The following is a 72,089-nucleotide window of genomic DNA, read 5'->3' as shown; positions in this document are numbered from 1 at the left end:
CCGCAAATGAAACAAGAATTATTGCGCTGGCGCTCCTCATGTGTTGGACTAGTTATAACATTCTTGACTTAAGTGGTGCTCTTGTTAACATTTTGCTGCCAATTTGGCCTGTATTCCACCTGAGTCTGCTGCCAGGTACGAGCCTTTTGCACAGGTTGTCCGTCCTTCTTTGGCTCAAACTTGCGCTTGTTGTCGTTGTTAGCAGGCCTATTATCTGATATAAGCTTGTGCTCCCGTTCAGCAATGAACGCCTTATCTACCAGAGTTTGGAAATCAGTGAAATCAAACATGCTGAGAGCACAACGGAGTTGCGGAGTTAGACCTCCAAGAAATCTGTCAACCTTCCTGTCTTTTGTGGCCACGTCATACAGAGAGTAACGGGCCAAATGATTGAATTTTTGCAGATACTCAGCCACAGATTGATTTCCTTGGACGAGCGCGAGAAATTCACGCTGCTTGGCCTTCATAACTCCAGTAGGGATGTGATACTTGCAGAACTTATCCTTGAATTTTTCCCAGGTGACTTCCTCATCAATCGGCCACATGGCTTTTGTATTTTCCCACCATATGGAAGCTGCGCCTTCAAGGTAATGGGTTGCAAATGGGACTTTATCATTTCCTTCAGTACGGGCGATCTCAAGCTTTTTCTCCATGGTGCGCAACCAATCGTCGGCATCCAATGGGTCAACAACATGACTGAAACTGGGTGGATTGGTCCTCTGAAAATCTGACAGTTCTGAGTGATGACCATTGTGATTTCCATTCTGTCCAACCATAGCTTGCACACTTCTCAATATTTCAATCAGATCATTGTTCCTTTTCTCTTCAAACATACGCAGAACTTGCTCGGTGGAGGGAGGATCAGGCGGTGGAGGTGGTGGCTGAACGTACGGCTCGGGAGAATATCCTGCCTGTCGTGCGGAACGACGAACAGGAGTTCCCTCACGAACATTGCTACTGCTGCCTCCCTCCATCATCCTATTGAGTATTTTTCCCAAGGCAACACAATCAAGATGAGAGACATCTAAGAATAAAATTGGGGAAAAGCCAGCAACAAATCTCGAAAAAGAAAAAAGAGCGAAGAAAATACGGCGATTAAAGTCCCAACATAATTATACATAGACTCATACATGAAAATTAAACGACCTGACTGGTTCCACTACTCTCATACATGAAGCATCATGACTCGTAAAACTACATCCGTACACCATCCAGATGACTGTGAATACTCAAAGACACTACTGCTCTGCTGGTGCTGCGGTGTCCTCCCCTGAAGCGGTCTCAGATCCCGAACTGACGTGGTTAACGGAAACCTCCGGGTCAAAGGTAACGCGACGCCACTGCCTCGAGGGCTCTCCCTCAGGGGCAGTGGTAGGATGAAGCATCGGGGTTGTAGGAGTAGCAAGAAGTGAGACCCACTCGGCAGGAGCACTGAGAGGGTTCACGGCCGAGACGCCTGTGCTACTCGGGGGAGTAACCGGCGAAATAGGGGAGCTAGAGCTAACTAGGACATAAGAGGTAAATCCCAGTGAGGACGGAGTAGTGGTCGATCTAGTAGTGACCAAGGTAGCGGCTAAAGCAGTACGGGCATGAGTCGGCTCTCGAGCTAGCTCGTGGATCATCAGATAGCTAGCAGTGATATAGCGAGGAAGATGGCTAGCAACACTATCAGACTCTGGGTCAACGAGAGGAAAACGGACACGACCGTTGTCGTGCAGAGATGGGTAATAATAGAAACCTGGGTGGTGCTGCATTTGAACCTCGGTATAACGAAGCTCGACATGGACCTCAAATGCGGCAAACTGGACAGCCTGAGAAGCGGGGGAGGCGTAACCGCTCCGAGAAGTGCGAGTGTAAGAGCCGGAATCGAAGCTGGTGCGCAGAGTAACCACTGCGTGATACTCATACACTGAGTCTGCTAGACGCTCCCGGTACACACGGTAGACGGGTTCGTCTCCGTGAGGGTACAGCCAATGCCACACGTTGCGGAGAAGGTGCCGTGACTTGTACGGCATCAGCTGCAACTGGCACGGATACGGCACCGGAACCATCTACACTCACAACCATTAGCAGGTTAGCATAACAATAATAATCAAATGACTAGAATGCAACAACCAGCTATGACTACTACTGGCACTCAAATTTACTCGCGTCTAGCGTCCAGTTAACACACCGTAGTCTACGTGGCCTACAGTCAGCGCGGCTCTGATACCAATCGTTGTGGCACCCCGGCACAGAGCGACCGGTTTACCCTGCATTGCCAGCCCAGAGACAGTGTCTTCTGGCAACACACAACATATTGGTATAGAAAACAACCGCATTATTGATGCTAGTGGAACAGAGTTCATATTACAACAGCGGTCGAGGCCAAGCGGCACACTCGGTGCGGCTGAACAATATGTACATTATTTAGTGAACATAAAGGGGCCTCGATCCGAACAACTACGTGGCAGCGGAATAACGTCGTAGCGGAAGCTCCATATCATAGGGACACCGATGTGGACACGATCTAGACACGATAAGCGCTCCTTTCCAACGAGACTTTCCTGAAATCTGGCATGACACGCCAGGTCAGTACATTGAATTTACTTGCAAGCTCACAACAAGCATAATCATAATGACAAAAAATATCATTATATTTAACCAATTAGAATGCAACACTATATGTCAACATGTTGTGATCATGCTTGAACATCCCTTGGGACAACTTACCCACCGTGATCATCCTCAGATCACAAACACACCACCAAGGTGGTAAAACACAGCACCAATGTGGTCTTTAACAACATGACTCGTGATCCTTACGGCGATCACAACCACAACCAATATCTGGTCCCAAATTCCTCGATGGCCTTTCTACCATCATCGACAATGCAAAGTTTTACAGCTTAGTGTGCAATTTTTATTATTCGTTGACTCATGGTGGGACCTACTACGTGGTGTCCGTAACCGTGGACGCGGCTATCGATAGATTATACACTCTGCAGAGGTAGCACACTGTACCCACACCACGGAACCCATGGCCTCGCACTCCCATTCGGGTGGACCAATGGCATTCCGATACAACCCCTCCATTGCCACAACACTCTCCCGGCCACTCCGACCCAAATCCCCAACGGGCTGGTCCTGGGTGGCCCCGTGTCTACCAAAGACACCCCGACCACCGTCGTGGTCAAACTCCCACTCTGGGACACTCCCACTCGAGGACTCGGTACCATAATCTCATCAACGAGCACACAAGATTATGTCTACTTGCCGGGCCAGGGCAAACACGACATAACCTTACCTAGATGGAGACACCGACCAGAGGCCGTGTCGATGGACCGAATCAAGGCCCCCCATAAAGGCAAATGTGGTTGCACTAGAAAGAACTCGATTTAGCGGCACCATGACCCAGTCAACGATGTATTCAAGTTGAGTTATTTTCAGTTTCAACTTTAAACTAACAATGACCGGTGTCATAGCATGCCATGAAATGCAAAACAACACATACATCATAAAAAAATGACCAATGTCATCTTTACACCAAGCATAACCGTCGACAACTCACATTACTCTACTAGCTCAAAATGACTCACAACTGAACCAAAATATTTTGCAACAAGTTTCATTAATTTCTTACGCAAGAAAGCAACTCCGATAACTTTTTCATATGCATAACAAAAGATTTTACTATCACCAATTCTTACTTTCTTTATCACTAAATTAAGTTCAAACTTTCTGTAAAACAAGTAATATGATCTAACGAAATATTTTCTAACAAATTTTTATCAATTTCAGGAAGGCAAAAATATAGCTAAAATAACTACCATGCATAACAAAATTATTTCTAACATCACCTCAAATAAATCTTAACTTGCTTTATCCACTAAAGTAGTTTCAACTATTCTGTAAATCAGGCATAACAACTATCCAACATTTAACAGAATACAAATCGCTCAATAATTATTTAAATGCTTGGGTTAATCATTTCATTCAAGTGAGAAAATCACAAATATTGAAATGGCATCATAAAAATGATGCTGTGGCTTGCCTTAGTGTAGATGAGGTTCACAAGCCTCCTGGTGATCCTCAAGACAAGCCTCACCTTCTGAAAATAATTTTAAACACAAAAACAGAATATCAAGAACACTTCTCAAATTCACCAAAAATTCTAAACAGCTCAGAAAAATCTCATCTTTGGTGAGCTGTTAGATTTTCTTTCGAAGAACATAATGCAAAAAGAATCAATTCATTTGGACTTATGGTTAAAAAGTTATAATAGTTTGAATTGTTCCGTAAATTCAAAGGAATTTGAATAAAAGAAAAAGACTGGGGGGTGACGTCGAAGGCGTAAAGCCCAGGGGCGCCACCACTCGTACCGCTTCACGTGCGTACTGAGTGGTTGACTAGCGGGCCCCACTAGTCAGGTGGGGGAAGAGGGAGAGAGAAATAGAGATGCCCGCGGCTTCGCCGGAGCTCTCGCCGGCGACGAGGGATCTTTGGCCAAAACGAGAGGGAGGGATGGAAAGAGGAGGTCGAGGCGCACCTGCCCGTACCCGTAGCGTGGCTAGGGGTGGTCGGACGGCGTCGGAATCTAGCTCGTGAGCGGAGGCAAAACGAGGGGGTCACCGGAGTTGAAGAAGACGGCGAGCAGGGGCCACTCCGGAGGCTCCAAGCGGGCGAGATGGCCTCAACGGAGAGAGGCGGAAGCCCTGGAGGCGTCGCCCAGGACTGGGAGGGGCTGGAGCTGCCGCGGCGACCAGAGAGGATTGCCGGCGAGCTCGAGCTCGGGGACGGCGGCCCGAGGCCTGCCCGGTCGGGCTACGGCTTCCTACTCGACCGTGGAGTGTGTGTGAGTGCTGGAGGATGCTCGAGGAGGTTGGGGAGGGGCTCTATATATAGGCGAGTGGCGAGGGTGCTTCGGGCTCCGTCGGTGGACACCTGTCCACGGCGCCCAGCGACGAGCGGCGTCAGTGAGAGGGGGAGAAGGCGACAGAGGTCACGCGGCCACTGTGGGCGAGCGGAGACGAGCACAGGATCAAGGGGGTGACGACGAGCACAGTGCGCTCCGCACTGTTGGGCTGGCCGGACCTTGCCCGTGCTTGCTGCGGCGAGCTCCGGCGTCGATGAGTGCCAAGGCGGAGTTAAGGGTGTTGACACGATAATGGTGGCGAGTTTGTTTGGTAGGTGGGGGAAGCGAGCAGGCGCAAACAGAGCGCTCGGCGGCTCCCAGAGCGCGTCGACACGCATGCCTGGCATCATGGACATGCGTGGTCATCGTGCGAACTCTCTCCTCAGGCCAGCCTTCGTCCAAAAATCATGTCTGGCATGTTGTTCGCGGTGGTTTTGAAGTTTACCATGGTTTGGTTTGGATCCAGGCGTAGTAGAGAAAATTTTACAAGTCTGGTAAGTTTCTGGACAGTAACTTTGTGATGTTACTGTGGTCAACTGGATGGGAGTTTGATGTTGTGCTTTGGTGGCTAGCTTAAAGTTACTAAGGTAAATAAGCGCAAGAAAGATCAGGTCAAATGGAGCAAGTAAAATGGTAGTTGCTTTAGAAACCACCATTTCTGTCCAGAACAGAAAAGAATTTCTGTAGCAAAAATATTCCAAAAAGTGATGAAATATTTTTGCTCAGGGAGGTGCCCTAGGGTCCCGAGAATATTTGTGAATTTTCTTAGAATTTTCCGAGCCATAAAAATTAGGATTGCTTTGGAGAAAACAGATTTGGCTTAGGGTTTTAGAGAGAAAATGAATATTTTTCATTTAAGAAAAATATTCCAAAGATTATTTTGTGGTGGATCAGAAGTGAAATGATGGTTTGGGAGAGAAATGAACACTTGGGTGAAAGCCAAGGATGCCCAAGTGTTTAAGTCCAAATGAAAAGATTCAAAAACTCCATGTTTCAAAAAAATTCAAATGAAAACTCAAACAAATAAGAGAGGGCAAAAACCAGGCTGTCACAATATGTCGTGCTCTTTGTCGATGGTTGGTATGAACAAATCGATGAGAGACTGAAATCTCGCGCTGTCAGCACTCACTTTGGCCTCAAGGTGCTCAATTAGCTCCTAATCCATGGGATCGAACTTGACGCCAGCTGGCAGCACCGGCCAATCCTTCTTCGACTTGCATCGGTAATTCCAGTTATATGGTACTCAATGTATGATAAATCGACTATTTTAAGTGAATGATGAAATATTTCAACAGATAAGTGGTACTCCAAATCTGAAGTCCAGAATACCCGAACACGCCGTCGGGTTTCTTGTGTCACCTCACGCGCAGCATGTTGTCACGTCAATTCAATGTGTGGACATGATGAATAATTTGACCGATGTATACTAGTACTGCTACTGTACTACTTACTAGTCGTATTTAGTGTCACAATTTATACATAGGTTTAACTAACAAGTACGCACTTAAAGCCTAACTGATATATATGGCTTCTGCACAGCATCTCCATCATCATTATCAGTACATCCTATGCAGGTGAGTTAGGATGCACTTGATCCCAGGAAGGTATCTATCCTTCAAACCAGAGGAGTGCTTCAAACTAACAACAGTACATAATATCCAACAAAAGAGGGTCGTGCTACAGCAGCAAAATACATGGCTCAGTCTAGATATCAGCACGAATCAAGTTGTGCATATTTGCTGTTGGCATGAACCACATCGCCGCATGTCGGGTTTGCAAAAGCCATCCATCGCATGGAAGCTTGATGCCTTTCACACACTGAAGATTATCTGGCACCAAGCTGTGTCGACGAATCTCTGGATATGGTGATTCATGAAACCCATGGTATGATGTGTAAACACAGCCCCCCCCCCTCGCGAATGGAAGTTGCATAGCACAGTAATCATCACCTGTGATATGATCGATGATTGGTTGGATGATCGGATAATTGAGCCCGAGGAACAAGGAGTGGTTGCCGAGGCTGTAAACCCGCCTCCAGTTGAATACGCCTGGCCCAACGGAGCTGGGATCTTTCTCGAACACGAAGCAGCCATAGCGATCAATGTCACGAATGCCCCACACATTGTACTACATGTGGTTTGATGGAATGGTTTTGTCAATTTGGTACGTGCGAATGAGCATCAAATGACCGCCGTCAGCTGAACGAGCGATAAACCACCACCCATCGGCTGGTATGATTCCAGGTCCTGGAATCATGAAGGCCAGCGCATTTGCGTCTGCTGCAACAATTCAAATTGTAGACCAAAAGGACAAAAATAAACAATCATGTTCAGAGTATGTATGGAATTAAGATTATTATAACAGTGACACATATCATAGACAGAGAATTGCAATGCCATGGTCATAATCATACCCCAAGTTAAAAACATAAGCCAATGGCTTTCATATTCTAGCAATATGTCATGGTTCAAACATCACATAACAATGAGAGGAAAACAGCTATGACAGCGCCTACTCATATTCTACCATAGCACTTACTACTAGTGTTCTCGTATCAACTCTAAGCAAAAACATGTGTTGTTATAAAAATCTTGTAAACGAGAGTAACATATAGCAATCATGGTGTTATGCTCATAATATGTATTCTAACAATCATTAGATGCCAATTGTTCTCATATCAACTCTAACAATAACATGTGTGGTCATAAAAATCTAGGAAATGAGAGGAACATATAGCAACGATGTGGTTATAGACATGCTATGCATTCTAAATTTGTAACAAATGAACAGGCAGTAGTATTCATAAGGTAAAGATGAGATGAGATAGAACAATTACACGACGATAAATTCCACCAGTATAGGCAGCCAATCTGTGCGTCGGCCGCGTAAACGATGCCATCATGCACTATAGCATCAGACAGAAATGTTGCCTCAATGGGATTGATGATGAGCCATAACCATGTATGGCAACCAGATTCCAGATAGACTAATCCCATGTTGAACAAGGCAATGAGCTTGTAATCCATGTAGTCTTCTGATGGTGTGGGCACTTCGCAGATTACAACTTTCTGCAAACAGAGGTCGAGCCAAAAGCTTGACGCGTCTCGTGCGTAGTAGGTAGGAGTGTCCGGCGGGCCGCGAGGCTCGATGGCGGCAGTATCCAACGATGGAAGGGTGATCTCTCGCTGGGTGTAGATATCCACGAGACGCCAAGGACTACCGGTGTGGTGGATGAGGACGATCCAGTTGGCCTTCATGCCCGCCCAGTAGTGGCCGCGCATGAAGGATAGGTGGACGGGTAGTGGTAGCATGTCGAGGGGCACCACGGAAACCTCTGTGGGTTCGTTAGGTAGGTGTCTGGGCCACCTGCGAGGATCGGGCATCAGCAAGCAGGGTGTCTTGAAAAGAGCCAGCTAGTTGCAGACGAGTAGAAGGTACAAAGACGCCGAGCATGCAGCCAGACGGATGGTGCTGAGTAGGTCCATATGACTACAGATCTGCTCCAAGAGAACATCAGGGAGGGAATTCCAATCGCGGCTCCGTGTGTTAGTTGGTTCTGCCATTGGGGTTTTCGGTGCCTGCGAGCCGGTGGGGAAGTGGATTCAGGCGGGCGAGCGAAGAAGCTTCTCCTCATGTGGCCGAGCAGTGAGCGGGGGGATATGGTACGCGTGAGCTACCAAGGAAGATGGCGCGGGCGGGTGAGTAGTGAGCGGGGGTAAATGGTGTGCGGCCGGTGATGGGGAAGAGAGGAGGACGAAGAAGAGAGGAGGAAGAAGAAGAGATGGCAGTACTGGGTAAGGCTGATTTAGTAACACCAACACACTGGTTCAGCTTATTAATTACGTGTCCCATCTGCTGCAGCATGTATTGTCACTTCACTGTGAAGACTAGTTGAATAGTTCTCTCTGACCGAGATGGGGAATAATGGATCGCGAGGACTTCCTTTCTACAGTATCCCTATGCCTCTACGCTCACTTCACTCATTTTGCTCCGTACCTAGTCACTTGTTGAAATCTGTAGAAATACAAATACTCCGTATTTGGGGACAGAGGGAGGCTTTTACTCCGTACTATTTGGGAACAGAGGGAGTATCACCATATGGAGGGAACAGAGGAAGCTTGAAATATGAACATGTCAATGGGAGGGAGTAAGCCACATGCATGCATGCAACATGCAACACTCACACGTACACATGGACGCACGCAACACTCACGCACCCATGCGGCACACACCACACGACGCAACACACACGCTCACGCTCAAGTGCTCAACCTACTCCCTACGTACGTGAAAGACTGTACATTTCGAGATTTACACATTGACCAGGGCATAATTAATGCCCAAAAGTAGCAGACTTATGTGTGCATGCGACCATTGAGATAAGAAGATTAAATGAAGGCCGTTGCATGTTGTAATTAAGGATAGACATGTAGCCTATACCTACAGCACAAGTTGGTGCACTAGTCAATCAATATCGATTTAGATTAAAGGCTAAATGCATTGGAAGTGTAGATGTACATCATGTACTACACTCTTTGTTTTATAGCCAATGTACACTCTTTGTTGGAAGACCGGGGGAGGACACGTGCATGCACTCACATACACAGCCAGGGCGGTTCACGCGCAAGGGTTGGACTCGTGTCGCACCTGCGTAAAGTTTTGTTTAATTGATTTGTTTGCTCTGCCAAATGACAGGTGGGACCCAGAAACCAGGTCACAATTTAACCAGTCAACAAAGTGCCACGTCGACTATGTGGCCGGTCAGTAGGGTGCAATACGGTGCTCTACGATGAGCTAGTGATCGTATAATCGCCGCAAAACTATATATAGTGACCGTAAAGAGCGTATTGTTACATACGTTGACCGCTAGTGTATTTTCTCATTTAAAATTAAGCCATATTAATCGGAAAGGACGCAGTATGGACTACTACTAGTACTAGTACTAGTACTGCTTTGATGTGTCCCATCAACTCGCCGAATGCGGAGAAGCTTGCTTACTACGCCTCTCCCTCGCCCACGCACGCGGTGGTTCGCATGACGAGGAGAAGGTTTTGACTACAGCGCCCTCTCCCTCGCCCTCGCCCTCTCCCTCGCCCTCACGGTGGACGTGCAGCAGTTCAATCGGTGTCAGATTGCCAGAAGCATATTGTACTATAGTATAATCATTGTTGGACCTTCCGAAGAGGTGAAGAGCCAAGTGCAAGGTTTTATAGGAGTTGTCGTCCTAGTAGGAGTGTACTACAACTATAGCGAACGATGCTACTGTCTGATGCTGCCACGTCACGTATATCCAAAGTTGTGCCACCTTTTTTTCTCAAAGAGCGTGTTGGAGCCCGTGCAACAACAACACAAGTTGCACATACACATAACACATTTACTAGTAATAAATTCTAAAGGACAAATGCCAGTATGCCACACAAGTTCATCTCCAATTCATGTGATAAATTTGTGCACGACTAGTCTACATATATTCACAGCGCTACCATTCACAATTACCGTACTCCACTTACATGTTATAGATGGGCTACATGTCCTCCTCCAGGTTCCAGTCCCAGGTGTTCTTCATGGATGGCACGATCCATAGCGGTGGGCAACGGGAATCATTGTCGCAGCTTTCTAGTCCGGTTCCACACGATGGAGACTCATCCAAGCTGAAGCAGCATAAATCAGGGATAGCGTGTCCCAGCATGTCGTTCGTCCGGCGGTGCGCACTGAAGACACAACCATGCTTCATGAACGGCAGGCCTTCCGTGTCATGCACGGAAGGTGGCATCTGCTTCACAATGGGGTAGCTGTCCCCGATGAAAAGCGAGTACTCTCCAAGAGTGTTCCTCGGCACCCACGTAGCATCACAGGGGTCGAACTCGGCGCCGTTCATCTGATACACGCGGCATCCTAGATCTGGACACATGGTGACGTACATAGTCAAGGTCCATGCATAATAATGTTGTGCTCAAATATGGCGGTCAGTAATTCTGTGCAGCAAATAGTACTACTCCGGTATAGAGGAAGTAAAATAATCGGCTTATTATATATAGCCACTCTTGGCTACATGGATGAGATAGTAAGACATGGAAAAACAAAAATGGTGGCAGCTAGTGGGTTCAAGTCTTCAAGGGCCTAGCTAGCTATACGCGTCCTCCAAGGTAAAAAGTACTCCTACTAGTACTACGAAGTATACTACTAGTACTACAATGAAAGAGAAGACAAGAGGGTTAAAAATGGAATACCTGGGTAGATGGTGACGGTCCGATCGTGGTAGATTGTGTGACCATGTTGCACATTAGTGGTACCATGGGTAATGACTGCTAAGATAGTTGATCCCAATATGCCAAAGTTGGCTACAAGGTTCCAAGTTAGACCGAATCGCGGATGCAAATGCACATCCAGGATCGGCGATCTTATTTTGATCGGGGGATGACTGGTCCCTGCAAAATAATGGAGTACCGTTAGGCATGCAAATGATGGTTTGTGCATTCCATTTGTAATCTCCCGTACCGTAGGATGGCAACCAGATGAAACAAGTCCCCTGGCTTGTCACTGCGAAGATGCGGCCTAGATGGTGCACGGCGTCTTCGAACGTGTACGGGCACAAATCTGCCGCCAACATGCGCCAGCCTCTGTCATTACTGCCTCTTGCATGGATGGCAATCCTTATGTCGAACACCGCGATGAGATAATAATCGTCGTAGCCACGTCGCTTTGTTGGCGGGTCCGCAATTGCTAGCTTCTTCAATCTCATGTAGTCATCATCATACGTATTCAAGCCCAGCCAATCCAGAAGGCCGATCCCAATGATGGAGAAGGGGTCTATCGGAACGGCCGCACTCTTGTGGATGTTGTGCAAAATGATGGTGGTATCCGGCCAGAGGTATGCAATCAAATCTTCATTGGCACCGACCCAGACCTATATATAAGACGGTGGGCAGCGGAAAAATTACGGGATGGAAATGGAATAACCAAGTACTACATGATCAAACTCCATTACTGACCTGCTCATCGGATAAAACCCGACTACCTCTCAACGTCGGCAACTCTAGCGGAGTCAACGTGCAACCATGGCCAGGGAGCGGTGGACTGTTCGAAGGATTTTCCCATAGAAAAACCTTCTCCTCGAGGACGCATGGAAGACCAACAAGCATGGCATGTTTAAGCAGCGTCTTGAAAAAGTTGGCCAGGAAGCACCGAGTCTTGCGGCGGTGAGGACATCGGAGCGGTGTGCGATTTCTCCCACAGGATCGTCGTCCAAGGTCTCACAGCCCCGACGAGGAGGAGAACCGCCTGGAGAATCCATGGGAGCAGCAACGAACTACCTTCTCTTCGGGGGGAGGGGAACTGGCGAGGAGGAGATAAGAGCGTAGTAACCGCAGGGCCTCGTCCCTTCCTACTATAGATCGTTCCTCAGCGAAGGGGTGAGGCTCTTATTTACTACTAGTACTCCCTCCGATTCTTTTTACTCTGCGCATAAGAGCAGACCCGGATACCAAGGCAGGGGCTCGCTGCATGCTTTCTGGACAGAAATACCCCTGGCGCATGGATGGGAGGAGCTAGCAGCTATAAATGCCCCATGCAGCCCATTGGATGTCCGCCCGCGTTCTCCTCTCTCTGCATGCTGCATGGATGTCTCCCTCTCTCTCACATGACTGCATGCGGTGGCGCTGGCCTATGAGAAGCTCACGTGGAGATAGCAATCTTCTCTCTAGAAGAGATTTTTTTTGAAAGAAAGGGATTATGGAACGTTATGGGATTGGACTATACTGTAAATAATAGCACTAGTAAGAAATTTTTGGCACTAGGTAGTAGATTTTAGCGTGGATTAAGAAATTTTGCGTATGTTTTTGCCATTTTTTGTACACGCCAACTAGTGTCAAAAAACGTCTTACATTATGTGACGGAGGAGTACGTACTCGTATTGTAGCAGTACTAGTACTACTTTTCTCAACTAGTGGTGTGATGTACTGTACTTCTAGTCTACTCTAGTATAGTCCACCAGTTTTGAACTCTTGAATCTCAGGGCCAAGGAGCTACAGTTAGAAGTGGAGGGTACTACTGTTCTCTAGAACCATCGCTGTACTATCAATGCAGGGGAAGTACACCCGCGTAGTGGCCTAGTGGGTACTCACGGTGCTCTATTCAGCCGCTCCTCTCACGTAGCTGGCCTACTCAGCCGCTCCTCTCACGCACACACTAGCAGCCTATTTATCAGTGACGGTTACTGCGGGGGCAGAACATTTGAGTTATTTGATACAGCGAGACTAGGCTTTTCGCTTCCATTTGTGGAGGTGTAATGGATCTCGTCGAACTTTTTTAGTAGTTCCTTCTTTATGAATGAGATGAAGCAAAGCTTTTGCCTCCGTTTCAAAAAAACACGTCAAGAGGAATTTCTTTTATAGTAGAGCCGATAATGGAGTGAAGTCCATGCGTGCAACGCCACAAGCTATAGAGTAGTAGTACTTCCTCTGTCTAGGTGTGTAAGTCATCTTACGTTGTGCATCACGACCAAGGCGGAGAGGAAAATGAGAAAACTTAATGTCTTTTTGCTAATTAATAGCATTGCATGCAATGAACTAACCACTGCATGTTATGTTTGGTAGTCTCAAGTCATTGAAAGCATGCACAGTCCACATATCTTATTGGTTGATATGCCACAAAACAAAAAACGAGAAGGGAGTTAATGTACGATGCCTAAGTGTTTTGGGATTATTTGGTTTTCGTAAGGTGACTTACACACCTAGATGGAGGGAGTAGAGCACTTTACGTACAGAGCCATATTGCACAGTTCCCAATGCCCCGCCAGGCTTTTCCGGCTCCTCGGGCTTAATTGGGAGGCGCTAGTTTAAATATGCTACTAGCTGATGAGGAAGCTGCAAGCGAGGTGCGGCTAGGGCAAGCACGCGAGCCACGGGATGCTGGGAAGGAAAACCCGCTCACATGGCTAGGCTGTCCAGTGCACCCAGATTGTGGGGCCGCACGTCCGTTTGACTTCAAAACTCAAACTACCCGTGTAAAATATTGGCTCGCAGCAAAGTGTAGTAGTACTATTTAAAAGAAGGTCATCGTGCGTTCGGCCGGGATCGAACCCACAAAACGAGGTATACACTCCCGCGACCACTAGTAGTACTCGTTGGAGTACAACGCAACCTAGAATCGCCTTTTGTCGCTACTAGTACGTACATTGTTCCTTACAACAAACCCATATCATCTGCTGCTGGCTATAAGCCAGTGCCATGTCATCTACAGCCCATCTTATAGCCAACATGTAAAATAATAGATCAAAAGAGTGTACTACTTTTTTATTATGTGGCCCACTTCTCTTTCTCACAAAGTGCCTAGGAGCACGTGCTAGAGCTGGCTCTTCACAAAGAGCCCGCTTATCTTCTCTCTCCTCTTCTCTTTCCTCCAACTAAGCAGAAATATACTAGTTTATTTCTTATAGCCTGCTGACTCAGCTCTATTGTACTTGCTCTAATAATGCAAGAAACCACTAAAATGCCAAGAAACTACTACCACTTGCATACGTGGCAGACTTAAGGTAAGACTACCTTATCAACCATTGTACATGCTCTTACCAACAAAATCCTCGAGTGACCTCCTACCTCCGGCCCGTCCACCTAGTCATCCTCGGCCATGGGATGCAGCTACCGCCGGCGGTAGAAGGCGAGGGCAAACCCGCCGGCGGTGCAGAGCCCATGTTGTGGCAGCCTGGATGCCAGCTCCGTCTGGCACTCGCGGCCGCTAGCTAGCCAAGGTAGCTCCGTCCAGTTGCTTGTCTGCAAGGTTTGCTAGCCAGATTGACATGGCAGCGCGGCGGCTTGCTCGCGCGCGTCGCGCTAAGGCCAGCAATCTAGCTTGAACGAAGGCCAGCGCGGAGCTTTCTCGCTCGTGAGTCACCCTCGGGCCAGCCTGCCAACCCGTGCAGAGGCCAGCACAGCGTCCGGCCCGTCCGGCGGAGTGGCGGCCAACTCGCTCATCACCGGCGCCACCGACGAACACGCATCAGTACTGTTTGAAGTAATGTTCAGGAAAAATAATGATTTGAGGGGGAATAATAGGATAGAAGGTCAGATGTGGGTCCCTCGTGTCAACGGTCAAACAAAATGTGTTGGTTTAAGCTGCCTTGTCAGCACGGATATGTGGGCCAACCCTGTCATAAATGGGTTTAAACGAACCTAATCGGTAGGAGTACTAGGTAATTTTTGGCGTGGATTAAGAAATTTTGGGTATGTTTTTGCTATTTTTTGTACAATAGATTCTTCCTAGGGCTGGTTGAAAGTGGTAGTTTTTTGTTAAGTACTCTACATATTGTAAGTAGGAGTGAAAGTTAAGCTTTGGAAGCCAATAAGCAAGGCTAGTTACATAGTGCATATGTGTACATGATTGAAAGTAAATATCAACCATGAGTGACTAATATCTTGATGGAAAACTCGAAACTATGGAATACTAGGAAAAAAATGCATGGTTGGAAATACTAGCAATGTTCATGTCCATTGCAACGAATCATAATTAGAATAATACTTATTCACAAACTTGGTACAAAACACTCTAATTTTGATATACATGTGTCACTAGAGATATATTATGTTTCAATTAGAATATATTCCTTGGGCTGTTTTGGTGAGGTCAGGGAGGGATGTGGTTGGTTTTAAGATACTAATTATGAGTTTTTCTGCAAATTGGTAGACAAGTGGGATGTTGGTGAGAAAAGGCAACAACTTACCTCACAATCATTAGATGTAGATCTAATGGTCAGAAACGACGGATGGCAGACACACCAGCATCACCAACTTAGTCTTGTGTAGGAGTACTAGCAAGATCCGTGCATTGCACGGAACATCAAGATGCATTTTTTTATAAAACACTTGTTGTGATTGACCCTTGAGGGAGTAATCCCATGTGTAAAAACTAATGATATCTCGAGAAATATGAGATAAGGAGAAGAGGAGTGGGGTGTGGTGGTGGTTGGTGTTCGGACTGAACGGAGGCATGAGGATTGACGACAACGACAGCGGCCACCAGGCCAGTTTGTTCCAGAGGCTTCCTTTCTTAATTGCTCAACAATGAGGTTTGTTGGATATAAGGATGAATGAGGGAAGGCCTTGTCTGCAAATGTGGAGAGGGGTGCGGGTATCTTTTAGTTTAATTTCCATCCGTCGGATATAGATCGGACGGTCTATATTGCAAGATGGCACACGTACCATCATCACCAACTCGGTTTTTTTATAAGAGAAGAAATATAAGTATGGAGATACAAACGTATTATCGATACTTGCTTCCGTAAACTAGCATCTACATTCTATTAAACGCCTCGGCGTGTGGGGCCTTAGCACAATGACTTCTCGATTGTGTAAAACAAAGATTTTCCCGTCGCCGACAAGGAGGGGGTGACGGTGGCGCGCTTTTTGGCTTGCTCTAGTCCTAGTAGTCATACTAGGTGGTCTAAGCACGTGTAGATTTATTCTTTTTCACGTCTCGTGTTTGCCGTACTGCCACGACTGTTGATGAATAGACGGTGAGTTATTCACGGGGAAACCCTTGTTGAGCGTGTTTGCGAGAGAGAGAGAGAGAGAGAGAGAGAGAGAGAGAGAGAGTGCGTGTGTGATATGTTAGAGACTGAGGCAATGATAACAGATTCTTTGTGTCTATGTGTGTGGAGGATAGAGAGACATGTACATGGGGCTTTGTGTTGTGTAATGTGGAGACACATATACATAATTAGAGAGTGAGTGTGTGAGATACACATGCGGACATGAGGAGAGAAGAGGATCCAGATAAATGGGTGTTTGTGCGTGTCTGTGTGTGTTTGTGTACGCGTTTGTGTGTGAGAGGGAGAGAGTATATGTGGAGTAGAGAGACCACTGATGATGTAAACCTAGTATAAGGGAAGGCGGAATGGTGTGACATGTGTAGTAGCGAGATAGCACGGGTGCAGGCATGGGGAGCAGACTAATTGGAAGAGACATTGAGTGTGTGTGTGTGTGTGTGTGGGAGAGGGGTGTGAGAGCGAGAGAAAGAGAGAGCTAGCGACGGAGAGAGAGAGAGAGAGAGAGAGAGAGAGAGAGAGAGGAAGAGAGGGGGCAAGAGTAGTCGTTTGTGTCCATAAATGGCGTATAGATAGGGAGACAACGTTGATGTTGTCCGAAATTGGCCTATGAACGGAGACGCAAGGGAAGCAAGTCATCGTGTCTGTGATAGGGACTTCATGAGAGATCTAGAATAGATGGTGTAGAGAACAATGTGCGAAATCGAGAACGATTGTACATTAGGGAGCTATGCAAAGAGTCACGACATATATGTATATAGGGAAGGAGCTGGGGCGGGTCCGCATGTGGGAGAGATAGAAAGAGGAGAGTGGTGCACCAGGAGACAAGAGTGTGCTTGTTTGTAGTGGGGGTGGTGTGTGAGGTGAGCGCGCGAGAACCACATAACTAGGGAGATAGACGTTTGGGGGCGACATTTTGTGTGTATGGGAAATATACACTCTACATAGTGTGTGTGCTTGGGTAAGAGAGATAGCGGGAGACCTAGAGAGTGAGGGAAGAGATGTGTGCATGCCTGAGAGACAAAGTGATAGAGACCTACGTTGGGGTCCGGACTTTACAAGAGAGAGGGGTGTTACAATGCTCGTGTGCTTGTGTGTTGGTGTTTGGGGGAGAGAACGACTTCTCTATGTGTGTGTGTGTGGTGGTGGTGGGGGGTTGACTTCAGATAAAGAGTGAGGTGTCTATATTTGAGGGACTTTAGCGTAATTGAGATATTGTGCACTCATGGTTGATCAATTTGTTTCACAGTTTGTACTATGAGATAACGATACTTTTGAACATGCGTGATATACCTTGATGTACCAGAATTACAAACCTAAGATTGGAATGTTGGAATTCAACTCCATCATTAGCTTTTGTAATTCATTTAAACGGAGGTACATTTTTTAAGCCGGGATTTCGTGATTTCAAATTCATATATCAAACCTAGAGATATACACATATGGGCATGTTCAAACTTTATAATCATCTACTTTATTCATACACATACACATTTTTGCTTTTGTCATCATATTTAGGATAAACACATTTGGAATTTCATTAGAATTGGACTGTATGATGGTATTTGCTTGTAGTAGCTCAATGATCCATATTTTAATTGAATGGACAATCTAAGTTTCGAGTTGGAGACATTGATTTTCAAAACTTGCACATTTTTTTGCGTGCAAAACAAACAAATTGTCGGCCATGATATCATAGTCGGCCGTACGAGAGCAGAATACTTATAATTTTAGGCGCCAAAAGCTTTCAAACTTCCCGCTCAGATCGAAATATCACGCGCCCGAAAGTTTAGCCCTGCAATATTCCTGTTTTACCCCTACCACATGAATGGAAAAGGGCTGCTTTGGTAACTCCATTGTTTTCCCCTCTTTGCCCCCAACATTCTTCCCCAGAGCCCCTCCCCCTCCCCCCCCCCACCCCCCCACCATGGCAAGCCGCCGAATCTAGTCCTCCGCCTTAGCGGTGGACCTCACACCCCGCCGGATCTACCTTCCGCACCTTGGAACCCCCAACTGCCAACTCACGACTTCACCGGAGCCGCTTCAGCGACTGGCTTGTCCACCGCTCCAGATCTCCTTGACCGCTGAGGGAGTCCTGGATTAGGGGGTCTCCGGACAGCCGAATTATATCCTTTGGCCGGACTGTTCGACTATGAAGATACAAGATTGAAGACTTTGTCTCATGTTCGGATGGGACTCTACTTGGCGTGGAAGGCAAGCTTAGGCAATACGGATATGTATATCTCCTCCTTTGTAACCGACCTTGTGTAACCCTAGCCCCCTCCGGTGTCTATATAAACCGGAGGGTTTTAGTCTGTAGGACAACATACAGTCATACCATAGGCTAGCTTCTAGGGTTTAGCCTCTCCGATCTCGTGGTAGATCTACTCTTGTACTACCCATATCATCAATATTAATCGAGTAGGACATAGGGTTTTACCTCCATCAAGAGGGCCCGAACCTGGGTAAAACATCGTGTCCCCTGCCTCCTGTTACCATCAGCCCTAGACGCACAGTTCGGGACCCCCTACCCGAGATCCACCGGTTTTGACGCCGACTTTGGTGCTTTCATTGAGAGTTCCTCTGTGACGTCGCGAGAAGGAAGGATGTCTCATCTTGTCTTTAAAGATGATATTACTGTTGGGGGAGCTTTGGCTGTCGGCCAAACTCTCCGGCTAGGCGGTTTCATCATGACCGCCTGTTCGGCCGCCGCGCCGATGATGACTTCTCGGGTCATCGAAAACAGCCTCCACATTAAGTCGGCACTCGCCGAACAAATGGATCCGGTGGAGCTCACCTCCATAAACGAGCTCTTGGATCACATCGCCGCCCTGGGAGTCGCTATGGACTATGATCGGATTGGGCTTAAACCCGATCAAAGGGAGATTAACTCTTCACCAGTCACCCATCATATTGCAGTGGTGGAGGAACAATGCGGCGACCTCTCCTCCATATTGAGGACCAACTATGTCCAGATTCCTGAGCTCTCCAAGCCGGATACCCATTCGCGGGAGGACAGCATCCAATCCCAGAACTTAGAGTCAGGCAACGGGCCAGGATTATCGGGCAACACCCCGAAACCATAATTTCCAAAATTGGAAATTCCTCGGCCCCTGGATCCCAGATCGGGTAAGGGTTCGGATTCAATTCCACCCACCCACCCAAACATAAGCGATCTTTCCCACATCAGGCAAGAGCCCCAGGAAACAGTACATCACTATTGGGCCAGATTCCTCCTTGCGATGAACAAGGTTAAGGACTGTCGCGAGGAAGACGCAATCTTATTTTTCTGCAATAATTGCACGGACAAAGGAATCCTTAATGCCATATATCGCCGTGTGATATCACGCTTCACTGACTTGGCGTCCATAGTACAAAAGTACTGTGCGATGGAAAGTGCCTGGAAAACCGAAACAAACTTTTGGGATAATCCGGCCCTAAATACGAACCCAGTCCGAAATAAAAGGGTGCACTATCAAAAGACACCTGGGTCAATTACCAAAAAGCAAAAACCCTCTACAAGGCATGGAACCGTGCTGGAGGGATGGCTCAATGGACCCTGCAAAATTCATAGTACAGCGGATACAATACCAACGCACAGCCTTAGAGCATGTTGGATACTCCGGCAGGTGGCCAAAAGCGGTGAGGATCTTCTTATCCCAAATGCCACAGAGCACCATCCCGTGGATAACAATACGGTGTTAACAGACTTTGAGACATTTACGTCAAATAATAGGCGCAAGCGAACACTCCGCACCATGGCCGAAATCTGCCACGTAGCAGCAATAAATCCATGGAGTGACACGGCTATTACCTTCAATGCCAGTGATGAACCTAAATTCCGAACAGCCCGAGCACCAGCCGCACTGGTTCTCAGTCCAATTGTGGATGGATTTCTACTCACCAAGGTACTCATGGACGGCGGCAGCGGATTAAACCTCATCTCTGAGGAAACTCTTCAAAAGATGGAAATAGACTGGAACCGCATTGAGCAAAGTAGCACAACGTTTAGAGGAATCATCCCCAGTCGGGAAGCACGCTGTGCTGGGAAAATCACACTAGATGTGGTATTCGGCACGCCGGATAATTACAGGTCCGAAGAAATTACATTCCAAGTGGCCCCGTTCAGCAGTGGTTATCACGCCCTTTTAGGACGGGAGGTGTTCACAATCTTCCAAGCCGTACCCCATTACGGGTACATGAAGCTCAAAATGTCCGGGCCCAACGGAATCATCACTCTCGCCAGCGATCTGGACACAACACTCTGTGCCGAAAATAAAACAGCCGCACTGGCCCTCGAGGCATTATCCGAAGCCCTCTCGGTCGAGGAATTAACCACGCTACGCTCCACAATGGACAGGGACGACGTGATACTCGACAAGAGATCCAAGTCCACCTCTTTTAAACCAGCGGATGAAATAGTCAAATTCCAAGTCCACCCAACGGACCCTACAAAAACAGCCTCCATCGGGGCACAGTTAAACCCCGTAGTGGACGCCACACTACGAGAGTTCCTGCGTGAGAACTGGGACATATTCGCCTAGCATCCCTCAGACATGCCAGGAATCCCACGCGGGCTAGCCGAGCATAGCCACAATATCCTAAAGGGATTCAAGCCGGTCAAGCAAGCTCTTCGGTGTTTCTCTGAACCTAAGAGACAGGCCATGGGAGAGGAACTAGCCAAGTTATTGGAGGCCGGATTCATCAGAGAAATAAAACACCCGGACTGGCTAGCAAACCTGGTGATGGTACCAAAGAAGGACAAATCCTGGCGCCTTTGTGTCGATTTCAAAGACCTCAATAAAGCTTGCGCAAAGGATCCCTTCCCCCTCCCACGCATCGATCAAATCATTGATGCTACCGTAGGACACGAGTCATTGTGTTTCCACGATGCATACTCCGGTTACCACCAAATCAAGATGGCGGAGTCCGACCAAGCCGCAACGGCATTCATCACACCATATGATCCCTTCTGTTTTAACACAATGCCTTTTGGGCTCAAAAACGCCGGCGCAACATATCAACGCATGATTCAGACATGTCTGGAGAAGCAAATCGGCAAAACAGTAGAGGCATACATAGACGATGTGGTCGTCAAAACCAAACACGTCGACTCTTTGATAGACGACTTGAGGATCACATTCGACAACCTCCGAACATACGACATCAAGCTCAATCCGGAAAAATGCGTTTTCGGCGTACCAGCCGGAAAGCTCCTGGGTTTCATTGTCTCCAGTAGAGGTATTGAAGCTAATCCGGCCAAAATCCAAGCTTTGTCACAGTTGGCTACCCCAACAGACCTCAAACAAATCCAGAAGTTAGCTGGATGCGTGGCGGCTCTAAGCCGCTTTATCTCCCGCTTAGGAGAAAAGGCTTTACCCCTTTATCGCCTCCTTAGGCACACCGAACACTTCGAGTGGACGGACGCGGCCACAGCCAGATTGGAAGAAATAAAGGTCATCTTGGCAACCAACCCAATCCTGGCCGCACCAAACATCGGCGAACCAATGTTGTTGTACATTGCGGTAACTCATCAAGTTGTAAGCACGATGCTCGTTATCGAACGGGAAGCGGACGGACATAAATTCCCTCTTCAAAAGCCGGTATACTATGTATCCATTGTCCTCACTCCATGCAAATCACGTTACCCGCATTACAAAAAGATAGCATATGCGGTATTCATGGCATCGCGGAAGCTGCAACACTACTTTCAAGAGTGTTCGATTACAGTAGCCTCGGAAGTGCCACTTAATGATATTATAAACAACCGCGACGCTACGGGCCGGATTGCCAAATGGGCCATTGAGCTCCTCCCGTACGACATAACATACAAACCTCGACGAGCCATTAAGTCACAAGTATTGGCCGACTTCGTCGCCGAATGGACGGAGGCTGAACTCCCTAAAGAGTATGGCGCATACTCCAATTGGATCATGCACTTCGACGATTCTAAAATGCTAGCTGGTCTAGGGGCTGGCGTCGTCCTGACTTCCCCAACCGGGGACACCATTCAGTACGTATTGCAAATATTGTATACAGACTCCAATAATGTAGCCGAATACGAAGCTCTGTTGCATGGTCTTCGGATGGCAGTCTCCATGGGCATTCAATGCCTAGAGGTGCATGGGGATTCAAACCTCGCAATATTCCAAAAAAATGGAGACTTTGACGCCAAGGATCCGAAAATGGCGGCCTATCGAAACGCCGTCCTAAAAATGCCAGCTCGGTTCGAGGGGCTCGAATTTCACCATGTGGCTCGGGAAAACAATCAGGCGGCGGATATCCTCGCCCGCATCGGCGCAAAACGTGATGCGCCCCCCCCCCAACATATTTTTGGAAAGGCTGTTCAAGCCATCCGTAGTATGGGAAGGGGACACCGGTAACAACAGTCCGGACCCGGCCAAAATACCCGATACTGAACTCTCTGACACAATCGGAGGTTCTGCCACCGAAATAACACCTTCAGCCCACGAAATAATGGCCATTATTGCCCCGTGGACAGAACCATTCCTGGCCTACCTAACTAGACAAGAACTTCCGGAGGACCAAAATGAGGCACGCTGCATAGTGCGGCGATGCAAGGCCTACAGGGTCCATGAGGGAGAATTGTACAAAAAAAGCACTACTGGAATCCTTCAAAGGTGCATCTCCGAAGAGGAAGGGCGGAATCTTTTGGCAGAAATTCACGCCGGACTCGGCGGTCATCACGTCACAGCCCGGGCTCTTGTAAGCAAGGCCTTCCGTACAGGATTCTATTGGCCAACGGCCCGGGCAGATGCACATGACTTGGTCCAACGTTGCGCCGGTTGCCGGCTCTTTGCAAACCAAAGCCACATGCCACCCACCGCCCTCCAAACAATCCCCATTACATGGCCCTTTGCGGCATGGGGGCTTGACATGGTTGGACCCCTTAAAGGGGGGACCCACAAGAAAAAATACTTATTGGTCATGGTGGATAAATTCACCAAATGGATAGAGGCCAAACCTGTTAAAACAGCCGAATCCGGACCGGTGATAGACTTCATATCCGGGGTTGTATGATGTTATGGTGTCCCCCACAGCATCATCACTAATAATGGCACGAACTTCACGGCCAACGAGGTAAAACTCTGGTGCAGCAAAATGGGCATGAAGCTCGATTATGCTTCAGTCTATCACCCACAAACCAACGGTCAAGTCGAGCGAGCAAACGGTCTTATAATGAGCGGCATTAAACCCATATTAGTGCGGTCCTTAACGGAGTCTAACACGCACTGGGTAGAGGAGCTCGACTCCATACTCTGGGGGCTGCGGACCACGCCGAATTGTAGTACCGGATATACACCCTTCTTTATGGTGTACAGCGCAGAGGTAGTCTTGCCCTATGACATGATTGACTCACCTCGAGTGCGCATGTACGCAGAAAGAGAAGTCGAGCTCGATCGGTAGGACAGTTTGGGCACCTTGGAGGAGGAGCGCGACGTAGCCAAAGCCTGTTCCGCATTTTATCAGCAACTGGCTCGCAGATACCAAAGCAGAGAAGTACGGGCCAAAACTTATAACATTGGCGGCCTAGTTCTATGCCTGCCAGATAAGAAAAAGAACAAGCTCGAGCCCAAATGGGAAGGTCCCTTCATTATTGACCAAGTTCTGACCGGTGGAGCGTACCGACTGCGGGATGCATCGACTAGTCGACTCGAGCCGAACCCATGGAACGCAGCCAGGCTCCGAAGATTCTACGCCTAGCACCGGACTCTATGTTAGTCCCCTCCCTTTGTCCATTTTCTGCATATACATTATCTATCTTGTTTCTCTTTCTTTCTTTTATAATTTCTCTAGGCCTTCAAGGGTCACCTTGTGCCTCGCTTGCACATTACAGATGCGCTAGCCGCACTCTGCATACCTAGGGGCTTCTTTCATAGAAGCTTAAATTATTTATCTGGGCCTCATGCCCCACACATGTGTTATACTTCTGCATGTACCTTTTTTCACCATTATATGCATCGATATGACTTAAGTTTTGGCCAAGCTGGGTTGCGTGGCTCTTGTATTTATGCCCTACGTTCCCGTTAATTCGGCTAGGGCATAATGGGAGCACCTCTGCGTTTGTGATTGCCGGGTCAGCCGGATGTGTACCACAGACTGGGTGAAGCCGAAAGCTAGTGTTCTTAAGGGAATATTTGGTCGGTGAACAAAAGATGATTTTTATTTATTGTCCACATCTGCCCCCAGATGTTATTCCTGTGTTTCCTATCGCAGTCCAGACATGCACTTTAGGGCATGCTTACCCAGGGAAAGGAACCCTTAATGAAACTATTCTCCCTGGAAGATGTTTCTTACTACCCATGTAATATAACATAACTAGCTGGGCACTTGTCTGATAAAGCACTAATGACGCCTACGCCTGGTCTCCACGCATACCCCAGTTCTTATATAACTGAGCGGGTATTCGGATACACTCCGGACTATTGGGCCCGGAGGTTGAAGCGAAAAGGTCCGCAACGACAAATGATCTACAATCCGGCTAGAAGGCATTATACATGTCACTTTAATTACATAGTCATGCAGACTGACTAAATTCCTCTTCTATACCATCCAACAGGCGGTCTAGCTTACAATCCTGTTGAGAATACTTTGAGGCTAATTCTACTTGCCCATAAACTAAGCTAACGGGGATCTCTTTTTCGTCGGGCCCCATAAGTCCGACCTCGGCCATGTGATTTGGGTCTGCCTTGGTATACGCGTCTTCACCATGGCCCAGGCTTCTCTGGAACCCTGTCGGCAGGCTGATATCTTCCGTAATCGGAAGCGCCTCCGTGCTCCCTTGAGCTTCTTCGCAAGCTCGGCAACGCCCTCTGACAGGGAGACGGACGGCCACAAGGCCTGGGCAACACCCTGCATCACCTGCCGAACTTGTTCGTGCAGATGTGACAGCTCGGACAGAAGATCACCCGTAGACCTGGGCATTTCCATACCTACAGACATAACGTTGTTAGTCGGCTTCTTCGCCGAACTCCCTTAAAAGGATTCGTTCAAGCACTTACTGAAAATGTTGCGCCAAAGCTGCTTATTCTCCTTCTCGGAGTCTGCAAGCTGGCCACGAACGTCTTTTAGTTCCACGCTCAGCTTAATATTGGCATCTTGGAGATTGTTTTTCTCCCGCCTAACCTCAGTCAGCACGCGTTTGCCAGCCTCTAGCTGTCGCATAACATGTTGGTCCTCCGGATTCATCTGCAACATCTGTTGTTAAATCTGCAGCCATGCCACACATTATATGGTAACCATCATTCTTTAAAGTAAATGTTACCAGCAGGTGACTTTTTCGGTTCCTGCAATGCGGCCACAGCAGCCCGCAGTTGGGTCTTGCATTCCCCCAGCTCCTGTGACAGCCTAGTATTCTTCTCTGTAAGAACCTGCACAATAAAGATGATCCTTAAATCAGTTCTGCTAACTGTTTCAAGTCTCAGGGGCTACTGATACATATAAATCGTCAGATTTACTCACCCGTACATCCTTTACATACTGATCCGTGGCTCTGGCTAGACCATCTTGAGCAGCACGGAGGTACGCCTCTCCAGAATTGAAGGCGTCAAACGCCTCTGGTGAGAAACAAGCGTCACGGAGTACGGCCCAGCGGTGCCTATGATTCATGGTGCTTTCCACTTCTAAATTTGTAGCGGATAATCTATCCGCAAACTCTGTAGGGCGATTATCTGGCGCCTGCCCCATATCGGCTTCTGCCTCCATGTCCCGTCCTGGCGCCCGACTGGTGGAAGCTTGATTGGCAACATCGCCGTACATATTCCGGCGAGCGTTTTTTCTGTTAAAGAAACGCGGGCGTCATTACATTTTGAGAAACACGACAACCATGGAGTGGGGTTCTTCTTATACCTTTGCGCCGGCGTCTCCGTCCTGACCGCCTTCCTTTTTGGCCTACCCGACCTCGGTGCCTCTTGTTGGCGAGTTGCTGCGAGTTCGGCAGGGCGTCCCGAATGCCTTCCCTATAAAAGATGCCATGTGTATATGGTGGGTGAAGTGCCTAAAAGGGGATCCTAGTTTTGGAGTTGGGACTTTTAGTTTTTCTTACTTGCGATGCAGAGAGCAGTCCGGGATAGTCGGCCGTAATGGCCACCATGGCATCGTTGCAGCTTAACTGATAGAACTGCCGGTCTATCAGCTCCACGAATATAACTGAATCTTCTTCAAGACCGGAGTCGAGGGCCCGGTCAGGGTCCTCTGGTTGTGGAGAAGGGCTGCTGACCTCCTTTGTGGCTTTTCGCAGTTCCTGCCGCAAAGTGGCAAGGTGAATACTTATGACAAAGAATGCGGGAAAATGGGAGCAGGGAGATATAACTTACCCAGCTTGGAGGATTGTACATGGAGAATCCATCCCGTGGCTTGATGCGGGTGAACTCCTCTTCCTCACCCTTGAACAATTCGGATAGAATTTTCGCTAAAGCGGCGGCATTGTCCGGACCCTTACGCCTGCAGCGGGTGGCGTCATCCGCCCCATTATAACACCACAAGGGGTGCCCACGGTATTGAAGTGGTTGCACTCCCCGCATTATGCAAATCGACATAACTTCGATTATTGTCAATCCTGATTGAGCCAGTGCTTTGATACGGTTCATCAGATAGAGGACTTCTCTGTTGTCTTCCGCCAGGGGGCTCCGTGGGCGCCAACTTCGGCACTTCTTCAGAGGAGCATTGTTGAACTCAGGAAGACACCGCCAAACAGGGTCCGGAAGGGGAACGTCCTCCATATAAAACCATTCTGAAGGCTAGTCTTTGGACGACTTCTTCAGGGTACCGGACGGGTATCCGGTATCGGCGATGCGCCATATTTTGGCTCCACCCACTTGATAAAGTGATCTCCTCTGTATGAGAGGGACGAGGCAAAATAGCCTTTTCCACAGCTCGAAGTGAGCCTCGCAGCCCAGGAACAACTCGCAGAGAGCAACATAGCCGGCGATATGTAGAATGGAGGCAGGGGTGAGATTGTGTAATTGGAGGCCGTAGAACTCTAGGAGCCCGCGGAGGAACGGATGAATTGGAAATCCGAGTCCCCTTAGTAAATAAGGAACAAGGCAGACCCATTCCCCCATGGAGGGACAGGAAAAGCTCTCCGCTTGCTCCCCGCCATTGTAGGTGGCAAGCCCGGCTCGAACGGGCACCATATACGCCGGAGGGAGAAATCCCTTAGTCTGCAGTTCGACTAATCGACTGTGCGGGACTGAACACCTCTCCCAATCACCGGGCTTAGGGCTACGGGGGCGGGAGGAGGAGCTGCGGAGCTTGGCCATGCTGGAATGGATCCTTCCGAAACGCGCTCTGATGGATTCTTGCTGGGGGAGGATGGTATGGATCGGATCTAAGAATCCCCATCCCTTTAATAGACAATTTATTTATCTGGCTAGGGGGCGGATGTAAAAACGCCCTGGCGCCACGTATTCATTCGACGTGTGGGAGAAAGCCCTTATTGGGCACAGAAGCCAAGAGGTTCAACATTTATGGAGCCGGACACTGCTTACGAATAGTTGAAAATTGGAGAACAACCCGCCTTGCAATGCCGAAAACAACACTGCGCGCCGGACTCATCGTCATTGAAGCCTGGTTCAGGGGCTACTGAGGGAGTCCTGGATTAGGGGGTCTCCGGACAGCCGGATTATATCCTTTGGCCGGACTATTGGACTATGAAGATACAAGATTGAAGACTTCGTCTCGTGTTCAGATGGGACTCTACTTGGCCTGGAAGGAAAGCTTAGGCAATACGGATATGTATATCTCCTCCTTTGTAACCGACCTTGTGTAACCCTAGCCCCCTCCCGTGTCTATATAAACCGGAGGGTTTTAGTCCGTAGGACAACATACAATCATACCATAGGCTAGCTTCTAGGGTTTAGCCTCTCCGATCTCATGGTAGATCTACTCTTGTACTACCCATATCATCAATATTAATCAAGCAGGACATAGGGTTTTACCTCCATCAAGAGGGCCCGAACCGGGGTAAAACATCGTGTCCCCTGCCTCCTGTTACCATCCGCCCTAGACGCACAGTTCGGGACCCCCTACCCGAGATCCGCCGGTTTTGACACCGACAACCGCCATCATGGTCCACCGCACCGGATCTGCTTAACCGGCGTCCTCGTCCACCACAGTGTAGGCCCTTCATTGACTCCCTCATCCGCCCCTTCGCTGGCCCTTCATACAAGCCCTCGTCCACCGCAACAAATCTGCCTCACCGAAAGCACTGTACAACGCGCCCGACGAAGCCTTCATCCACTGCACCGGACCTGCTCCACGGACGCCATATTCAACTCCACCGGCCCTATTTTACCAACGCCGCAGCCTCATCAGGTTATTTCGATTTGTACTCCTTCGGTTTTCCTCTTTATCGTGCAACTGTTCACTTACCACATATGAGCTTTCTTGTATGTCTACAGGCGCCGCAACCGTAGCACCGAAGCCACTTTAGCGATGGCGACAACCGGCCCAAACTCAACCGCAACACGAGCACCATCGACGATCCTTAGCTATCAAGTATGACAATGATACCCATACACCGCCGAGAATCAGGTACTATTATCCAACGGCCGACGCCTACGTTCACTTTCCTAGCATAAGCACCGCACCTTTGAATTTCTTCAGGGCATCATTCTATTTTTCATGAGACGCGTTATTCTGCTTGCACCTGTAGGGCCATACTTCTCGCAGTGAACATGTTACATGTGCTAAATTACATACCAGTGCACATATAGTTAATATGCTTTAGTTTTGTTCTGATGCCACCTGTTGGTTCCATCAGACTGCTTAATGTTCTCTATGCTTAATTACACATCAGCAAACTAGCATGTGGTTCCACTGCTTTTTGTTCGTTTTACCCTACATTTTCTGATGCTAGCTATTACATCATTGCTCCGAGCCTCTGTTCATTACTTGTTTGTGTGTTCTTGATCTTCCCAAGTTGCATGACTAATTTGATGCTTCTATTAATTATGGAGCTACCAACCCCATCAAGCAAAATATTTGTTCTTTTGGGGCTGGCACCTCGAACAAGCATAAAAATAGAGGGAAGCAGATATATTGTCGTGTATGCACACACCCTTCTTTCATTAGTTTAGATGAACCATTGATGATCAATTCGGACCAGTGCATGCGATTAAAATTAATTTTACCTAAATAGATGGTGCAAAATAAACTACAACAACTAGATTTGCAACCACGGGATGCTGACGATATCTTCAAAGAACATTGCAACAGCAGCTAGGCTTCACAACAACATATGGTAAGCCAGTGTGCTTTAGTACATGTGAAATGTAATGCGAGTGGGCTGCTTTCTTGGCTTGTGCCCTCAACGTGTAATCCTACCGAATTACAAATAGTTCGGTTGTCTGCTTTGCTGTATTGCTTGATTCGAATGCTTATTTGTTGTTACGTTATACTTGAGTTGGCCAATATGTCAGCAGTGCCTGCTGTACTATCGTAAAGAAATGCATGCCTATTTCATTTGAGTCCTTAACTTTTCCTCTCAACTTCATCACAAGACTTTCCTCGTAGTTTATATGAGGCCACACTGTTAAGTGCTTTCTCAGATTATTTCAACTGCTTAGATGCCTTGGCAACTTAAATATAGCGGTTGTACACTCCCTTTCAAGTTTCATCTTACCATTTTAATTTCTTTTAAGCTGATGCTGCTTCGAACCATTTAAATATAGTTTGCCATGCTCGGCAATAATTCGTCCGTCGTTTACCATGTAAGCTTACTGCCTGGATCATACGATAACTATCTCTTACTGATGTCCAGCGGAAACCTTTCAGGATGCCGTTCACACTAGGACACAATGCACAACCCCAGAATCTATTTGTGGAAGCAGTGAGCCATCCATGTTACCAGATGGTAGCAGTTCAGAGGCAACACCGTCGGAGAGCAGTCTGAGCACAGATATTATAGTGCTTGAGGCTCTACTAGAGGCAGAAAGAGATGGTGTGGCTGCCATGAATGAGGTAATCTTTATCTTGAGGCTGGAAATTGCGGAATTAGCGGCACGCATTATGCAAGCAACCCAAGAATTGGAGGAAATAAGAATGTTGCATTTGAAGACGGAGGAGGTCCTACTGTTTCTGCTATCTGAAGCCCAAGGTAATCACGGTTCTTCTTTAAATACCAGTTGAAATTGTCATTAGATTATTGTACTTGCATGTTGTGTCATGTATCTGAATGGATTATGTTGCAAGACCCCCTATGTTGTCCATGTGTTGTAATGATCCGAATTTTTTAGGCGAGGTAATCCTCAGTACTTGTATGATTGACATAAGGTGAACTGTTTGTCGTGTGAGCATATTGTATTGGATGAAATAACTGTTTGACTCAGAGTGTATCCAACCTACTGAATTCGAAGATCACGGCATTTCTAAATCATAGTCATATATAAAGGTGAAATAAATCTTTGTTGTGGTTTTGAAGAAATAAATAACAAAATGTATAATTATCTGTGGATATTCGTAATCGAATACAAGTTGGATTTGAATTTAGTTTGCCAGGTCCCAGGGCAAACGTGAATGCTAATTCTCCCAAGTTTTGAACGAAGCGGCTAAACACCCACTATAATTTGTGGGCTGCCCGAAGCAAGTGTTTACGAGATGGAAATTACTGTCTACCCCTGACACTTGACATCCTTATAGACCGGATTTACACTGCTGTCGATAGGGGTAGACTAGTAACTTCAATCAGACGTGACACGACGGCCTCTGAGCCCATTCAGACACGGTGGGCGCCAAACGTGGGCGGCAAAACACATTTGATTCAAGCTCGTCCGAAAGACATGTGTCTCTTCCTCCATTTCCCCATTCATACACGGTGGGTGGCAAAACGAACTCTCCTCGTCTGAAATCGATGTAGGCTAATATTTTAAATAGGGGCAGATGTGTAACTTCCATCAGACGTGACACAACCGCCCTACCTGTCAGCCCCATTCATACACCATGGGCGCCAACCGTGGGCGGCAAAACACCCTCTCCTCGCCCGAAATAGTTACCGGCAAATATTTGGGAGATGCGAGATTACCGTCCTATCCCCAACCGACGCGATGTCCGAAATTTTAAACGGGGATAAGTTCATAACTTTCCCCCATTTCAGAGAGGCGCGTCCCAAAGTTTGGGATCCACCCTCTCCCCTCCATTTCCCCATTCATACACCGTCGGCGGCACGACAACCTCCGCACTGCGGCCAGCCTCCTCCGTCCGCCACCCCATCCTCCACCTTGTCAGAGCTGCTACCCCTACCCCATCGTCCACTGCAAGAGATGGACGTCTCTCATCCATGTCGTTGGACCAGGATCCTTTCATCGCCTCCTCCCGCTTCATCGGCGCCGTCGTCCACCTTGCCGTTGCCGCTCCTACGACCGCCTCGTCCACTGCAATAGGATATATCCCCCGACCCGGTCGTCTGCCGTCTAAATTCTTCTTCCTCGCTGCCAACAGCCATCGCACCCGCAGCACCCTCAACGTATCAGCATAGGCCTACATGGCGTCGCAAGAGAGGTGGTACTCTTCCATATGTGCTTAAGTTATTGATCTCACCCGAAAAATAGATCGTAATTTTTTACTGTACTTTTCTTATCCGTACCAAATCGTAGTGGCTAGTTGAAAGCAAACATTGGTTGCGAAGTAGCTTTGTCCTATTTGCACCTTCAAATCCGCCATGGCACGGGCACTATACTCGTAAAGCTTATGGTTTCCCCCCTTTATATTCACTACCATCATCGTAGGTGCTTCGTGTCGTGCTAGCACTGCTCCTCAAGACCTCAACCCAAAGCTTACGTGTTGAAATACGAATCTGATATGATGCTCATATCACTAAAACAGAGAACGTTTAATTGGTCACCTAATGTTCCTATATTCGTTTCAAAAAGCATGTGCGCCACCTACTGGTCCAGCTAGTTCCACTTTCCTCTTGATGCTTGGGGTTTTCTCCTTTTATCTACTCTACTATGATCTGCGTAGGTGCTTTCTGTCGTACTAGCATTACTCCACCCTTCAAGCTAAACAACACAACACTCAGAATTCGAAAGCTTAGTTGTTCAAATATGATTGTGATATGATACTGATATTAGTTAACCGGCATATTTAATTGGTTAGCTAAAGGTCCCACTTGAGTTTCCAAATGCATGTCGTGACATATAGAGAGACAACATAATTGCATTTCTTTGTCACTTTTTGACCGTACTTTCTTGTCCATACCAAATCTTAGTTGTTATTTCAAAGAAAACATCGGTTGCTAACTACCCTTTGCGCGGTTTGCAGCTTCAGATCTGCCATCCCACTGCCACGGTCACCACTGTACTCATCATGCTTATGTTTCCCCATTTTATGATGACCACAATCAGCCTATGTGGTTCGTGTCGTAATAGCATTGGTCCACCCATCGAGCTAAACAAGCTTAGTTGTACAAATTCATATATGATATTATTGCTGATATTAGTAAAACTAAGAGATGTTTAATTGGTTAGCTAAATGTTCCTACTTTAGTTTCGAAATGCATGTGAGCCACATATGGAGAGACTGGAAAGAATAGTATTTCTCTATGCGCTCTGGTTCATCATGGGTGGCCAACCGACATTGTATTGAAAGACTTCTAATATCTTCAATCTGCTTGCTCTTCTGCTCTACTTTAAGATGATACTCTTCTCTTGCGGTCGACTGGTCAGGTCGAGTTGTTCTCCCTTAGTATATTTTGAATCTGTCAGGTCAGGTCGACTTGTTCTTCTTTACTATATGTTGAAGCTATCATCTGCGAAGTGTCATCACTTCTGGAGCTCTCAAATTTTGAGTAGTAGGCCACATTATATTAATGCACACAACAAATTGCAGCATGCATGGCATCTTTTAAAAGAATTGTAGAGATAGCACAAAGGGGTTTACAGGGAGGCAGTATTGGATTAGAATCACTTCTGCATTACAAAGAAAATCTCACTTGTTTTTATGTTTTCATGCATGTCAGATATTGAACATTATCAAAATGAATATTAGAATGGGTGCACGAGAGGAATATTGCGAAACGATCCACTGGCTAACAAACTTGGCATGGTGGAGGATGGCCTGTCTTACTAACCCATCAAGGTGCTTGCTCTAACTTTGCAAAGTTGTATTGGTCGCACATATTTTGCATCTGACCTCTTGCATTACTTCTACTTTGTTACACCATCTGCTTAGTTTAAGCATCATATATGAGTATATGACATACCTATCCATTTTATGTACCTATTCCATGTGTCGTCACACTATGTTTTTCCAGTCAAATGTTGTTCTTTCGTAATAGATGTCCAAAAGGAAGAGGGTGAGTGCAGATCCTCAAGGAGTACAAACTAGGTATTTGGAAAAGGTAGTGATACCTGTTAAATTAGATAGATCAGCAGCCACGGAAAACACAGGCCCAACTGTACCACACATTACCCCTACTCCAGTGGCCAAACCCCTATTAGAACTGCTGGGAGCCCAGCATCAGGTACTATCTATGATATCAATTCAAAATTTGAACTCCTAAATTTCTGCTTGTGCCTTACCTTCTCTCTTGTATGAAAACTAATTTCAGATGAATCTCCTTGCTCAAAGGATCATACGATCTCAAAACAATAATGGGCTCTGCATTGCTCTTGTCAATACCTCTCTCCCTTTTGCCTTGTAACGCTGTACTTAATTAATTGCTATTTGATTATGTATCATCAGTCTGCACCTGAGCTTCATTATCCTTTGTTTCTTCCAATATTATTTGATCTATATTTACTCTTTGCAAAATGTAGAATAATGGCAACGCTTATAAAGAATTTTCTTTGGGGAATTTATTGAATTATCCTTCCATCAACATGGAGAAGGGCTTTGTCTAGCCCGTGTTAACATGTAATGTAAGTTCATCCTTCTCAAGCCTTCAAACTTTGTTCTAGTATAGATTTGGATAGGCATCATTTCCTCCACTGCTGTTTGATTTGCTGTTTACATCTGATTGGATGTTTGCAACAACTACCAGTTTCAAATTCTAATTGTAAAAACATGTTCCTTATGCAGAACAGATCCATTTATTTGCTTATATAATTGTGAAACCTGTTACATGTCTCCTTGTTTCTCTTTCAGACTCGTATCTCTTACGCCAGGCAGAACTTTAGGGACGATAAAGCCAAACCATCTTGAGGATAGCGAGATGACCCCAAGGTCTTGTCTCGATGAAGACAGTGAGTTGAAGCTACTTACCAACAGGTGTGAGACAACCTCTGTGCAGTCGCTACCTCAATTAGTTCGACTTCTTCAGTCTCAACTTCAAGCGGAAAGGCTTGCTTCAGCTCAGCTCCGACTTGAAGTCAAAGATGCAATGAAGATGTCAGAGGACTTCCTTGCACACCATCATGCCTTAAATCTAGTGTTGATGCATCTATCGTTGACACAACTGAGGTCTACTCAGCTTCTTCAGCTGTTTGGGGGCCCGACCTGGCCAGGCCTAGTGCCTTCTGAAGTGCTCTCAGTTTTGTATATTCTTTTGACGGCGCGTTTATTTGCACTGGTGGCGAACTTTGATGCCCAGCGGATGTAATATGTGATAGCCGTGATAGCCTAGTGTAAGTTGCTTGCTTATTTATTTCCTTGTTGTCTTGTTTATTTGTTTGCTTGTAGTCATTGCAGTTCTTATTCCGCGGTTTGCTAGTGGCTGCAATAACCTATTTTTTAAAACTAGGCCACAATAACCATGGGCTAATATTTACTGTAGTGACACTGGGCCTCCTACGGGCCGTAGAAACAGTGGGCCTTCTACGGGCCGTAGAAACAATGGGCTTTCTACGGGTCGTATCATCAATGGGCCTTATACGGGCAGTATGATCGATTGGCCAAACATGGGCCAATAACAGGCCGCATTATGGCCGTAAACGGGCTAGAGTTGGAATCGTCCGTTCATGGGCCGACCATAACGGGCCATCGTTAATGGCCGTATTTGATGACGCTATGAAAACGGCCCAACGTATTAACGGACCACAAATGGGCCGACTGTAACCACGAGCTGAATTTGGCCCACAAGGAGAAAATGACAGTAACAGGCCGTAAGTAAACGAATGCAGGAAATGAGCCCAAGAATAAATGGGCTCTGAGAAGGCCGAAAGATAACATGGGCTGGAAACGGCCCAACGGAATAATGGGCCGTTAATGGGTATAAAGTGATACACTGTTCATTACGGGCCAGTTTCACCACGGGCCATTAATGGGTGTAAAGTGATACACTCTTCATTACGTGCCAGTTTCACCACGGGCCGTTAATAGGCCAAGAGTTACATAGGGCCTCATATGGGCTGAAAGACGTCATGGGCCATACATGGGCCAGAAGTGAAAACGGGCTGGAATCATATTGGGTGGCCCAGATGACGCTACTGGGCCTAATTCGGATAGGGCGTAACGGGCCTTGGGTTAGCGGGCTGTAAATGGGCTATATGCGAACAGGCCGTTAACAGGCTTTACATGGGCCGGCCCGCCACCTTTTGGCCAATTCAAACGGGCCGGCCTTTTCACAGGAATGGGCCTCTGTTGGGTCGTGCCACGTGTCGACGTATCACAGGCGCCTTCTGTCCAATGAGTGGATGACATCTGTCCCAACGATGAGCCGACACGTGTTTCCTCCAGCCAATGATGATTTTACACATGGAAAATCCCCATTGGTTGGGGCTGTTAACGGGTTATCGGATCCAAAACCCGACCCGATAACTTAATGGCGTTCCGTTGTGGTGGATTCCACGTGTCGGTCACCCTTGACGAAAACACTTCTGTGACGCGGGATTTATCATCATGGAAGTGGACACTTCCGTGATGATAATTCTGGTAATGTCATGGGACACTTTTACGACAGCACAGGTATGACTATCTTGATTCTGTCATAAAATCGTCATGGATGTACATGCATGACAGAAAATGCGACCTACTGTGACAAACACGTATCATCACGAAAGTGTATTTTTTTGTAGTGTTGTCTTTGCCTAAAAATAGTATTGATTCATGGAATAAGTGCAAAGATGCTTTTATCTCTAAGTATTTTCCTCCTGCTAAAATCATCTCTCTTAGAAACGATATTATGAATTTTAAGCAACTTGATCATGAACATGTTGCACAAACTTGGGAGAGGGTGAAATTAATGATACGTAATTGCCCAACACATGGTTTGAATCTTTGGATGATTGTACAGAATTTTTATGTCGGATTGAATTTTCCTTCTAGAAATCTTTTAGATTCGGCTGCGGGAGGCACTTTTATGGAAATCACTTTAGGAGAAGCTACCAAACTCCTAGATAATATTATGGTTAATTATTCTCAATGGCACACCGAAAGATCTACTAGTAAAAAGTGCATGCAATTGAAGAAATTAATGTTTTCAGTGGAAAGATGGATGAACTTATGAAATTGTTTGCTAATAAGAGTGCTCCTACTGATCCTAATGATATGCCTCTGTCTACCTTGATTGAGAATAATAATGAATCTATGGATGTGAATTTTGTTGGTAGGAACAATTTTGGTAATAACGCGTATAGAGGTAATTTTAATCCTAGGTCGTTTCCTAGTAATTCCTCTAATAATTATGGTAATACCTACAGCAATTCTTACGGAAATTATAATAAGATTCCCTCTGATTTTGAATCTAATATTAAAGAATTTATTACTTCGCAAAAGAGTTTCAATGCTTTGATTGAAGAAAAATTGCTTAAGATTGATGAGTTGGCTAGGAACGTTGGTAGAATTTCTCTAGATGTTGATTCTTTGAAACTTAGATCTATTCCACCTAAGAATGATATCAATGAGTCTCTCAAAGCCATGAGAATTTCCATTGATGAGTTCATAGAAAGAACCGCTAGGATGCGTGCTAAGAAAGATTGCTTTGTGAAAGCGTGTTCTTCTAGTTTTCATGATAATAAGGATGAAGATCTAAAAGTGATTGATGTGTCCCCTATTAAATCTTTGTTTTGCAATATGAATCTTGATAATAATGGGATTGAAGATGATCCACCTTTACCTGGAAGGCATTCTAAAAATTCAGAGTTTGTAGATCTTGATGCTAAAATTAATAAAAGTGGGATTGAAGAGGTGAAAACTTTAAAAATCAATGAACCCACTATTTTGGATTTCAAGGAATTTAATTATGATAATTGATCATTGATAGATTGTATTTCCTTATTGCAATCCGTGCTAAATTCTCCTCATGCTTATAGTCAAAATAAAGCTTTTACTAAACATATCGTTGATGCTTTGATGCAATCCTATGAAGAAAAAGTTGAGTTGGAAGTTTTTATCAGTAGAAAACTTTATGATGAGTGGGGAAACCACAATAAAAATAAAAATTAAAGATCATGAGTGCTATCCTTTGTGTGATTTGAGTGCTAGTGTTTCCACGATTCCAAAAACTTTGTGTGATTTGCTAGGTTTTCATGATTTTGATGATTGTTCTTTAAACTTGCACCTTGTGGATTCCACTATTAAGAAACCTATGCGAAGAATTAATGATGTTCTTATTGTTGCAAATAGGAACTATGTGCCTGTAGATTTCATTGTTCTTGATATAGATTGCAATCCTTCATGTCCTATTATTCTTGGTAGACCTTTCCTTAGAACGATTGGTGCAATTATTGATATCAAGGAAGAGAATATTAGATTCCAATTTCCGTTAAGGAAAGGCATGGAACACTTCCCTTGAAATAAAATTAAATTACCATATGAATCTCTTATGAGAGCCACTTATGGATTTCCTATCAAAGATGGCAATACCTAGATCTATCTTCGCTTTTATGCCTAGCTAGGGGCGTTAAACGATAGCGCTTGTTGGGAGGCACCCCAATTTTATTTTTATTCCTTGCCTTTTTCTCCTGTTTAGTAATAAATAATTTATCTAGCCTCTGTTTTGGTTGTATTTTTATGTTTAATTAGTGTTTGTTCCAAGTAGAACCGTTGGGAAGACTTGGGGAAAGTCTTTTTGATCTTGCTGTAGAAAACAGAAACTTTAGCACACACGAGAATCGCTGCCATTTTTATTTGGAAGGTGCTATTTAGTTAATTATTTTTGCAGATTATTAATAGATAACTTCCTCATGCCCAGCAATTTATTTTAAAATTTTGGGGGTTCCAGAACTTGCGTTAGCTATAGATTCTGTTTTTCTTGTGTTGTTTGCTTATTTTGATGAATCTATGGCTAGTAAAAGAATTTATAAACCATAGAATGCAGTAGGTTTAACACCAATATAAATAAATAATGAGTTCATTACAGTACCTTGAAGTGGTGTTTTGTTTTCTTTCGCTAACGGAGCTCATGAGATTTTCTAGTTTGAGTTTTGTGTTGTGAAGTTTTCAAGTTTTGGGTTAGGATTCGATGGATTATGGAACAAAGTGTGGCAAGAGCCTAAGCTTGGGGATGCCCATGGCACCCCAAGGTAAAATTCAAGGACACTAAAAAGCCTAAGCTTGGGGATGCCCCGGAAGGCATCCCCTCTTTTGTCTTTGTCTATCGGTAACTTTACTTGGAGCTATATTTTTATTCACCACATGATATGTGTTTTGCTTGGAGCATCTTGTATGATTTGAGTCTTTTCTTTCTATTTTACCATAATCATCCTTGATGTACACACCTTTTTAGAGAGACTCGCATGAATAGAAATTTATTAGAATACTCTATGTGCTTCACTTATATCTTTTGAGCTATATAGTTTTTGCTCTAGTGCTTCACTTATGTCTTTTAGAGCACGGTGGTGGATTTGTTTTACAGAAACTATTGTTCTCTCATGCTTCACTTATATTATTTTGAGAGTCCTTTAGAACAACATGTCAATAATAAAAACTTTCATATAAGTGCATTGAATACTATGAGAAGTTTGATACTGGATAATTGTTTTGAGATATGGAGATGGTGATATTAGAGTCATGCTAGTTGAGTAGTTGTGAATTTGAGAAATACTTGTCTTGAAGTTTGTGATTCCCGTAGCATGCACGTATGGTGAAAATTTATGTGATGAAGTCGGAGCATGATTTATTTACTGATTGTCTTCCTTATGAGTGGTGGTCGGGGACGAGCGATGGTCTTTTCCTACCAATCTCTACCCCTAGGAGCATGCGCGTAATACTTTGTTTCGATAACTAATAGATTTTTGCAATAAGTATGTGAGTTCTTTATGACTAATGTTGAGTCCATGGATTATACGCACTCTCTCCCTTCCACCATTGCTAGCCTCTCTAGTATCACGCAACTTTCATCGGTACCATAAACCACCCATATACCTTCCTCAAAACAGCCACCATACCTACCTATTATGGCATTTCCATAGCCATTCCGAGATATATTGCCATTCAACTTTCCACTGTTTCGTTATTATGAAACGCTTCATCATTGTCATATTGCTTGCATGATCATGTAGTTGACATCGTATTTGTGGCTAAGCCACCGTTCATAATTCTTCATACATGTCACTCATGCACCATTGCACATCCCGGTACACCGCCAGAGGCATTCACATAGAGTCATATTTTGTTCTAAGTATTGAGTTGTAAGTCTTGAGTTGTAAGTAAATAAAGTGTGATGATCATCATTATTAGAGCATTGTCCCAAGTGAGGACAGGATGATGGAGACTATGATTCCCCCACAAGTCGGGATGAGACTCCGGAAGGAAAAGAAAAAGAAAAAAGGGAGAAAGGCCATAAAAAGAAGAAGGCCCAAAAAATGAGAGAAAAAGAGAGAAGGGACAATGCTACTATCCTTTTTCCACACTTGTGCTTCAAAGTAGCACCATGTTCTTCATATAGAGAGTCTCCTATGATGTCACTTTCATATACTAGTGGGAATTTTTCATTATAGAACTTGGCTTGTATATTCCAATGATGGACTTCCTCAAAATGCCCTAGGTCTTCATGAGCAAGCAAGTTGAATGCACACCCACTTAGTTTCTTTTGTTGAGCTTTCATATACTTATATCTCTAGTGCATCCGTTGCATGGCAATCCCTGCTCACTCACATTGATATCTATTGATGGGCATCTCCATAGCCCGTTGATACGCCTAGTTGATGTGAGACTATCTTCCCTTCTTTTTTGTCTTCTCCACAACCACCATTCTATTCCACCGTAGTGCTATATCCATGGCTCGCGCTCATATATTGCGTGAAGATTGAAAAAGTTTGAGAACATCAAATATATGAAACAATTGCTTGGCTTGTCATCGGGGTTGTGCATGATTTAAATATTTTGTGTGGTGAAGATAGAACATAGCCAGACTATATGATTTTGTAGGGATAACTTTCTTTGGCCAACTTATTTTGAGAAGACATAATTGCTTAGTTAGTATGCTTGAAGTATTATTATTTCTATGTCAATATTAAACTTTTATCTTGAATCTTTCGGACCTGAACATTCATGCCACAATAAAGAAATTACATCAAGTTTATCTATGAACAATATTTGAATCTTCTCTGAATTCTTTAATGTATGATTGGTTATCTTTGCAAGTCTCTTCAAATTATCGGTTAGGTTTGGCCTACTAGATTAATGTTTCTTGCAATGGGAGAAGTGCTTAGCTTTGGGTTCAATCTTGTGGTGCTCGATCCTAGTGACAGAAAGGGAACCGACACGTATTGCATTGTTGCCATCGAGGATAAAAAGATGGGTTTTATATCATATTGCATGAGTTTATCCCTCTACATCATGTCATCTTCCTTAAAGCATTACTCTATTCTTATGAACTTAATACTCTAGATGCATGCTGTATATCGGTCGATGTGTGGAGTAATAGTAGTAGATGCAGAATCGTTTCGGTCTACTTGTCTCGGACGTGATGCCTATATACATGATCATACCTAGATATTCTCATAACTATGCTCAATTCTATCAATTGATCGACAGTAATTCATTTACCCACCGTAATACTTATGCTCTTGAGAGAAGACACTAGTGAAACCTATGGCCCCCGGGTCTATCTTCCGTCATATTAATCTTCCAATACTTATTTATTTCTTTTGCCTTATATTTTACTTTGCATCTTTATCATAAAAATACCAAAAATATTATCTTATCATATCTATCAGATCTCACTTACGTAAGTGACTGTGAAGGGCTTGACAACCCCTTTATCGCGTTGGTTGCGAGGTTCTTATTTGTTTGTGTAGGTGCGTGGGACTTGAGCGTGATCTCCTACTGGATTGATACCCTGGTTCTCAAAAACTAAGGAAAATACTTACGCTACTTTGCGGCATCACCCTTTCCTCTTCAAGGGAAAACCAACGCAATGCTCAAGAGGTAGCAGTTTCCTCTTTGGTGCTAAGGGGGCAAGCGCAGGCGCAGAGTGTCGAGGCATCAAGCAAAGGTTTCCATATTGGTGCAATGAGACCAAGGACAGAAGGACGGAAGACGGAGGTCACCATGGAGCCCAAGGTGGCGTCACCACCAGAGCCTTTTGTAGGCAAATACCACTTTAGTCAGGATAAGATGTACTAGTTGTCCCCTTTCGAATTGGCCGTTGTTGGCTCCCTTCCCGCTCAATATTTGGGGAGAGGACCAGGGCCTCTACAAATATGACTAGCCACCACCGTAGAGGGGGGATCTCATCTTGGACCGGATCCACCCCACCAAGGCCACACACAAGTTCGCCAAGCACAAGAACACCTCAACCTCAGGAGGTTGTTCTTCCCCTTGTATTGTTCATCCTCAGCCCAAGAGGTAATCCACCACCACCACACTGGAGTAGGGTATTACACCACAACGGTGACCCGAACCAGTATAAATCTTGTGTCCCTTGTGTTGTGAGTTCGTCGAGTTAGTTCGTAAGATCTTAGCTAAGTTAGGTCGTGGATCGGCAGGGAGGAAATCTTCGCGCGCACCCAAGTGTTCGAACCTTAAGGGTTTTGCCAGAACCCGTGATCCGACAATGGCCCGTGCTGTTGTTCCGTTGAATTCTAATGTGTTCCTAGAGAAAGCTAAGTTGAAAGATGATGGTAGCAACTACACGGACTGGGTCCGTAACTTGAGGATTATCCTCATTGCTGCATAGAAGAATTACGTCCTGGAAGCACCGCTAGGTAACAAACCCGCTACAGGAGCAACGCCAGATGTGGTGAACACCTGGCAGAGCAAAGCTGATGACTACTCAATAGTTCAGTGTGCCATGCTTTACAGCTTAGAACTAGGACTTCAATGACATTTTGAACGTCATGGAGCATATAAGATGTTCCAGGAGTTGAAGTTAATATTTCAAGAAAATGTCCGGATTGAGAGATATGAAGTCTCCAATAAGTTCCACAGCTGCAAGATGGAGGAGAATAGTTCTGTCAGTGAACATATACTTAGAATGTCTGGGTACCACAACCACTTGACTCAACTGGGAGTTAATCTTCCTGATGATAATGTCATTGACAGAGTTCCTCAATCACTGCCACCAAGCTACAAGAGCTTCGTGATGAACTATAATATGCAAGGGATGGATAAGACGATTTCTGAGCTCTTCGCAATGTTAAAGGCTGCGGAGGTAGAAATCAAGAAGGAGCATTAAGTGTTGATGGTCAACAAGACCACTAGTTTCAAGAAAAAAGGTAAAGGGAAGAAGGGGAACTTCAAGAAGAACAGCAAGCCAGTTGCTGCTCAAGTGAAGAAACCCAAGTCTGGACCTAAGCCTGAGACTGAGTGCTTCTACTGCAAAGGAACTGGTCACTGGAAGCGAAACTGCCCCAAGTATTTGGCGGAGAAGAAGGATGGCAAAGTGAAAGGTATATTTGGTATACATGTTATTGATGTGTACCTTACTAATGCTCGCAGTAGTGCCTGGGTATTTGATACTGGTTCAGTTACTAACATTTGCAACTCGAAGCAGGGACTGCGGATTAAGCGAAGATTGGCTAAGGACGAGGTGACGATGCGCGTGGGAAATGGTTCCAAAGTCGATGTGATCGTTGTCGGCATGCTACCTATACATCTACCTTCGGGGTTAATTTTAGACCTAAATAATTGTTATTTGGTGCCAGCGTTGAGCATGAACATTATATCTGGATCATGTTTGATGCGAGACGGTTATTCATATAAATCAGAGAATAATAGTTGTTCTATTTATATGATTAATATCTTTTATGGTCATGCACCCTTGATGAGTGGTATATTTTTACTAAATCTTGATAGTAGTGATACACATGTTCATAGTATTGAAGCCAAAAGATGCAGAGTTGATAATGATAGTGCAACTTATTTGTGGCACAGTGTCTAGGTCATATTGGTGTAAAGCGCATGAAGAAACTCCATTCTGATGGAGTTATGGAATCACTTGATTATGAATCACTTAGTACTTGCGGACCATGCCTCATGGGAAAGCTGACTAAAACTCCGTTCTCCGGAACAATGGAGCGAGCAACAAAATTATTGGAAATCATACATACTGATGTATGTGGTTCAATGAACATTGAAGCTCGCGGCGAATATCGTTATTTTCTCACCTTCACAGATGATTTGAGCAGATATGGGTATATCTACTTAATGAAACATAAGTCTAAAACATTTGAAAAGTTCAAAGAATTTCAGAGTGAAGTGGAAAATCATCGTAACAAGAAAATCAAGTTTCTACAATCTGATCGTGGAGGTGAATATTTGAGTTATGAGTTTGGACTTCATTTGAAACAATGCGGAATAGTTTCGCAACTCACACCACCTGGAACACCACAACGTAATGGTGTGTACGAACGTCGTAACCGCACTTTATTAGATATGGTGTGATCTATGATGTTTCTCACTGATTTACCATTATTGTTTTGGGGTTATGCTTTAGAGACGGTTGCATTCACATTAAATAGGGCACCATCTAAATCCGTTGAGATGACACCTTATGAACTGTGGTTTGGCAAGAAACCCAAGTTGTCGTTTCTTAAAGTTTGGGGCTACGATGCTTATGCGAAAAAGCTTCAACCTGATAAGCTCGAACCCAAATCGGAGAAATGTGTCTTCATAGGATACCCAAAGGAGACTGTTGGGCACACCTTCTATCACAGATCCGAAGGCAAGATATTCGTTGCTAAGAATGGATCCTTTCTAGAGAAGGAGTTTCTCTCGAAACTGAGTGGGAGGAAAGTAGAACTTGAAGCGGTATTTGTACCTTCTCCCTTATTGGAAAGTAGTTCATCACTAAAATCAGTTCCAGTGATTCCTACACCAGTAAGTGAGGAAGCTAATGATGATAATCATGAAACTTCTGATCAAGTTACTACCCAACCTCATAGGTCAACCAGAGTAAGATCCGCACTAGAGTGGTACGGTAATCCTATTCTGGAAGTCATGTTGCTTGACCATGACGAACCAACGAACTATGAGGAAGCGATGATGAGCCCAGATTCCGCAAAATGGCTTGAGGCCATGAAATCTGAGATGGGATCCATGTATGAGAACAAAGTATGGAATTTGGTTGACTTGCCCGATGATCGGCAGGCCATAGAGAATAAATGCATCTTCAAGAAGAAGACTGACGCTGACGGTAATATTACTATCTACAAAGCTCAACTTCTTGCAAAAGGTTTTCGACAAGTTCAAGGAGTTTACTACGATGAGACCTTCTCACCCGTAGCGATGCTTAAGTCCGTCCGAATCATGTTAGCAATTGCCGCATTTTATGATTATGAAATTTGCCAAATGGATGTCAAAATTGCATTCCTTAATGGATATCTTAAAGAAGAGTTGTATATGATACAACTAGAAGGTTTTGTCGATCCAAAAGGTGCTAACTAAGTGTGCAAGCTCTAGCGATCCATTTGTAGAATGGTGCAAGCCTCTTGGAGTTGGATATACGCTTTGATAGTGTGATCAAAGCATATGGTTTTATACAGACTTTTGGAGAAGCCTGTATTTACAAGAAAGTGAGTGGGAGCTCTATAGCATTTCTGGTATTATATGTGGATGACATATTGCTGATCGGAAATGATACTAAATTTCTGAATAGCATAAAAGGATACTTGAATAAGAATTTTTCAATGAAAGACCTCGGCGAAGTTGCTTATGTATTGGGCATCAAGATCTATAGAGATAGATCAAGACGCTTAATTGGACTTTCACAAAGCACATACCTTGATAAAGTTTTGAAGAAGTTCAAAATGGATCAAGCAAAGAAAGGGTTCTTGCATGTGCTACAAGGTGTGAAGTTGAGTCAGACTCAATGCCCGACCACTGCAGAAGATAGAGAGAATGAAAGGTGTCCCCTATGCTTCAGCCATATGCTATATCATGTATGCCATGTTGTGTACCAGACCTGATGTGTGCCTTGCTATCAGTCTAATAGGGAGGTACCAAGGTAATCCAGGAGTGGATCACTGGACAGCGGTCAAGAACATCCTGAAATACCTGAAAAGGACTAAGGATATGTTTCTCGTATATGGAGGTGACAAAGAGCTTGTCGTAAACGGTTACGTCGATGCAAGCTTTGACACTGATCTGGATGACTCTAAGTCACAAACCGGATACGTGTTTTTATTAAATGGTGGAGCTATCAGTTGGTGCAGTTCCAAGCAGAGCGTCGTGGCGGGATCTACGTGTGAAGCGGAGTACATAGCTGCTTCGGAAGCAGCAAATGAAGGAGTTCATATCCGATCTAGGTGTCATACCTAGTGCATCGGGTCCAATGAAAATCTTTTGTGACAATACTAGTGCAATTGCCTTCGCAAAGGAATCAAGATTTCACAAGAGAACCAAGAACATCAAGAGATGCTTCAATTCCATCCGCGATCAAGTCAAGGAGGGAGACATAGAAATTTGCAAGATACATACGGATGTGAATGTTGAAGACCCATTGACTATGCCTCTCTCATGAGCAAAACATGATCAGCACCAAGACTCCATGGGTGTTAGAATCATTACAATGTAATCTAGATTATTGACTCTAGTGCAAGTGGAAGACTGAAGGAAATATGCCCTAGAGGCAATAATAAAGTTGTTATTTATATTTCCTTATATCATGATAAATGTTTATTATTCATGCTACAATTGTATTAACTGGAAACATAGTACATGTGTGAATACATAGACAAACAGAGTGTCACTAGTTTGCCTCTACTTGACTAGCTCGTTGAATCAATGATGGTTATGTTTCCTAACCATAGACATGAGTTGTCATTTGATTAACGGGATCACATCATTAGAGAATGATGTGATTGACTTGACCCATCTGTTAGCTTATCATGATGATCGTTTAGTTTGTTGTTGTTGCTTTCTCCATAACTTATACATGTTCCTATGACTATGGGATCATGCAACTCCCGAATACCAGAGGAATACTTTGTGTGCTACCAAACGTCACAACATAACTGGATGATTATAAAGGTGCTCTACATGTGTCTCTGATGGTGTTTGTTGAGTTGGCATAGATCGAGATTAGGATTTGTCACTCCGATTGTCGGAGAGGTATCTCTGGGCCCTCTCGGTAATGCACATCAATATAAGCCTTGCAAGCAATGTAGCTAATGAGTTAGTGACGGGATGTAGCATTAAGGAACGAGTAAAGAGACTTGCCGGTAACGAGATTGAACTAGGTATTGAGATACCGACGATCGAATCTCAGGAAAGTAACATTCCGATGACAAAGGGAACAACGTATACCGTTATGCGGTTTGACCGATAAAGATCTTCGTAGAATATGTGGGAGCCAATATGAACATCTAGGTACCGCTATTGATTATTGACCAGAGACGTGTCTCGGTCATGTCTACATAGTTCTCGAACCCATAGGGTCCGCACACTTAACGTTCGGTGATGATCGGTATTATGAGTTTATGTGTTTTGATGAACCGAAGGTAGTTCGGAGTCCCGGATTTGGTCACGGACATGACGAGGAGTCTCGAAATGGTCGAGACGTAAAGATCGATATATTGGAAGCCTATGTTTGGACATTGAAATGTATCCGGATGAGTTCGGGCATTTTCCGGAGTACCGGGAGGTTACCGGAACCCCTCGGGGAGTATATGAGCCTTATTGGGCTTTAGGGGAAACAGAGAGGGGCTGCCTAGGGCAGGTCGCGCGCCCCCCAAGGCCTAGTCCTAATTGGAGTAGGGGGGTGGCGCCCCCTCCTTCCATCTCTTCTCTCCTTCCCTTCCTTCTCTCCTACTCCTACTTTGAAAGGGGGGAATCCTACTCCCGGTGGGAGTAGGACTCCCTAGGGCGAGCCATAGTAGAGGCCCGGCCCTCCCCCTCCTCCACTCCTTTATATACGGGGGAGGGGGCACCTCATAGACACACAAGTTGATCATTGATCTCTTAGCCGTGTGCGGTGCCCCCCTCCACCATAATCCACCTCGGTCATATCGTAGCGGTACTTAGGCGAAGCCCTGTTCCGGTAGCATCATCATCACCGTCATCACATCATCATGCTGACGAAGCTCTCCCTCGACACTCTGTTGGATCATGAGTTTGTGGCACATCACCGAGCTGAACGTGTGCAGATCGCGGAGGTGCCGTACTTTCGGTGCTAGGATCGGTTGCTCGTGAATACATACCACTACATCAACCGCGTTGTCATAATGCTTCCGCTTACGGTCTACGAGGATACATGGATAACACTCTTCCCTCTCGTTGCTATGCATCACCATGATCTTGCATGTGCGTAGGATTTTTTTTGAAATTATTGCGTTCCCCAACAAGGTGTTCCTCTGGTATTCGGGAGTTGCATAATCTCATAGTCAGAGGAATATGTATAATTCATGAAGAAAGCAATAGAAAAAGAACTAAACGATCATAATGCTAAGCTAACGTATGGGTCTTGTCCATCACATCATTCTCTAATGATGTGATCCCATTCATCAACTGAAAACACATGTCCACGGTCAGGAAACTTAACCATCTTTGATTAACGAGCTAGTTAAGTAGAGGCATACCAGGGACACTCTGTTTTGTCTATGTATTCACACATGTACTAAGTTTCCGGTTAATACAATTCTAGCATGAATAATAAACATTTATCATGATATAAGGAAATATAAATAACAACTTTATTATTGCCTCTAGGGAATATTTCCTTCAGTGCGTAGCCCCACCGTCAAACTCCTATGGCTAAGTGAAAGTAATGAAGTTGCATAGTCTGATTGCCTGGTTCACTACGCGGGCACCTCCTTTACAGACCAAGATGGTGGATAAAGTTTGATCACGCGCTATACCGAACGCCCCCGTAACATCTACCTGGGAGCTGAAGCGGACGACTGGCAACCTTTCAAAATTAAAATGGCCGCACATGAGAAAAATAACTCAAGATAAAGGCAAAAATATATTACAAGCCTTGATTCGCAAAACAAAATTCTTACAACCAGGTACATTTACTCAAACATAATGTCCTTTGAGCATTGGCCCTCTACTATTCGGGCACCGGCTAGGACATCTTCAAAGTATCTCTCGGGCCTGCGGTGGTCCTTGCCTTCAGGCGGGCCTGCGGTCGCCACACCCAGTGCATCTTGACACGGGCAAAGGCCATTCGCGCACCCTCTTTACACGACGAGTGCTTCACAACTTCAACTTGGGGCAGCCCATCGACGAGTCGCCTCACCAAGCCGAAGTAGCTGCTAGGAATTGGTTCGGCTGGCCAAAGAGGGACTATGAGATCATTCATGGCAAAGCCGGACATCCTATGCAGCTCCGACATTTGCTTCATCTGGTTGTTCAGCTTCTCTATCGAGTTCCCCTCCTGGGCTCGGAAGAACTGTGCGGCGTCGGCGGCACTCCTCGGAAGATCCGGAAAGGCTTCTGGAGAACTCCACAGTTGAGCGAGCAAGGCATATCTTTAACCCCCAAATATACTCTGCAAGAGAAAGGGCTTACCAGCTGCGATCTGTTTGGCCTACCGGATCTCTTCACGAGCTCTCCGGGACTTGGTTCGCGCCTCTTTAGCCTCTTGGAGATATTTGGTGAGTTCGGTCGCTTGGGCTGAAGTCTTCTCCTCCAGGGCCTCGCACTTGCCGATGGCGTCCTTCGGCTCTTGCTCCACTTCGGCCACCCTCTCTTCGTGCTGGCGGCGGGCAACCTGTTCGGTCTTTAATTCTGCGGCTGCTTTATTCACCCTCGCCTCCTCCTTGGCCTGGGCAAGGGCGCTATTGAGGGTCTCGACTTCGGCCGCACCAACTACACTCATAATCACAGCAGTACATGAGTTAAACTCTGAATTTGCATATCACTTCAGATATATGATCAAACTCTTTAAAGTACATGCATACCTTGCATCTCATCGAACCACTTGTTAATGCGGTCGATTTCATCATCAGCCAACTTTAGTTTCCAATTAAGCTCGGAAACTTCGGCGGCCTGGGCGGTTGCTGCCAACAAGGGAGCCTGTTATACAATAGAAAAGTATGTTACCTCTTCTGAATACTATGTGATCCTCTGTCCGGCTTTTTCATAGCCAGACAGATTTTCAGGGGCTACTATCTATACACAGGTATATTCCTTTATAACAAAGCGTCTAGAGCATTATGTCGCATACCTCGAAGCCTGTCAGTAGGCTGGTGAAGGCTTCGTTCAGCCCGCTCTTGGCAGACTGAACCTTCTCTACCACCACACCCATCAGGGTGCGGTGCTCCTCCATGATGGAAGCATGTTGTAGTGCTTCCACAAGAGTATTCGGCGCCTCCGGACTAATGGAGGCCGTCGTCGGAGTGGATGCTCCCCTCCTTCAAAGGGGGTTGCTCGCCCGATTCCGGAGCCATGTTGGTCTTCGGAATGATGTCCGGTTGGACCCGTCGTCGGTCACCATGGGGGTAGCACCCCCCATGTCTTTGGCAGCCGAGGTATCACCCTCGGGCGCCTTCTCGGCAGCCTCGTTCGCCCCTGCGTGACCAGGAGAGGTCCTTCGAGAGAACACCTCGATGTCATCCGCAATGGTTGGCGAAGGGGCTCGCGGTGGCGTCTCGCTCTCTGCCATCTTGGGTGGCAGAGAACTCCCCTCAGATAGCGAAGGGTTGGAGAGGTCGCGAGCAGGGCTGAAAGGCGCATGGTGTAATAAGTTATATCATAAAAACATAAAGGACCAAAGACAGAAAATAGACCCTTTGGTACTTACGATTCGGCTAGGGGCTTCACCCTGCGAAGTCTCTTGGGGATGGGTTAAGCCTCCGAATCTGAACAATCTGAGAGCGCCATCTTCCCCCTCTTGGGCGCCTCCTCCTCCGGGTCTGTGGAGGCCGCCCTCTTCTTCTTCCTCCCCCTAAGAGGGGAGTCGCTTTCCACTTCCTCCTCCTCTTCATCCTCATCACCCTCGTGGGAGCAGGGGGCTTCGGTCTCTCCAGACACTACATCTGAAGGACCTTTGTGGCGAAGGCCACCTCTGGCCTCCTTGCCCTTCTTCTTCTTGGCCTTCTTCTCTGGCGCCTGATAGGGCGCCGGGACCAGCAACTTCGTCAGTTGGGGTGTAGCCGGGTCTTCAGGCAGTGGTGTCGGACACTTAATCTTCTCCGCCTTTGTTATCCAGCCCTGTACGAAGGACAGTAAACTCATTATGTCTAAAAATCTATTGACTGAACATACATTCGGGAAAATCATACTTACCGGTGTGGCCGGATTCTAGCTGTCAAGACCGATGTCTTCGTCTTCTTCGGCCACGCTTTTTGGGCCTTCAAGAGCAGCTTCCACATGTCTTCGTGTGTCGTGCCGAAGAAGTGCTTCAAGGTCCGTGGATTTTCCAGATTGAAGTCCCACATGTGAGAGGGCCGGAGTTGGCAGGGAAGAATCCGGCAGAAGAGCATCACATGAATCATGTTAGTGAGTCTGGTGTTCTTGCCTATCATATTTGTGATGTGCTTTTGCAGCATCAGCACTTCCACCGTAGATCCCCAGTCCAGACCCTTAGTGGTCCATGAGGTAAGCCGTATAGGGGGTCCGGATCTGAACTTAGGAGTGGCCGCGCACTTGGCATCGCGGGGTTCGGTGATATAGAACCACTCCTGCTTCCACACCTTGATAGTGTCCATGAAGGCCCCCTTAGTCCAAACGGCGTTGGGGAGCTTCCTCACCATGGCGCCACCGCAGTCCACATGCTGCCCGTCGACCACCTTCGGCTTCAGATTGAAGACCTTGAGCCATAGGCCGAAGTGTGGGGGAATGTGGAGTAGTGCCTCGCACACGACGATGAATGCCGAGATGTGGAGGAAAGAATTCGGGGCTAGATCATGGAAATCTAGCCCGTAGTAGAACATAAGGCCCAGGACGAAGGGGTGGAGGGGAAACCCTAGCCCACGGAGGAAGTGGGAGATTAATACAACCCTTTCGCCGGGCTCTGGAGTGGGGATGACTTGATCCTTGGCCGGGAGCCTATGCGCGATGTCCGCAGACAGATATCCCTCCTGCCGGAGCTCCTTGACGTCCTTCTCGGTGACGGAGGTGGTCTTCCACTTGCCCTTTGAACCAGATCCTGACATGGCTAGGGGAGGCTAGTGGCGATGGGAAAGATTGGAAATTGGGCGCTGGAGCTTGAAGATGGAAAAGTAGGAGAAGGAAGAAGGCGTGGGGGAAAAGAGGAATCTTTATCCTCTTATATAGGTAGTGAATATCAAACGCCCCCCTCAAGCCTTAAAACTCGCATGTTCATACGGGGTCGTGCGAATGGCACAGTTGGATTAGCTAGAACTGTATTGATGAGGATCCCGTAATGGGCAGACACGATTTCTGTTTTGACAAGACATGCCAATAGAGGTTGTGCCTCGAAACGTGAAGCGGAGGCGTAAAAATAGTTCGAAATGTTAAGAGGCCAGACGTGACATTTCACCGAAAAAGGTTGTCAGTGAAAAGACACTATTTTGATTGATATATTGCCTTCACGACTAAGGCTTGTAATAACTATATAGAGCCGGATACAGTTCTTTTGTTCAGAAGTATTCAGGAGGAGGAACCCGCCTTGCAATGCCGAAGACAATCCGTGTGCCGAGCATATCGTCATTGAAGACTGGTTCAGGGGCTACTGAGGGAGTCCTAGGTTAGGGGGTCCTCGGGTGTCCGGGCTATTTGATATGGGCCGGACTGATGGGCCGTGAAGATACAAAGCGGAAGACTTTCCCCCATGTCTGGGTAGGACTCCCCTATGCGTGGATGGCCAGATTGGTGACCGGATATGTAATTTCCTTCCTCTACAAACCGACTCTGTACAACCCTAGGCCCCTCCGGTGTGTATATAAACCAGAGGGTTTGGTCCGTAGAGGCTATCAGAATTCATATAGGCTACACATCTAGGGTTTAGCCCTTACGATCTCGAGGTAGATCAACTCTTTTAACCCCTATACTCATCAAATATAATCAAGCAGGATGTATGGTTTTACCTCCCTTAAGAGGGCCCAAACCTGGGTAAACATCCCGTTCCCGCTATCCCTTGTTACCTTCGATCCTCAGACGCATAGTTTGGCACCCCCTACCCGAGATCGGCCGGTTTTGACACCGACATGCACCACTTCAAGATGTACATGGGTTCTAGTTGAGGAAGATATTGGCCAGTCCTTAGTATCTAACATAGAATCAAATGCTAAGCAATGGTTTTTCTCTCAGATGGACTCGTTATCCCATGCTTCTTTTGTGAAACTATCAGTCACATTGTGGGCTATTTGGTCTGCGAGAAGAAAATCTATTCATGAAGGCATTATTCAGAGCCTGCAATTTGTCCACTCTTTTGCCACAAGGTACATCGGGGAGCTAGAAATGATCAAGGAACCAAAACCAGTTGTCGACCCGAACACTAGTGTGGCTCAGACTGGGGACTCACACCCGCGAGCACCTCCTATTGGTCATGCAAAGATACATGTGGATGCGGCAGTTAGGCCATGTAGAGGAGGAACGACAGCCGTGATGTGCAAGGACCAGGGAGGCAACTACTGAAGGAAATATACCCTAGAGGAAATAATAAAGTTGTTATTTTATATTTCCTTATGTCATGATAATTCTTTATTATTCATGCTAGAATTGTATTAACCTTAAATTGATACATGTGTGGATACATAGACAAAACACAATGTCCCTAGTAAGCCTCTACTAGACTAGCTCATTGATCAAAGATGGTTAAGTTTCCTCACCATAGACATGTGTTGTCATTTGATGAACGGGATCACATCATTAGGAGAATTATGTGATGGACAAGACCCATCCGTTAGCTTAGGATAATGATCGTTAAGTTTTATTGCTATTGCTTTCTTCATGACTTATACATGTTCCTTTGACTATGAGATTATGTAACTCCCGAATACCGGAGGAACACCTTGTCTGCTATCAAACGTCACAACGTAACTCGGTGATTATAAAGATGCTCTATAGGTGTCTCCAAAGGTGTTTGTTGGGTTGGCATAGATCGAGATTAGGATTTGTCACTCCGAGTATCGGAGAGGTATCTCTGGGCCCTCTCGGTAATACACATCCTCATAAGAAGCCTTGCAAGCAAAGTGACTAATGAGTTAGTTGTGGGATGATGTATTACGGAACGAGTAAAGAGACTTGTCGGTAACGAGATTGAACTAGGTATGAAGATACCGACGATCGAATCTCGGGCAAGTAACATATCAATGACAAAGGGAATTACGTATATTGTCATAAGGTTCGACCGACAAAGATCTCCGTAGAATATGTAGGAGCCAATATGGGCATTGCTACCTCTTGAGCACTGCGTTGATTTTCCCTTGAAGAGGAAAGGGTGATGCAACAAAGTAGCATAAGTATTTCCCTCGGCTTTTGAGAACCAAGGTATCAATCCAGTAGGAGACTACACGCAAGTCCCTCGTACCTACACAAACAAATAAGAACCTCGCAACCAACGTGATAAAGGGGTTGTCAATCCCTTCACGGTCACTTACGAGAGTGAGATCTGATAGAGATAATAATAAGATAAATATTTTTGGTATTTTTATGATATAGATTGATAGTGAAGATTGCAAAATAAAATAGATTGGAAACTTATATGATAAAAGATAGACCCGGGGGCCATAGGTTTCACTAGTGGCTTCTCTCAAGATAGCATAAGTATTACGGTGGGTGAACAAATTACTATTGAGCAATTGATAGAAAAGTGCCTAATTATGAGAATATCTAGGCATGATCATGTATATAGGCATCATGTCCGCGACAAGTAGACCGAAACAATTCTGCATCTACAACTATTACTCCACACATCGACCACTATCCAGCATCACTACCAAAAAAAGACACATCTGTGACATTTTGGGCCGAACGAAATTTTTTTTCTGTCATACATATGACACTTCTATGACGATAATTGTGACAATACCCGGTATCATCATAGATGTGGTGGGCTCCTACTTCTATGACAAAAAATCATGACAGAAAATGGGCTTTTCGTCCTGGGCGGGCCGGAGACGCATCTGCATGACATTCTTTGGGCCGTCCATGACGGAAAAAACCGTGGTAGAAGCGAGGGGGAGGAAAATTTCAGGGAGTTCCCGGTTACGGTGGGCGGTCGGGGGCTGAGCGATGCGCGCTTCTCTTATACACGTACATGCATGTGTGCGAGGCGTTGGCTCTAACAAAACCCGAGCGAGGTGTTGGGCTCTAACTGAACCCGAGTGATTGCACTGCAGGCTATGCGTTACTGAACCCGAGCGATCAATCGATGGCTGTTAACTGAACCCGATCGAGCGATTCCTTCGCTACTGCTGCTAACTGAAGCCGATCGATGATGCCTCTAGATGAACAGTGAGCGTTACGGGGGGTTTGGATGAACAGTTCCCGGTGGGGGTGGATGAACAGGACCCCGTGGTCTTGCCTCTGGATGAACAGGACCCCGATCGATCTAGCCGGTTGGGGCTGGATGAACAGGACCCCATGGAGGGCTGGATGAACAGGACCACCCCGTGGAGGGCAGGATGAACAGTAGACGGTGGAGGGCAGGATGAACAGTAGCCCGTGGAGGGGTGGTTGAACAGGAGCCCGTGGAGAGGGCTGGTTGAACAGTAGCCGGTGGAGTAGCGCGCGGTGGAGGCTGGATGAACAGGAGCCCGTGGATGAACAGTCGCAGGTGGAGGCTGCAGGAGGTCGACAGTGGATGAATAGTAGCTCGTGGAGGCTGGAGGGGGTCGACGGTGGAGATGAACAGTATCCCATGGAGTCCCGTTTTGCGGTACGCCACACCCCTCCCGATGAACAGGACCCCCATTTCGACCGTAGCGCTCCAACACAAGTCTGTTTCCTCCGTTTTGCGGTACGCCACACCCCTCCCGATGAATAGGACCCCCGTTTTGACCGTAGGAGGTCTGTTTCCTCCGTTTTGCGGTACGCCAGACCCCTCCCGATCAACAGGATCCCGTTTCGAACGTGGCCGGTCGAACACAAGGCCGTTTCCTCCGTTCTGCGGTACGCCAGGCCTTGTTTCCATCGCTTGTTCTGTCCAAGCCCTCCTAATGAACACGACGCATTCTGTTGCCTCTCCATGAACACGACGCATTCCGTTGCCTCCCCATGAACACGACGACAACGTTGTTTCTCCGTTCCGACCCAGCCATGTACATGAGCCTTGGTCGTACGTATGCGCGAGTAGGCGTTCGAGACCCCGCCCGTATGTACACATACATGGCCGTATTTTCTTTCTTGCACCCTGGCCGTTGTACGTACGTGTACATGCTACGTGCGCGCCTCTACTATGACACGTGCGCGCCTCTACATCCACCAGTATATATGTACGTACACGTTCACGACCAGAATGACAATGCTACGTACGCTTCGACCAGGTGGGTCCCGACTGTCTGGCACTTCCTTGCGTGCGAAGATGTAGCTGGTGGGTCCCAGCAGTCAGGGGCAAACATTTTTTTTGTGAAATACGGTGGCCCGTCGGTGGGTCCCCGCTGTTAGGTGGAGGAATAATTATTTTGCACGTAATAAGGAGGAACTTCCTTGCTGCGGCCATGGACCCAGCTGTCAGCCTCTCCACATACAGTCCACGTCCTATGGAAGCCGTTCCTTGACCATGTTGACCACGCCGCGCCGAGAGCACCAGGGCGGTGGACGACGGCGAGGCCTAGGAAGGGGATGACGCGGAGCCGGGGAATACGCGGCAATGGATGCCCACGCGTAGAGGAGTACGAGGGTTCACTGGTTCGCTGCGGTGTGAGGCTGTCATCGCCGCAGAATAATAGGGGGTGTGGGTGAGTAGAGGGATGGCCTGGCCAGCGGTGGGAGTAGTAGGGGCGGTGAGGCCTCCGCCGCATCGCAGCCGGCCACGGGCGGCAGGAGCACGAGGCACGACCGGCGCTGGTTTGGGCGGCTGGAGCAAGAAGACGAGAGGTTGAAGAAGCACTACGGCCGTTGGATGGACATCGTACGGTCACTGGAGCTAGAATCGTGCATATTGACTAAGTTGACAAAGCCCTCCATCCCCGTCAACTTAGTAAGCCCACAAGTCAGCCTCCCAAAAAGGTGGGTCCCAACTAGAAGGGGGTATTCATTTTTTTGTGCGTAATAAGGAGGCACTTCGGGTGGGTCTGTGCTGACGGCAGGGGGGACGTTTTTTTCGCGAAATACGGTGGCCCGTCGGGTGGGTCCCAGCAGTCAGGGGCAAACGTTTTTTTCCCGGTATACTGGTGGGCGTCCGGTGGGTCCCTGGTGTTAGGTGGAGGAATAATTATTTTCCGCGTAATAAGGAGGCACTTCCTTGCGGCTGCCGTGGACCCAGCTGTCAGCCTCTCCACGTACAGTATTCTTCCGATGGAATTCGGTCGTTGACCACATTGACCACGCCGCGCCGACAGCACCACGGCGGTGGATGACGGCGAGGCCTAGGAAGGGGAGGACGCGGAGCCGGGGAAGACGCGGCAGTGGATGCCCACGCGGAGAGGAGTACAAGGGTTCACTAGTTCGGCTGCGCTGCCATCGCCGCAGAATAACAGGGGGTGTGGGTGAGTGGAGTGGAGGGATGGCCTGGCCAGCGGTGGGAGTAGTATGGGGGCGGTGAGACCTCCACGGCAGCACAGCCGGCCACGGGAGGTAGGAGCAGGCGGCATGACCGGCGCTGCTTTGGGCGGCTGGAGCAAGAAGACCAGAGGTTGAAGAAGCACTACGGCCGTTGGATGGACATCGTACGGTCAGTCGAGCTAGAATCGTGCATATTGACTAAGTTGACAAAGCCCTTTGTCCCCGTCAACTTAGTAGGCCCACTATACTGGGTCCCAGCTAGCAGGGGGAGTATTCATTTTTTTGTGCGTAATAAGGAGGCACTTCCTTGCGTCCGAAGATATAGCTGGTGGGTCCGAGCTGTCAGCGGCAGTAACATTTTTTCGCGAAATACAGAGGCCATTTCAGTGGATCCCAGATGTCAGGTGGAGGAAATCATTATTTTGCGCGTAATAAGGAGGCATTTCCTTGTGTGCGGTCGTGGACCCAGCTGTCAGCCTCTCCATGTATAGTCCACTTCAGATGCATGTCGGTTGTTGACCACGCTGACCACGCCACGCCGAGAGCACCAGGGCGGTGGACGGCGGCAAGGCCTAGGAAGGGAACGACACGGAGGCAAGGAAGACTCGGTCGTTGTTTTTGTTTCCCACACGGAGGGGAGCACGACTGTACGAGGGTTTACTGGTTCGTCTGCCGTCGCCGGAGAATAACAGCATGTGTGGGTGAGTAGAGGGCTCGCTAGGCCAGCGATGGGAGTACGGTGGGGCAGTGAGGCCTGCGCGGCAGCACAGCCGGCCGCGGGGAGGAGGGAACAGGCAGTCCCGCCGGCGCTTGTTTGAGCGGTTGGAGCAGGAAGAGCAGAGATTGAAGAAGCACGACGGCCGTTGGATGGACATCCAACAGTATACAGGCCATCTATGCAAAACAGCATATAGCCCATCTGCCATTATTTCAAATAATTTACAGCCCATTTGCTAATCCTTACAGGGTTTTTTGGAGCCCATATTCTTTATGTTGGCATTACAGCCCATATTGTGGCCACGGTTAAAAAATTATACGAAATTTCGAATATGTCGGTGAGGTCTGAACTGTTTTTAATCACGAAATTTTGAGTCACATTCAGACTGATTTTAAAAATAAATGTATATCAATATAAAATCCAATAAATTGTCCACGCATAAAAATCAATGCAATTTAAAATCTCGAAATGAAAAAAAAGATATTTGAAAATAATTGCCGGTTTGATGTGTTTTAAAAATGTATAGCCCATTTCTCATTACTCATAGGCCATTTTCTCGGCCAGCCCAATGAAGCTCTCCTTGTCTTGAAATATTTGCAGCCCAACAGGCCTGATAAAGCGACTTACTTGACAAATCACAAAAGAACTGGGCTAGCCATTTTCAGAAACAAAAAAAACTACTGGGCTGGTCTATGGTAAACATAAAAGAAAAGGCTTTCTAGACAGGCCAGAGTGTCCCGCACAGCCCAGTTGACACCCTGCTTCCGTCTCAAAAAAAAATTAGATAAATTCCACTCCAATTATGGTGATTCATAAAAATGCCACTGCAATTTCCAAACTTTGAAAAATGCCACTGCGATTTTTGCAAACTTTGAAAAACGCCACTGCAGTTTGCAAACCTTGAAAAACGTCACTCCAGACTTCGAAAAATGCCACTAGAAATGGCATGAAATGGCATTTTTCAAAGTTTGGCAATTGCAGTGGCATTTCTCGGATACACCAGATTTGGAGTGGCATTTATCAAATTAACCCAAAACAAAAATAACTGGGCGAGCTGCTGGGTCCCTGGTGTCAGCCGCTCGTTGTGCAACTCTCTCGTTTATTGACTACGTTGACAATGGCATGGGACCCAGATGTCAAAAATCCACTAGGAGGAGCCATTTTTTTATTGGCTTGAAATAATGAGGCACTTGCTTGCGTACTGCCATGACCTTGGCGGGTCCCTGCTATCATCCTCTCCACGTACAGTACCAGTTAGTCATGCTTCAAAACTAATCGGCACGCCATTAAAAAAATAAAGGTCGATAACTAATGCGGCACCTCGGGCCAACGCAGCCAGATCGCATTTTGCACGAGAAATTACACACCATGTTTCGTTGACATGTGGTCCCGTTCCAACATATCAGTGAGACGACGGCGAGTAGTAGGAGTATTTCCGAACAGACGTGTAGGCCGAGACGCCTCTTCGTGAACCGTGGCAAACTCGCAACCGTCCACCGACTCTTCGCCTTTCCCTCTCGATTTGGAACTGCTGTCGCACGCTCTTCCTCTCCCTCCTCCATTTTCCTTCAGCCCTTCACCCATTCTTCTGCCATTGTTCGATCGTCTTCTACATGGAGGGAACTGGCCGGAAACGACCCTGTTATTCTTGCCCCGTTCTGAAAGATGACGTGGTGGAGGAACTCATTGATCGGTGCAACGTCATCACCTCGGCTAGCATGGCAGGTTCGCCATTCTCGACTCAACTAATAACATCATTACAAAGAACCCAAGAGTCAAGGAGCGGTTTGATCTCCCCTATCATCTTCCCCGTGACCCTGATGACTGGCACCGGCACGACGGAGGCCTTGCCCTGTGCCAGTTGATGCCGCTTCATAATGATATGTATGATGTTAAGATGCCATCGCTTGAGAGCAAGGCTTGGGCCGGCGCAAATGGAGATTGGGTTGTTTACATTGGGTCCAACTGCGAGTGGGAACTTGTGAATGCGTACACTCGTCACTGGGTTCCACTTCCAAAAATCTCAGCACACTGCCCAGAGGTTGAGCACACCGGTAATGTACGCACGTTCAAATACGATCATGGTGACTGTCTTCTACGGAAGATAGCAATTTTTCGAGTTCCCAACCGCTCTTGGAATTACAACAACTATCAAGTTGTTGCTATCTTCGACAAGCTTGTTGCCGTCCTTCGTGGTTCGACTCGATGGATATTGCTCAAAAATCAGTTTTTGTACACGGATGAGTACTGTGGTGCAATTCAATACGAGGGCCTTGTGTTTGCTGCCACCACTCGTGGCACTGTTTTTGCATGGCATCCTAGTAGTTTCAGTACGTTTGTCTTCCACCGTGATTATAATTGTTTCATCCACATGCATGCGGGTTAGCAAGTTTCCCTTTACTAATTAACCTTCTTCTTGTGTTTCCAAGGTCCTGTGAACATCCCACCACCTATACTTGAAAAAATTTATAACCAAGGGTGAGATGCCGATGGTGATGATCACGAGCAGCGCCCTTATACTCTGCGGCACCTGGCAACTAATTCTGATGGATCACCTCTTCTTGTGTGTATACATCCCACTGATGATGTTACTGCTAAGGAAGAAGGTGTCTCCCATGGTCGCACTCTCCGGACCTATTCCAACACCCACTGCCTGGTATTCGAGATGGATACTAGTGTGCTAGCGCCAACTCCTTCTCCCTGGCACAGAATTGATAGTTCTGGAGAAAATTCGCTCTTCCTTGGACAAAACTATCCGATGATGGTGAAAGGCGATCCAATTGCTGTTGACATATTTATGAGAAGCAACTGTGTCTATACCTCGGACATTTGGGTGGTTCCCTACCCTGGTACTGATATAGTAGGCCGCTTCAGCCTGGATGATCGGTCCTGCGTTGGTCTCCAGATCGACAACGGATGGCCCGTCCCAGAGAATCACTTGTGGTTCAATGCAAGCGTTTCCAACGCCGCGGAATGGTTGAGTTGAAGTTCATTTCATGGCTTGTTATTTGTTGTGTGGTGAAAACTTTAGTATTTATAATGTATCCTCGTTGTCGATGTGGGTTGATAACCTGTTGTATGTAATAAAATGATATGCCTGTGATAAACTTACTAAATTTATGAATGGCTTTCGAGTCGCTTCTCTAAATTTGTACTAGGTTCACATGCTTCGCGCGTCGGGCGGGCGTTTTTACTGTAGCCATATGTTAATGTGTTCATTGTACATAACCAGCACCTCGAATCCTCGTTACTAGTATACTATATACTAGTAGGAGTAAGTAGTAGGAGTAGTAGGGTGGCATGGGCCAGAACAAGCATTCACGTCCAGGAGTACGGCACACGCCACCACCACGACATCCATCTGACACCATATTATTTCTTGGAGTCCGTGCTAGAGCAATCTCTTCAACCTCGTCGTTTCTCTAACTTCAGCCATCGCGCGGCGGGCAAGGTGGGGGTTTGCCGATAGTCAGTGTCCTTAACTGCGGTCCCACTTGTAAGGCCAACTCCAACGCACGACCCCAAACGCACCTCCATTTTGCACGAACTCTAACGATAATTTTGACTAGAAAATCAAGACCAAAGAAAACAAGAACCACAAGAATACATTTTACTACTCCTGTAAGTTGGATTAGTGCCTTCTCGATGCATTCATTGTTGATCTGCGGAGGCTCGATCTTGCATCTGTGCTAGCTAAAAGTGATGGAACATCTACTAAATTGCGCTCTATCAATATATGGATGTACTCTTCTTCCCAATACAAAAACTTGCATCCATTCTACTCCCTCTGTTGCACAATACATGCCTTCTATTTATCAAAATATATATGTATCTAGACATGTCTTAGTATATAGGTACATCCATTTTTGGACAAATGGAAGTCAAGTATTTTGGAACGGAGGGAGTACACAATAAAAATTTTAAGTTAGCACAACTAGTCTAATCCGAGAGCAGAACCGAAGATTTGGTCGGGTTCTTCCTCCTTTTGCCGACACGTGGGACCGAAGATTTGGTCGTGTCATGAAAGAAAATAGAGTGGTAGTTGAAGCCACGAGATGTGCATCTTGGGTTAAACTGTAAATAGAATCTTACTACTCTTGAGTAACTCCAAAAGCGGCCACCGAAGATCTTTATTGGATTTGTTTTTCATCACCAGCACGTCGAGGTGAAAGATGTGCAGGTTCAGTGGGTCCTCTTGCGTTTTCAGTGACATGTGGGGCCGCATGTGAGCAAATAGACGATGGGCTCCGCGCGTCCGCTGGCTGGCCGAGAAGAGAGATAGAGGAGGGCTGAGCACGGACTGCAGGAAATTTGTTCTATGTACCTCGATATAGGCTCGATATAGTGGGGATTCATGGGCCATAACTAGCATTCACATCTAGCAGTACGGCACACGCCACCCACACGAGTCCCATCCGACACCAATTTTCTTGGAGTCTGTGCTATAGCCATCTCTTCTCCCTCCTGTTTTCTCAGCCATCACGCGGTGGGCGGGGTGGGGGTTTGCCGATAGTCGGTTTGCTCAATTGCGGTCCCACTTGTAAGTGAAAATGCAACACCGCACGCATTCCCGCTTGAGCGGCGTGCCGTACCAACCGTGTGGGGGTGCGACGTGAACACGGCAGGCTTTTCCTTTTGAACTCGTAACTTGTAAAATTTGGTTCTGCTCCATGGCACGACCGATAGATAGAAAATAACGATTTTGCCTAGAGTAATGAGAAGTTTGGTTCTGGCGCCGTTCATGCATGGAGTACGTACGAAAATTATGAAGTTGATGTGAAAGGTAAGATAATTACTGTAGTATCATATACTACTACATGGATTTGACGGAAAGATAAAAATAAATACGGATCCATCAACGTTCAACGACATCGTCACGCCCTAGTGCGTTGGGTCACCAACCAACGTGTGAGGAGCAGCGGCGTTGGCGGCGAGCTCAACGTGCTTCTGAACAGTGCTGTCCAAGTTTGCCCTACGTTCCAAGAAGGCCAGCGTCCTATCGCCCTCCTCTTGCATGTAGTAGTCCTTGTGGACGATTTGCGTGTAGACATGAGTGATTATGACGATGGTGTCTTACTGCGCCAGGCGCTGCGCGGCGAGCGCGACCTCGAGGTGGACATTCTCCGGTGCGACGGCGGGCAGTCGCAGGGCCACTAGTGCGTCGAAGAGGTTGTTACCATAGTGGCCGTTGAGGGTGGCGGGCATCACAGAGCCTGGGAGCGTCGGCTGGAGGCTTACGTCAAAGTCGTCCGCAAGCTTCTTGACGATGGTGAACTTGTCGAGGAAACCGACAAGGACCTCATCGAACAAGGAGACGAAGATGTCATCCAAGCGGTCCCTCGCCCTGGCGGCCTCAAGCAATACTACCTGGAGACGTTCCTCGGTGCCGGGCCACAGGCCGGCGTCATGGACCATCTGGCACAGCCGGCTGATGCTCGCGCTCATCGCCTCCATGGGTCTAGCATAGCTTCTAGTCAACTGATCTTGCGATTTGAGTGATCACTCAGCCCTTGGTTAGCGTGCGTAGGTGCGTAGGATTTCGTACTACTCCCGGCCCTCTACTGCACCTGCCTTTGGCTGTATGATAGGTGGGCCAGCCACCCCCTGGGGCCACATGTCATTCACCCAAAGGCAGTTGTCGTAAGTCAATGAAGCTGTGTCCCCCTCCGTGCCGGTGTAGTATAGTCATCTCACCGGACCTCTAGTTGGGGCCAAACGAGAGAAGTTTGATGTTTACTGGTTTATTGGTCCATTTGCATTTTGCACCAAGTTTTGACCTTTGATTTAACTAATAAAATGTTAATACATGTAAACAAAAATGTTGTGTAAGTCACCTTACGAAAACCAAATAATCCCAAAATACTTAGGCACGGTGCATTAACTCCCTCCTTGTTTCTTATTTCGTGACATATCAACCAATGAGAGATGTGGGCCGTGCATGCTTTCAATGACTTGAGACTACCAAACATGACATGCAGTGTTTAGTTCATTGCATGTAATCCTATTAGTACTCTAGTTAGTAGTAGCAAAAAACATTAAGTTCTCTCGCCGATAGGAATAAAACACCATGTATTTATTTACAGAGGGAGTAGTACATTTTTGGTCACATGCATACTAGATATTGCTAGTCAAATAATAAAATCCAGATGGACGTGGTAGTACTCCTAAATCCAGACGGTGGTGCTACTAGTACTAGTAGTAGTACTACCAATGTAGTAGTAGGAGTACTAGCACTGTACTACCCGTTGGTCAAATTATTACGTGTTGCTCCTCACAGTGAAGTGACAAAACCCTGCGCCAGAGATGACACCTGAGTATAGGCGTCGTGTTCGGCATACCATAGTCAGCCTCACCGTCTGCAGCCACTATCATCATGGCTGTAGAGCTAGCCTGGTTACAACTAGCCCTGTTCGACATAATTTCCCGTGCATAGATGCCCGTGCATTGCACGGAACACCAAGATTGGGGGTGGACGGCTCCGGCAGCGGCCATCACGCCAGATTTTTCCATGGCCTTTTACTCCTAGATGTGGTGGGGAGGAGATGAGGCTGATTGTGAGAGACAAGGAGTTGTTTGTAAAGGGGGAACAAGTGCAGGCATCTTTTTGCAAAAATGGAGAAGCTTGGTTTGTATGCGTTAGATCTAGATCCGACGACTATTGGTGAAATATGGGAGGCACAACATCATCACCAACTCAGGACCTATTTGATTCGCAGGATTTTGAAAACGCAGGAATAGGACACGGCAATATTACAAGTTTCAAACTGATATTACAAATGTTAGGAGTAATGTTGTACCTATGAAGAGGGAATTACTAGGAAGTTTATGTAAGAACTTTCGTTACTTTAGGTGGATGCAGCATTATCGTACAAACTAAAATCCACCACCCTGACAAGTCACTAATGGGAAAATAAGTTTTTGAGTCTCTGGCCACTTGATGTTTCAAAAACAAATTCAGCTTCTGCGGAGAAATGAGCTCCACCGTGTACTCGCGCGGGTGTGGCTAGGCACGAAGTGTGAGTACGTGCGTGGTGCACCTATTCTCTACTTGTATACGTACACCACCAACGTGGGGTTGTGTGAGAGAGATACAAACCTAGAGAGATATAGAGTGTGGGTTCTTGAGAGTTTTTTTTGGGGGGGGGGGGGGGGGCAAAAAAAAATTTAACATATGCAATGTGTGTGAAATAGAGTCCTGGATATAACATATATATAGAGGGGGCGATCCATGACAAGAGAGTGGAGGTATCATCAGCTTGAGGTGTCCATAGAATCGAAGAGAGGGATGATGTGTGTGTGTGTGCGCGCGCGCGCGATCGATAAAGAGTGCCATCAAATTTGTGTGTGCCCACATCAAAGATATAGAGTGGCTGGCCTACTGGAACGTGAGATGGGACATGTGTAGTTTGTCTCTGTGGCATGGATACCTACCTACAGCGCTCGACTATCAGTGTGTGGTGGGGGAAGAGGGAGGCCCAATTAACTATAGAGGTACAATGGCTGGTATATGTGTGGAGGAGGAGAGAGGCCTACCTCATGTATTAAGGAGATCAATCTGCCTCATGTATTAAGGGAGATCGATCGGCATCCATGCATATGTGTAGGAGATGAATAAGGTTGGGAGAGAGACAGAGCTAGAGTGTTGGAGGGGGTGGTAGTGGAGTTGCTTCTAACAAATCGTGGGATAGGCTTGCTAGACAAAAGGAGGGCACGCCTGCAATATCAATAAGAGAGGAGATGGCTGCTTGTTGTCTGTGCACATGCGTGTGAGAGACGGGTCAGGAGGCATGCACGGAGGGGGGGCAATGTGGTTGTGGTAAGCACACGTAACTACATAGGAAGGTCAATCGCCCTTTGTAAGAGAAAGGATATACATAACTTGTGAGGTACGTTGATCGATGGGGGGTAGTTAAAGTCAATCTAGGTATATGTTGGGAGATCGATCGGTATACATGCATGTGTGTGTTAGAAGCAAATGAGGCACGAGGAGAAGGATAGAGAGAGAGGGATGCATGTAGGAGGTGGTACGAGAGGCATACTATATTGAGGGGGAGGAGTGTGCGAGTACGAGAACGATGAAAAGAGTGGTGGGAGTGAGGCATGGATGGTGACAAGAGAAGAGGGGAAGCTTGTGTTTGTGCTAGGAACACCTGGCTAGAGAGGCATATCGATCGATGTGTGTCGTAAAGAAGGAGCTGGGGGGCCTACACACACCGTGGGTGAACGACCTAAAGTGAAAAGACGAATTTGCGTGATGGAGCTAGAGAATGCCGAGGGAGGGTGAGAGGGATGCGGGCGTGTGCATGCACAAGAGAAAATTAGCGCTAGCTACAAAGATAAGAGGGTTGTGTGGGTGTAAAAGATGAATAGAGATCATATATACTTCATTATAAAAAGCGAATTCGGATATTTGAAGAATTTATCATAGTGTTTCAAACCGACGGATGTGTGAATATATATAACGGTGATACACATGGCGTGGTTATGAACATGGTATACTACATTTAGTATATTTTATCTCTACTCTTATAAAAAACGGAGTTGTTGATGATGGTGTGCCTGCCATCCTGCATTATAGGCCGTCTGATTTATATCTGGCGGATAGCAAGGAAACTATGATGGTTGAAGTTGGCAACAATCATGATTGTAGATTCTTATTAAAATAGAGAAATGAATTCAAATTTAGTTCGAATTGCAGCGGTAGTATAGACATTTGGAATGCACTAAAATGTTGGTATGAGTAGGTTACATGCATTATACAGCAAGCGAAAAAATTTAATCGGAAATAAGATAGATTCATACTCCCTCCTTCCATCTATATATGGTGTAATGAGATTTTTAAGAACGCCTTTGACTATTGACAAGATTAATAGTACATGACATGCACAATGTGAAAATTATATCATTGAAAGAACCTTTCACAGACGAATTTAACGGTGTGCTTTGTGTAAGTTGCATGTCATATATCATTGCTCTAATATTTGGTCAAAGTTAGCATCGAAAAACGCATTAGGCCCTATATTGATGGAAGGAGGGAGTAGCTTTGAATAGCATTTGTATAGTAAAACGGGGCAAGACTCTCTCTTTGTGTGGTGTGAATAGTTTTATTTTTTCGTTTTCTTTTTGGTTGAGGGAAGTGCGAATTGATTTGGTACGTACAAGTACAATATTACTACACATTAGGCTTGTCCCTAAAATTCAACCCGCGTCTTGTTATATCCCGAAAATTCAGATATCGTGCTCCCAAAACTAGCGCCTTCACAACCCGCGCCTTGCTATCCCGAAATTACAACGCGCACGAAAACGCCCTCCAGTTGCCAAATCCCGACACGCGAAATCCCCCTTCTAACCCTGAGCCGAAAGGGCCGCTAGTTCAAATCGGTGGGGGGTACTTTTGTAACACATCCTACATTTTGGACAAGCGCGTTCCTAAGTCATGCTTCACCCCCTCCCATCGCCCCCTTTTTGCCATTCGAAATCCCAGGCCGCCATAACCTCTCCACTCCAGCCGCGAAACCCCACCCTCCTCCGTCTGCCACGTCACCGCTGCCCAGCCGGAGCCTCTTCCCCGACGACGTCGTCCACCGCAACAGCTCAACGTCCCTCGTCCACCTCCCCGGATGAGGATTCGTCGTGCATCTCGCGGTCCTGTTGGGTCAGCCGCCCCGTCCTCCACCTCCAAGGAGCTGCTCCCACAATCGCCTCGTCTATCACGGCTGCTCCATCCCCACAGCGCTGCCTTAACCTGCTCCACTGGAACCGCAGCATCCTCACCGACTCCTCGGACGAAGCCGAGGCCTACTCGACGCCACCAAAGAGGTTGTACACTCATCGCATCGCACCTTCTCCTTAACTCGACCTCCCGGTGCCGACGGTGCTCCATCCCGCACCCCCATGGAGCGGCTACCTTGAAGCCGGCGCTGCGAGCGACATCTCCACGGCGGCTCTCCCCCAGTGCGAGGCCCCTTCGGCGGCGGCATCCATACCAGCCGGATCTGCTGCTGCTGCTCCGGCTCTCGCTCGATCGCTCACTCGCCCAGCTGCTCCTGGTGCTCTCCCCCTCACTCGTGCTCCTGCTCTGCTCCGATTAAGCCACACTTCACTCGACTGAATCGACTTTTGGCTCAGTCGATTTTCAAGGGTTGGGGGGCTCGCCGGAGTTAAGGAAGAACCACCCGCAGTGGGGACGAGGGCTCACCGGAGAGGTACCCCACTATCTATCTTAGGGTTCAGGGTGGGGGCGGGGGGCCTAGAGGGCTGGCCGGGGCGGCGGTGGCGAGTTGTTTCGGGGCGGCGAGGCGGCGCTGGGGCCAGCGGTTCGGCCGGTGGTGGCTGGCGGCTCAGGGGGGTGCAGGTTGAAGATGAACCGTAGGACCTCCCTAAACTACATGTCAAGTGCCTCTCTGCTACCATTGCATTCAGTTTCGACGGTAGCATTCAGATTCCACAGTAAATTTCAGTTTCGACAGTTAAGTTCAGAGTCAACAGTTTTTACCTCATCTGTTGTAGTCAGGTGGTTTTTGGTGATGTTAATTTTACATCCATTTTACATCATCTATTGGAGATGCTATTATAATCCCACTTGAGATTGACGATGTTTGTCTTGTGCTGCTTCAGCCTTGATGTCTTACGGCTCACCGGAGCTGCTCCAACGACAGAACAATCCATCACAACAAAGCAGTGCCCTAGACGCCGTCTACAGATTCCTCAGATCTTCCTCCACACCTCCGACAGCCACCTCTGCCTCAACTGCTTCAGCGACCAACCCAATGATGCTGAGGTCGACACGGCTATGGCAAAGAGGTTGTACACTTGTTGCATCACTTATTACTATGCATTCACGTTGATCCATTAGGGCTATTTTGGTTCAACGGAAAAACATCGATCCACTGGTTGTTACCATCACTCTAAATTTCTGCATGCTCTCCTTACATAATCTCACCATATTTTTTCGTATGCATGTCAGATATTGTACACAGTCATGCTGAACATGTAGAGAAAAAGAGAAGAGTTTTGCGCGGCAATACAATGTCATGCAGACATCGCTCCATGGTGGGTTCAATGGCAAACCCTCCCCACCCCTCTCCAGAGTGTAATCCAGAGGAAGATATCTGTTCTGAGGCGGATTCGGACGCCGCTGACCACTCCTATTTACCCCCCAAGGTGTTCGCTCTACCTTGGCATGATGATGTTAGTCATATCATGCATATGTTGCCTTGCAGTGCCTACTTTTGACATCATATATGTCATCTGCTTAGTTTAGACATGTTCTGTAATGCCACCTGTTTAGTTTCTATATCATATATGGGAATTATGCAGTCTCATGTCTTTTAGCCAGCCATAATATATGTGAAATGTGCAATGCCATCCTGTTTAACCAGGCATCATATATTTGAATGATATCTTGCCCATCCTTTTCTTCATTACATTTCCATTTGTCGACAATGTTTGTACATTAAACTACTCTTCCTGTGAATCAGCCATTTGGGTGGGAGATGGAAAAATCTGAAGTGAAAACAAGGCCTTCAGAGCAGACAGTGCTACCTGTCGAAGCAGATCTCTTGTTGGGTCCCGGTAGCTCCTTAGAGATGGATTCAGAGACAGAGGACCAGTCCTATTCCCCCACTGAGGTGTATGCTCTAACTTGGCACGGTTATACTGCTCATATCATGCATACGGTGTCTTGCATTGCATAGTTTAGACATCATATACACAATATTCAACACCATGTTCTTAGTTCAGACATCATATCGAATGCCCTCTGTTTAGCATATAAATCACATATGTGAATTAAATGATGTGATCCTGATTACTTAGATAACATGTAGGTGAATTATGCCATGCGATCATGTTTAGTTATTCATCATATCTTTGAATTATGTTATGCTATGCTATCCAGTTTAGATAGACATCATATATATGTGAAATTATGTATTGCTATCCGTTTTAGTTAAACAATATACATGTCAACTATTTCATGCCCTCTTTTTTCCACACTATCTATTGCATCTGTCTCTCATACAATGTTTGTACATTCAACTATGTTTCCTGTTTATCAGCCATTTGAATTGGAGCGGGTGATGCCAGTATCTAGCGGACTAAAAACACGGTCTTCAAATAAAACAGTGCTACCTCTTGGTGGAGATAGCACCCCGGTTGTACATGCACAAGAACCAGCCCTACCACACATAACCCAAACTCTCGCAGATTGTACCCCTACTACAATGGACAGAGAACCAGCTTCACCCAATCTAACCCCAACCCCAGCCGATAGTAACCCAGTTCTTGTTGACACAGCACCATCTCCACCACAGAGCTCCCAAACAAGAGCAGTTAGTAAGGCAGCTCCAGTGCCCAAAGGTCCAGTACTATCACGGCGAACCCCAACTCCACCAGTTAGTACGCCTATTCCTGTGGAGGAAGCACAACCAGCTAGTCGTAGTTTAGCATCTATCGCATTTTATGTTGTTAAATCGTATGCGCGTATCTTCCCATCTTGGAAATATTATACTGAAGATGAAGGAAAATGCCAGTTGCAGGTGTTTGTCCAGGAGTTATGTGTAAGTAATGTTATTCATGGCAATTACTTTGCTTCGTCCCATACATCCTACCTCCATGATGGTTATAATACAGCAAATTTTCCCATTTTTCTCTATAGAGAAGGACCGATTTGGAAACTCAGGATGAGGTAACCTATGCTAATACCTCTGCTATCTTCAAGAATGCTTGGTGGCAGTATCGGAATTACCTGAAGAAAACGTACTTCACCGGCAAAGAAACTCATCAAATTCCCTTACGTTCTCCTGAGACACATTTACTGGACGATGACTAGGAACGCCTTGTTCTGTACTGGTCCCGAACCAAGAATGTGGTAAGGTATATAAGCTCATTTTATATTTTTAAGTATTATATTCTTGCGTCTTACTGTACTCTGTTCATGTAGAACAAGTGCCTAAACCTGAAGAACAACTGTTCTAATTTAAGATTCCATTGCTACCATAGGACATAGATATATGTTTGTTTGATGCTTTTATTATGTACTAGTACTTGGCAATAGAAGACTTGGTAGTTTAATCCTGTCCACCTTACTAATGAACTGGTTCACCGAAATGAGTTTCATATAGTAGTACATGCTAAACTTGTTATGTGTCTGCTTGTTTCTTCTTTTAGAATGTTGACAGAATATTGGGGAAGAGTGCCTTATTAAGCAACAGTAAAGGAAGTAATGCAGATAAGGTTTGGGATAGTGACACATCCTGTCTTGGTTTAGTGTTGGAGTTACTGGCCACTACCGCTTCCACAAGCTATTCAAACTCACTGTCTGAATCAGTTCGGTTTCTTGAGTCTCAACTACAAGCTGAAAGACATCGTTCAGCTGTGCTGCGACAAGAAGCGGAAGGACTGCGGAAGTCCCTGGAGCATTCAGATGCATACTTTCTCGTGCAACAGCAAGTGTTGGAGGATTTTAGCGCCAAACAGGACAAAGCTAATCAGCTTGCTAAGCTTATTGCCAGCATGGTGGATACCCAGGATAACGTTTCTTGAGCTCTTCTGAAGTTGTTTCAGTTATGCTCTTGTTTTGCTGCCGTGTTTATTTGCACTGGTGGCCAATTTTGACGGCCAGTGTATATGATATGCTGCTTTGTTCCCTATATTTGCACTGGTGGCGAACTTTGATGCCCAGTGGATGTAATATGTGTAATAGCCGTGATAGCCTAGCGTTAGTTGCTTGCTTATTTATTTCCTTGTTGTCTTGTTTATTTGTTTGCTTGTAGTCATTGCAGTTCTTTTTCCGCGGTTAACTAGTGGCTGCAATAACCTATTTTTTAAAACTAGGCCACAATAACCATGGGCTAATATTTACTGTAGTGACACTGGGCCTCCTACGGGCCGTAGAAACAGTGGGCCTTCTACGGGCCGTAGAAACAGTAGGCCTTCTACGGGTCATAGAAACAATGAGCTTTCTACGGGCCGTAGAAACAATGGGCCTTCTATGGGCTGTATCATCAATGGGCCTTATACGGGACGTATGATCGATTGGCCAAACATGGGCCAATAACATGCCGCATTATGGTCGTAAA

The sequence above is a fragment of the Triticum urartu genome, chromosome 3 (assembly GCF_003073215.2).
Source record: "Triticum urartu cultivar G1812 chromosome 3, Tu2.1, whole genome shotgun sequence".
NCBI lineage: Eukaryota > Viridiplantae > Streptophyta > Magnoliopsida > Poales > Poaceae > Triticum > Triticum urartu.
This window is presented reverse-complemented; position numbering follows the sequence as displayed.